General features: G+C 32.0%; 7 protein-coding genes across 8 annotated transcripts; 4 read left to right on the forward strand and 3 right to left on the reverse strand.

Moving 5' to 3' along the window:
- The first annotated feature begins 295 nt into the window (after nucleotides 1–295).
- LOC105163909 (peroxidase 4) lies at nucleotides 296–7,895 on the forward strand. The gene is made up of 4 exons (XM_011082436.3): nucleotides 296–571; nucleotides 5,912–6,103; nucleotides 6,188–6,356; nucleotides 7,249–7,895. The coding sequence occupies exons 1-4, from the start codon at nucleotides 338–340 to the stop codon at nucleotides 7,641–7,643; spliced, it is 990 nt and encodes a 329-aa protein (XP_011080738.1). The 5' UTR covers nucleotides 296–337; the 3' UTR covers nucleotides 7,644–7,895.
- Nucleotides 7,896–13,861: 5,966 nt separating this feature from the next.
- On the forward strand, nucleotides 13,862–17,263 carry LOC105163910 (peroxidase 4). Its single transcript, XM_011082437.3, has 4 exons — nucleotides 13,862–14,143; nucleotides 15,462–15,653; nucleotides 16,070–16,238; nucleotides 16,724–17,263. Exons 1-4 carry the CDS (start codon nucleotides 13,910–13,912, stop codon nucleotides 17,113–17,115), a joined length of 987 nt encoding a protein of 328 aa, XP_011080739.1. The 5' UTR covers nucleotides 13,862–13,909; the 3' UTR covers nucleotides 17,116–17,263.
- Nucleotides 17,264–34,103: 16,840 nt separating this feature from the next.
- Nucleotides 34,104–37,529, forward strand: LOC105163908 (CBL-interacting protein kinase 18). 2 transcript variants are annotated; one of them, XM_011082435.3, is made up of 2 exons: nucleotides 34,104–34,370; nucleotides 35,051–37,529. In XM_011082435.3, exon 2 carries the CDS (start codon nucleotides 35,877–35,879, stop codon nucleotides 37,362–37,364), a length of 1,488 nt encoding a protein of 495 aa, XP_011080737.1. In that variant the 5' UTR covers nucleotides 34,104–34,370; nucleotides 35,051–35,876; the 3' UTR covers nucleotides 37,365–37,529. The 2 variants fall into 2 exon arrangements, with proteins under 2 accessions (XP_011080737.1, XP_011080736.1); XM_011082434.3 differs by having other exon boundaries at nucleotides 35,475–37,529.
- A 991-nt stretch (nucleotides 37,530–38,520) lies between these two features.
- Nucleotides 38,521–41,542, reverse strand: LOC105163907 (Excinuclease ABC, C subunit, N-terminal). The gene is made up of 4 exons (XM_011082433.3): nucleotides 41,313–41,542; nucleotides 41,005–41,143; nucleotides 39,592–39,725; nucleotides 38,521–39,473 (listed from the first exon to the last, which is right to left on the reverse strand). The coding sequence occupies exons 1-4, from the start codon at nucleotides 41,474–41,476 to the stop codon at nucleotides 38,702–38,704; spliced, it is 1,209 nt and encodes a 402-aa protein (XP_011080735.1). The 5' UTR covers nucleotides 41,477–41,542; the 3' UTR covers nucleotides 38,521–38,701.
- Nucleotides 41,543–50,701: 9,159 nt separating this feature from the next.
- LOC105163906 (CBL-interacting serine/threonine-protein kinase 11) lies at nucleotides 50,702–52,608 on the reverse strand. The gene has a single exon (XM_011082432.3). The coding sequence runs from the start codon at nucleotides 52,390–52,392 to the stop codon at nucleotides 51,007–51,009; it is 1,386 nt and encodes a 461-aa protein (XP_011080734.1). The 5' UTR covers nucleotides 52,393–52,608; the 3' UTR covers nucleotides 50,702–51,006.
- A 10,093-nt stretch (nucleotides 52,609–62,701) lies between these two features.
- LOC105163904 (MYB family transcription factor) lies at nucleotides 62,702–65,200 on the forward strand. The gene is made up of 2 exons (XM_088882244.1): nucleotides 62,702–63,127; nucleotides 63,358–65,200. Exon 2 carries the CDS (start codon nucleotides 63,521–63,523, stop codon nucleotides 64,901–64,903), a length of 1,383 nt encoding a protein of 460 aa, XP_088738370.1. The 5' UTR covers nucleotides 62,702–63,127; nucleotides 63,358–63,520; the 3' UTR covers nucleotides 64,904–65,200.
- Nucleotides 65,201–65,897: 697 nt separating this feature from the next.
- On the reverse strand, nucleotides 65,898–66,829 carry OFP17 (ovate family protein 17). The gene has a single exon (XM_011082431.3). It carries the CDS (start codon nucleotides 66,556–66,558, stop codon nucleotides 65,980–65,982), a length of 579 nt encoding a protein of 192 aa, XP_011080733.1. The 5' UTR covers nucleotides 66,559–66,829; the 3' UTR covers nucleotides 65,898–65,979.
- Nucleotides 66,830–72,089: the final 5,260 nt, after the last annotated feature.

Below are 72,089 nucleotides of genomic sequence, written 5' to 3' on the forward strand. Positions count from 1 at the left end.
TAGTGATGTACAGTAGTTTCGGAAAATTACAATCCGAATCCGATTCAGGCTGAACCTGAATCAATAATAAGGTGAGTCCAATACACATGTCGTGCGATTGGTGTACAGTTGAGGGAAAATAACCCATTGCATAGCAAGTGCGAGACACTTTTTCTACAGTTGATTCGATTCAACCAAACCTGATCCGAGTAAAAAAATTTCACAAGCTTTATGTGTGCAAATGATGAAAGGATTTTGCTTCAACATGCAACAGTAACATTGCATTTGCCATATATATATATAAGGTTACTTCTATTCTTGTCATCACTTTATTCTGAATGTATAACGTAGAAAAATAATGGGGGAGTTCTCTTCGTCTTCTTCCTTCTCTTCCTCTCTCATAACTACGGTCGTCAGTTTATTAGTACTGTTGACGGGCAGCTCTTCTGCTCAGCTGTCGACCGACTTTTACGAAAAGTCGTGCCCTAATGTGTTTAGCGTCGTTAACTCAGTGGTTAAGTCCGCTGTCCAGAAGGAGAAACGAATGGGCGCTTCCCTCCTCCGCCTCCACTTCCATGATTGCTTTGTTCAGGTAATTATATATATATATATATATGGGTAAAAATATAAGCAATCCTCTTGTGATATCGCAAATGAGCAAATTATTCTCTTATGAAAAAATAAATAGCGATTTACCTTCGTATATTTTTTAAAATGCAACAATTTACCTCCCTATATAAAGAAGTAAATTGCTTCATTTTAAAAAGTATAGGGGATAAATTGTTATATTTTTTTCATAAGAGGTATATATGCTCATTTTCAATATACATGGGGTAAATTGCTATTTATCCATTATTTATTCTATGTTGGTGTTTTATTTGTACTCTACACGAGTTTATGACGAGAAAAATAAAATGTAAAAGGACAAAGAATGGAGAAGAGTTTGGTCCCATAATGCACTACAAGAGAATATTTCAATAGCAACAAAAAAATTTAGTTTCGAGTTAATTAGCAAATAAAATTATTTTTGCTAATTTTCATTATCTAATATATATGTTAAACAATTTATTGCTAAATTCATTTGTAAATAAATTTTCGCTGCTAGTTAAATTCATTATTAGCATATAAACATCTCGTATTGAATAAAGTAGATTAACAATAAAAATTTTACTTGTTAATTAGGTCGATGTTGATTTTTTATCTTAATCTCTCATGTATTAAATTGTTGGTGTCTAGATTTTCTTATTATAAAATAGTTTTTAATTAATTTATCTTCCATTTATAGTTTTATTTATAGGGTAAAATATTTTTGTAATCTCATTAAATAAGGGTAGAATTATTTTTGGTACCACAACTATGACAAGTGACACTTTAATCCTAAAACTTAGTATCACATCTTTTTAGTCCCAAAAAAATGTGATTTTGGGCCGTTTAATCCCAAAATTACAATGCTTTTTTAGTCCCAAAACCACAACACAAGTGACTTTTTGGAATTAAAAATACGTGATTATGAGTTTTATGAGAGTAAAAGCGACACGTACGATAATTATGATATCAAAATGAATTCTATCATTATTTTATGATACTAAAAAAGCATTTTACCCTTTATATTAATAATTGGTTAAGTTGTAAAAAGGGAGTATATATACACACGTATCATTCTCTTAAAATATATCCTTTGTGGTGCTTTATGATGTTATTTATTATATATATATATATATATACATATTTTGAAGCTGCAAAAGATTCTTATTCGAACACTTGTAGTCGTGCGTTCATAAAAAATTCTAATTGAAATCAAATTTAATGAAATTAAGTAAATCATAATTAAAAATATTATATTGTGATTATTGTAATTTTAAAAAGAGTGATAAATTATATAATAAGCGGAGCAATACTTATATAGAATTAATTGGACGCCCGCGGCTATGCCCTATTCATTAAAGAAAAATGTTCATAAATCTGCACGTGCTTGGGCGGAGGCTTTGGCATTGACGCCTATCTTATTTTATAGAAAATCAAAATATCTGTACAAGCTAAAGTCAGCGAACGAGGAGCAATTTGTTCATTTACAATAAGTTTGAAAGCTAATGAAAATTCTATTCAATGTTAGAGCAATAAATGAGAAGTATTTACTCTTTTTATAATGTAATGTAGCCGCTATCTAATTCTATCTAATGCTAACGAAAATTCATATATTCAGAGAGAGTCGACCAAGAAATAGAAAAAAATATAATTTTTGTCTTATAACTTTTTGGATTTAATATTGTTGGTTCAGTTTAATTTTAATTTTTTAATTGAGAATAATAATTTAAAGAAAGTAACACATTTATTTAATTTCTGTCCAAAAATGCCAATTTTATTAGACTAAACGTGACAACTTGTCTTTTTTCAGTCGATATTGAACTAAATGTGTTACTCTTTTCAAATTCTTGTCTTCAATTGAAAAATTAAAATTAAGGTGGAGCAATATTACCACCCCACCCAAATTACAAAACAATATTACCACTCCAACCCAGTTACAAAGCATGAGCAACAACAAACACCCCCCCCCCCCCAAAAAAAAAAAAAAAATTTTAAGTTGCAGTATGCAAATAATTTTTCAATTCCGACATGTAATTGTTTCGATAGTGAGTAGTATAGTAAGTTGCTTTTTTTTTTCACTAAATTTTCTTATATTTTAAGATAAATTGTATAAAACCCCTCTATATTTTTAAAATTTAGCTAAAAATTTTCATGTGTTAAAAATTTAAGAAAAAAAATAGTTTTGTATTTTTTAAAATTTTGCATACTCTTTCCTTTCGTTAGATAAGCCCTAACGACATTAATTTTTTGGTGGATTGCCAGTTATACTCTTCTTATAATAACTATTGATTTTAAATTATAAAAAATGAACGGTCTAAATTTTAAATAATTTTAATTTATATTTATATATAGTATACATACACATAAATATATAACTATATAATGTATATATATCTTTCAGTATTACTTATAATAAATAATATAACCTAAAAATAATTAATATCAGTTTTTTGATATTTAACTAATTAGTATTATTCATAAGTAAATAAAATATATTTACATGAATAATAATTTAATTGAGTTAAAAATATATAATTATTATAAGTGACTTTTATATTACATCTAAATTTTTAATTTAAAATGTGAATTTTAGTATGTTAAATTTGTATTGTGTTTTTTAAACTTAATATTTTAAATTTTTGAAAAAATTATTTACTTTTTGTGTGTTTTTATATTAAATTAATATATTTCATAAATAAAAATAATTTATTGTAATATATTTGGACTCAATAAGTAATTTAAATTAACTAAATATATTTAAATAAAATAATAATATAGATAAATTAATTTTAAATATATTTAAATGTAAAAAAAGAGAAAAAATGAATATTATATACGTAAAATAATCCCAAAAAAAGTCAAAAGACGAGGCCCACTAGTACAATAGGCGGGTGCAACATACTCTCGTTAGTTTCTAATGGAGGGAGGGGGGTCTTTTGATATATCCTAAGAAACACAGAGGATTTTTGCCTGTAAAATTAACAAAAGGAGAATTCTTGCTATTTCATCAAAACAGAGAGGGGTATTATGCAATTCATGTTATATTTTATGCATTTGGTTGTTTCACTAAAAAATATTTTTATTAGCTTATTTTCTATATATATATATATATATATATATTATTTATTGAGCAGATATAACAGAGCAAAATAATAAAGATATAGTTACATATTTTTGGAGGTCAACGAATTAATTCATATGAATGTTTTAAGTTATGATTGCCCTCTGCGCAAATTTATGAGAATTTGTCGTAGTATTACGTTCGTTGAACTGGAGTCGATTTGGTATAAAAAATTAGTCCTATGCAGGGTTGATTTTAAATTACAGATATATTTTAAATACACAACATATAATGCTGGTAGAAGACGAGAGAATGTGCTTCGAATTGAGATTGATGATGATGTTAGTCAATCTCAATATAACTATACTGAACAACTCCTAAAAAATCTATTTTCACAACACTTATAGAACACAACTACAACGTAGGACCAGTTAAAGAACCCAAAAAATAAAATATTATTATACCATATATTTAATGTTGTGTTCGAACCTACGAAAATATTTTCAAATCGATAAATTATTTATTTGTATAATAATTACTATTATGTGAACCAAAATTAATCATAATTCTAATTTCCTACATACTTTTTACAAGGTATTGCTGCTCTCACAAAAAAAATTTTACACATCAAGTGTTTGGTCCTTGAGCTGCCTTTGCTGCCTTCTAATAAAGCCGGGGTTTCAGACACCGGCTCTGACAATGCGTCAGAGTCGGCACGCTTTTAACGCTTCAAATCATTTGCAGTGATACAGGTCGTTTGCGCCAAACCGTCCCGGCGTTATTTTTTTTAAAAATTATTCATATTGATTTTATTTAATTGTAATCAATAAAAATTATCTGCCACAATTTTTAATTTATAACTATTAAAATTATAATCAATAATTTTTTTTTCTAGTGCCTCCAAATTACTTCAATTCCAACACAACATATATAATAAATAAAAAAAAAAAGAATACCTAACATGATCTTGGTGTAAGAATGAATAACCCAATTAGAAAAAAAAACGCAGCTCCAGCAAGCATGAATTATAATTGCAGAAGTTTCCCTACTTAATGAGTGATTATGTTAATATCTTTTGTCCAAACCCTAGTCGAAGGAGGCTAGGTGTAAACGATACAACGGAGAATTTTCAAAGGTGTGTAAATATAATTTCAAAATTTATTTGGGAGAAAGTGTAATTTTATATTTTTAAAGGAGGTTTAAAATTTAATCAACCCTATAAATATATAACTATTTCCTTTAATGATCATCTTAGACACAGTTTTTTGTTCACTATAATTATATTTGATGAGTTCAAAAAATGTACGGGTCCAATAGATTTGGACAGTCATTCAAAATTTGGGTCGAAACGAATGCAAATTCTAAAGGGGAGACCTACAAAAAAGACGTTAGTACTCCGACACCTACATTAGTATTGGATTTAAAATTGAATAAAATCAAAAAATAAATAAATATCACTGAAAATTGAGATATGGTGAATAATGTTGGTGAAAAGAGTAAGGACACATGATTATGGATAAAGACCCTTGCGATGGTGCTCTGCACGTTTGCTTCATTCTCGGGAAGAAATGGATAAAGATCGTTTGGATAAGCCATAATATGTTCTTATCTTCTGTTAATTTTGCTTTTGATGCTTATTTTCGAGTTGGGGGACTCTCTATCAACAAGGACTCCTAACCACTAAGGAGTCATAGCTGCCAAGGAGTCCAGGATTTTGGTAGGACCTTCCTCGTCTACAAGAAGTCCCAACCATTAGGGAGTCCTTCCTTACTAGGGCTAATGTAGTTTGAATGTAGTTGCTGACACCTAAACCAATTGGATGCCATGGTAGAATGCGGGCAGCCACGTGGGTCTTTTGGGTTGAATATTTATTGGTCTTTGATCATAGTCCGAGTAGGGAGATGTCCTGGGGCCTCATCTTTTCTTTCTGAGCTACTTGGGTTGTTTGGGACCCTTTTGTCAATCTGTTCTTTGAGGGATACCTGCTAAGGTCGCTTGCCAGGTCCCCTTGTGCCTTTCTAAGGTGTTACGGGTCTCTCGTTTTTTATTTTTTTTGACCACTTGGACCACTTTAGGCCAAGGCTTTCTTATGCACATCATATTATTACTCATTCACTTAATATATATTATTAGGGATAATTTTAAGATTGTTACTTCATATTTCCTTTAGGTGTCTCAAATTTTCCTTTTATATTGGAAACAAGGGCACAAAAAAAAAAAAAAAGAAAGAAAGAAAGAAAACTAGACAAATCGATAAATGATATTACTGTTCAAAATAATTGACAGGGTTGTGATGGATCGATACTACTTGATGATACTTCTTCTTTCACCGGTGAGAAGACGGCTGGGCCCAACATCAATTCCGTCAGGGGTTACGAAGTCATCGATAGTATTAAGTCGAAGGTGGAAGCAACGTGCCCTGGGGTCATCTCTTGTGCTGATATCGTAGCCATAGCTGCTCGTGATTCTGTTGTTCTTGTGAGTTTTATTTTATTTATTTAATTTTTCTTGGACTTATAGAAAGAAAAGAATTTTTATTAAAACAGTTATACATTATTGTAGCTTGGAGGGCCAACTTGGGAAGTGAAAGTTGGGAGGAGGGATTCCAAAACGGCCAGTCTGTCTGCTGCAAATAATGGTCAGCTTCCGCCCCCAACTTCTACACTTACCAACCTTATCAATAGGTTCCAAGCCAAAGGTCTGTCCACCAAGGACATGGTTGTCTTATCAGGTGCCTATCAACTTGCTCCAATATCTACCTATATTTATTATTCGGGTAAATTATATTAACAAGATAAGTCACAAACACAAACATCACAATTTTTTTTATAAAATTACAATTATACCCCATAAGGGGTGTCAGTATAATATTTTTTAAAAAGTGTTAGTATAAATTTTACTTATAAATAAAAGGTACAGTTGTATGATAATTATAACCTCGGGGAAATGTATTTGTAATTTTATAAAAGAGAGAGTATTTATATAATTTGACCTAATTTTCAAGTATGTTAATATAATTTACCCTTATGATTAATGGAGAATACTCTTTCGACGTCTAATATTTTTAGCCAGCCATTTTTTATTTTAATTTAACACCATTTCACCAAATAGTTTAAAAGAATAATTAATTTTTAAAATTTTAATGTATTGAGAGTGTGCCACACACATTAGTTATTTATTAAGTTTTGAAGGATTAAAATATTATTTTTTGTTAACAAAATATATATCAATTAAAATATCCTCAAATTTATTTATTTTTATGCAAAGTTACCATCTCTATAAATTTCTTTTTTTGAAAAAATTATACTCATGCACGTCTAAAATCAATAAAACATATAATTAATTGCAAAAATATCAGTTATGATCAATTATTTATTAATTTGTACATCTCTTAATTTCATACAATTAAATAAACATAATTAAAACGGAAGAAGTTGGACTGCCAGAAGAGATTTGATGAAAGAACTAAAAGTGAATTTTTTTAAAATTCGTGAGTCCATTAATAAAAATTACATAATTAATGAAGTGAAAAGTATACTTAATGATTTTTGCTCTCTCTAGACATAATGCTCATTAATAAATTGTCCTAATTTATCACTCAACAATGATGTTGTACAAAATAGGAGCACACAGCATAGGGCAAGCAAGGTGTACAGTTTTCAGAGACCGGATATATAACGAGACCAGCAATATTGACTCTTCATTTGCTAAGTTAAGACAAGGGAACTGCCCCAGAACCAATGGCTCAGGAGACAACAATTTGGCCCCTTTGGACCTTAAAACTCCGACATTCTTTGACAATGCTTACTTCAAGAACCTGATAGCCAAGAAGGGACTCTTGCACTCTGATCAAGTTCTCTACAACGGCGGATCAACCGATTCACTTGTCGAATCCTATAGCAAGAACCCTCAGTCATTCAACGGTGACTTTGTCGCGGCCATGATTAGGATGGGAGACATTACTCCTCTCACCGGATCAAAAGGCGAGATAAGGAAGAACTGTCGCAAGCCTAATTGAGTTGATAAATATGTTGATCATCGAAAGAAGAAAAAGAAATTATATAAGTGTAAGGTTTTTGTTTTGAAGTAGTCGAAGAAAAGAGCTTTATATTAGGGTTGCTCTGTGTTTTTATGTGTTTTTGTTCCACTTATAAATAATCCTTATTACATCTACAAAGTTTTGTTCATCTAACTTTGTAGAAACGGCAGGTGTGGGATGTTGGAGTGCCTAATGGAAATTTAAGCATTAAAGGTGTTTTTGGTCCTCTAACTATATCCCATTTTTATTTTAGTCTTTTATCATTTTAGAACTACAAAAAGATCCTTTCGCTATGTTTGTTTTTATTTCCAACTTATTTTCAAAATAAGTTAAAACATACCCAATGTTTGCCATTATTTAAAAACACCTTATTTATGTGTTTTAAAATATTTTAGCACAAATGCATACATATATATAAATATATATAAAAAGGCATGATATGACAATCATTTAATAATGAATACTAATTTTTGTCTCTCAAAACACAACATTAAACATATAATACTTATTTTAAATTATCTCTAAAAACAAATCCAAACATACATACTATCTCTAACACAGACTTATTTATCTTTGTTTTTCTCTCTTTATTTCCATAAAACACAACAAAACACTTAGAAAATGAATCCAAACATTATGTTTGATTTTTTAACTATTGCGATTTTGGTTCTCCTTCCGTTGGAATTTCTGTAAAGTTGCCAGAAAATAGCACATGAATCTGACGTGATACTTTAAATTGGGAGAAGTGATTTTATTGTTTAATTATGCGTGAAGGGGCAATCGTATGACTTCAGTTAAAAGAAAAAATGTGATGTGGCATTAGTGGGCATGAAGTTATATTACTTACTAAAATTACTATTATTTATATTTAAATAAAAATTTAATACTTGTTTTTTATTATTTGTACATTTTTATAAATTAAATTAATTTTTTAAAAATTTAAAAATATTTTTTTATCTTCCAATTATATAGTATCGACTAGTTTAAAATATTATTTGATAATTATATTTATTATAAAATATTTAATTAAATATAAAATACAACAAAAGTACATCAAAAATTTTAAATTATATAATTTAATATATAAATAATATTTATCATAATATGCATTTGATGCCCGAAAAATACACTAGGCCTAAGCAAGACCTAGTTGAATGACGGCCCAGTAGGAGATCCCTAAATGCGTTAGGCCCGAGACAGAGTTACCCCTCGTTCAGGTGCTTACTTATAGGTTTACGAAGGGTGGGCAGCTATGAAGGCCAATCAGTCTTGGAGACGAGATAGCCTACTATCATCTTGATTGCCAAATTGACCGCCTCTCCAGGAGGCAGAAAGTTGTTCGACCATGAAAGAAGCAAACACCTCTTGGAAAATGGTGAATGATTAATTAAATAATAAATTTATTTACTAATTTATTTTGATGGTAACAAGTAATTGGTTACGATGTGAGACGCATAACAAGCTCATGGCACATGGATGATGATTGATGCCACCCAATCATTATCCAACCGTATTTAATCAACCAAATAGTTATGTCCTTAGGTTGAAATGATGAGTCTATTAGGTGAACCCTTTGAATGAAACGATGCGTCCATTAGAGTGAACTGGTATATCCTTTCGGTGAAATAATATGTCTATTCAAATGAAAGGTCATAACCTTTCGAAGGTATCGTTTTTGATCGGATATGTTCATTTAGTGATACCTTTTCAACTCCTATAAATAGGTCATCCCATTTCATTTCATTCATTCAATTAATTCTGTAGCATTTTTAAGCAAAAAAGCATTTTACAAGTATAGTTTTAGGAAGAGAGTTCTAAAATATTTGTTGGTTCGTTATTCCCAAAGTTTTGCAGTGCTACAACTTTGAAATTTTAAATCGTCGTATCTTGGGAGATAAATTGCCATTTCTCTTTGCACCAGACTCTTTCCTCAACTTCATAATACACAAATCTCGCATATCACTCTTGTTCTCCCAACAAGTTTAAGACAATTATTCGCGATTGAGCATTAGAAAGTCTTTAAATTGGTGGTTGTTAATTCGGTCACTGTGGTTGTCCAATTAATTGTATAGCCAATTAGTAGCCAGGGGTAGGAGAAATTCTCCGACAATGACTTTAAGTCATGATATCAAAACATGTCCTACTTTACTACTTTTAAACCTAGTAAGATTTTTAAAGTGAAGGGAGCTCCTATTATTTCTGAAAGGGAAATTAATGCCTACAAAGAATACTGCTTTAGATGCATGAAGACATGAGTTTTCCTTCAAAGATTTTAAATTATAATATTGATTAACTATAATTTTAAAATGATAACAATTTATAATATATAAAATAATTGATTTTTTTATAGTAAAATATAGAGGACTAGCCATGGCATTTAAAAGGATCATATATATATATATATATATATATAGAGAGAGAGAGAGAGAGAGAGAGAGAGATTCATGGTGCAGACTTAGCTTTGAGGGAATAGGGTCAACGGGAAGAAACAAAAGAGGTAATTTGTCTGGTACCAGTTATACATAGAATGTACACCACTTATTAATTACATACGGATAATAGTAGTTTTAGTCCCATAAATTAGGACTATGTCAGTTTTGATTTTATTTATTATAGATTAGTACTTTTAGTTTCATAATTTATAAAAATTAGTATTTTTGGTTCTTATGCACTTTTTTCATCAATTTAACGAAGGTCACATACTTAACACGATGCTGTTAAGTATTTTTAATTGGAGGACAAATTGACCATTTCTTCAATAATTGCATATGGGTGCTTCATTTGGCCTATTTGATTCACTTGTGAGCATGATTCTTTATGTTGCTTCTACTTGGCTTCAACTTATAGAAATATGGAAAGGATATGATTCAATTTTTGTGAGAGAAAAGCGAAATCACTATATTTTTTCCTCTAATTTTATTCAAAATTTATATTTTCGTCTCAAATATAGATATATTTTTTTCCCAAAAATAGTCCCAAGTTGGAAAAAAAAAAAATTTCTTTCTAGCAAAAAATACTTAACAATCACCTGCTAGACGCTTGCTCTACACCTTTAAATTGTAGACAAAAAAGTGGATGATGACTAAAACGTGTTAATTGTTTAAAGTTATACGGGGACTAAAAAGTGCTAGTCTCGTAATGGATAAGACCAAAAATGAAACGTGCCTAATTTATGAAATCAAAAATATTATTTCCCTACTTATATATAATTGAAAAGGGGTGAATTGATGTCTCAAATTTTTTATATATAATTTAATAACTTAATTTAATTTAATAATTTATTTATTAACTTCTCACCCATACGCTATTCTAACTATTCATTCATCCCCCTATCTTTTGATAATTACTTCTTTCATTACCCATCCTTATTTCATATATTTTTTTCGTAAATTAACACAAATATTATTTTGTATATATTTTATAAATCATAAATATTTCATTTTAAATAATATTATAAAATTTGCATGTACATAAAGTGTGACACAAATTATCAATTTTTATTAAAAAAAAAAACAAAAAGAGGCGGCCAAAAATACAAAAACAAATAAAGAGCTTTGGCATCTGTCGTTATTTTACGTGTTTGCATGGTAAGTTGACCAGACCGACGCGCATTCGTCTTCGTCTCTGCATGTATTCTGTCTATAACTAAGGTGATGTGATGTCGGCTAAAATTTGGCAATGTCACTTGGCCCCTCCATTTATTGAACTTGTACTATGTTTAAAGGGGGTTTTGTAATATTCTTTATTTAAATTATTTATATCTTTTAAAAAATAAATTGAGAAGGGTATATGCTTTTAAAATTCCCAATATTTGCCTCCAGTAGAAGTCTATACAGTATCTGTCTCCCCAATTTATGATCGCTTCTGTATGGTATCAGTCGTAGTTTTGTAAAATTTGCTTCAGTAATAGAATCTATATGGATCGAATCAATAGAAATTTAAAGGGTAGTAGTTGAAGTACCTGAAACTTTAAGACAACATAACTTTTAATCCAAGAGTTGTTAAGCGATCTATTTACGAGATCTTTCCACTATTCATCGTTAAACTCTATTATTTTAACTACTATCCGATGCTTATGAGTTTTTTAAATATTCAATTGACTTTGTTTATTTTTTGTATTTTTTACTTACCTTTGATGCTCGGTATTTTTTCACATTATTGCAAGTTCGTTGGGTCATTTTCGAGCCCAATTTCATAATTTTCTAAACTAGATAGATGATTTAGGCTAGAATTACGTCGTTTAAATACCTGAAAACTCTATGTCGTTAGAACTTCTAGAAATAAAATGAAGACGAGTTCGTCAGTTTACTTGTCAAATCTTATCGCTTCCACTCAATCGTATATACATATATATATATATATTATTATAATAGAGACCCTATTGTCATATCATATCAACTTTTATTAATAATTAAATTCATCCTACAATATAATTACAATCGTAATTTCAATATTTTTGAACAAACTCATCACAACCACAGTTATTTTTTTCTCTTTTACCTTACCCCGCGTTTCTTTCTTCTCGCATCTCATTTTCTCTTCTAAATCCCCACACAACATTTTTGTTTCTTTCAATCATACACATTCTTTCTCTCTTCATCTCATCTTTTTCAATATGCCGGTCAGACAGAGTCTAAGTATAATTTCGGACCAAAAAGAATGTGTCCGGGTTTTGGACCATGTGGAGAAGGACCCCAACTCAAAAAAACAAAGAAGCTACTCGTTCTTGACTTTTCATTACATGTCGTATTATCCATCAATGATTATAACTCCTCAGTAAATGTCTATTACTTAATTTACGTCGAATCAGGGCATGGCGATTCAGTCAGACCACCATTTACGTCTAAATAAATTTATATTTCCCAACTTGAGGAAAAATAGAACAAAACAACCATCTTTTTGGTTCTGTAATTTTGAGGAATGACATTTTCAAGACATTCGAACTATCGAGCTGACATTTACTGCATATCGTTTTCTTATGTAGTTTTAATCCATTGCCAAATAGAAATTTTCGTTTTCATTGGAACTTTTTCATGTGAGGTTCACTTGACTGAAAACTTGGGCATTTTACCATTTTAGGGAGAAAACTTGCATATTTTTTACACGTAAGGATTAGAGTTCTTGCTCAAAAAAATACAACCAAGTGGTCCAATAGAGGCGCTTTGTTCCTATGATATATATGTATATTGGGTTAAATTCTATTTAAAAATATGAAATTATACTTTCCACTTAAAAATTTTCAAATTACACTTATACCCATATGATTATTAACTGTTTACTTCATGAAGGTTTGGATGAAAAATGTTGATATTATCAGAATAATTATGTAAATTATTAATTTTACCCTTCATTTAATATTCTCGTGCAATAATTTTATATTTTACCTCTCAGATTTTTTTGCACATAACGACTAAAATTGTTGCACATCAAAGGAATAATCAAGTGGTTCAATAATGACACATTATTCTTATAATATATACAAGTATTTAGTCTTCTTGTATTTCTAGTATGTTGTTTCATTGTTTACTTCAAATTTGTTGATTGATTTAAAAATATTAATTTATTACGGACTAAATATTGTGAAAACAGTATGTTGGTTAATTTAAAACTATCGATGTATTTATTTTAAAAAAAAAAAACAGTTTCAAACCTAATTGTAAAATCATACGAATTTTCCCCCCAATATTAAAAAATCCCCAATTTTAGCCATATGAGTGGGCGCATGATCAAATTTCAACCAAATTGAGAATCTACGATGCGCAGTGTACTGAAATTGCACAAAATTAGAAGTATGAAGGTGTAAATTTGCCACCTTGATATTTGGATATCTCGAGAGCACCACCCCAAGTCACACTAAAAATGTAGTTTTGCCTTCCATCGGGTACAGCATGATGTGACAAATTTTATAGACACTACCCCCACGATACGTCATTTTTACTTGTATATAATAAATAATATTTTATTTTTTTAAAATATATAATAAATAATATATATATATATATAACACAACATATTTAAAAAAGAAAGAAAAAATAAAAAAATATCAACTTAAAAAACAATAAAATTAGTATTGCGGTATCATAATCGCCGTTTATAAAGAAAATGCCTTTTCTTATATGTTAGTATAATAAATGTAAGGTCCACACTATTAGATAAGTGGAGGTAGACCCTATATATAACTCTCATGCATTTTTCATATAGAGCACATTAGTCCATCCTTCACCTCTTTTCTTTCTGTGAAAATTATGGTTCACTTTTGTTTTTCTTCCTCTTCTTCTATGATTATGATCGTGGGTTTATTAGTGGTGCTAGCACATTTAAAGGGCAGTTCCTCGACTCACTTGTCCACCGACTTTTATGATAAATCATGCCCCACTGTGTTTAGTATTGTGAAATCAGTGGTTAAGTCCGCGGTGATGGAGGAGAAGCGCATGGGCGCTTCTCTCCTCCGCCTCCACTTCCATGACTGCTTCGTTCAAGTATTTCTCATTTCCATTAATCTCCACTCGCACACTGACACTACCTTGCTTGCATAGAGCAAGAAGTATTTTAGTTACTTTGATTTTTTATTTTATGTCGGTATCATATATTATACTCCACAACTTTATGAGAAAGGGATAAGAGGGGAGGAAAAAAGAGGGGGGACGGAAAACTTTTTTACCCAAATCAAGTTTGGTCGAACTAAATTAATCACATAGTAAGTGTATCACAATTGTTATGCTCTTGGTCATATTCTCTGAACTATACACCAATTACACGATAAATATATCACATTTACTATATAATTAATTTATATCCGATCGAATTGAATTCAAACTAGAATTTCACGTCAAATGAATACTTTGGTACATGAAAGTCTCCTTGAAAGGACAAGTCTCTTAAATTGGATGTGTCTGGTTGCTTCTTGATTTTTATAAAAACCGACAGTGTTAAATTGTGGTTTATATCTATAGCTTTGAGTCTTTGAAAGTGACTATTTATACATAATTCTCTTACAATTCTAAAAAGTTTTGTTATACATTTATGGCACATGCTATGATACCCTTACGCTCGTGTTACCCTTTCTTTTTTGGATGCGGGCAAAAAGTGCAAATTAGGACAATCCTTGTCAATCTACGGGAATATCTAACGTATACTATAATAAATTATTAGATTTATTTTCCGTATTTCATATTGTTCAATTTATTACAAAATTCTAGCGTAGAAGAAATTAAGTGGGAAATTTTATTTACGAAACTGTAAAATGTGATTTTGAGTGCAATTTTTAATTAAGGAAACATCCCTTCAACATTTAACTAAAATTGATTAATTTTAACAAAATGTAAGTAACAACATAATTTAGCGCAAGAACAAAGAGCTCTCATGAATTAGAGACAAAAATTGAATGCAACTCCAATAAGAATAAATTGACACAACTGTTCCGGAAAAATCTTTTTTTAGTCCCATAAAATAAGGACAGAATTTATTTTGGTACCATAATTATGGTATGTGTCGTTTTTAGTCTCATAAAACTCATAATCTCATATTTTTAGTCCCAAAAAGTCAGCTATCTTGTGGTTTTGGGACAAAAAGATATTTTTTGGGACTAAAAATAACGTAATTTTGAGTTTTATGGAACTAAATACGAAACATACCATAATTGTGGTATCAAAAATAAATTCTAACTTTATTTTGTGGAACTAAAAAAGAATTTTACCCTAACCTCTCCCTATGTTATTTGTATATATAAAAATATAAAGGAAGGAAAGATAGACAAAATGATTGATAGCTCGTACTAATACCTGAAATGATTGATAGGGTTGTGATGCATCGATACTTCTGGACGACACTCCTACTTTTAAGGGCGAGAAGACTGCTGGTGGAAACAATAATTCGGTGAGGGGTTACGAAGTCATCGATCATATCAAGTCCAAGGTGGAAGCCGTGTGCCCTGGGATTGTCTCGTGTGCTGATATCGTGACCATTGCGGCTCGTGATTCTGTCGTTTTTGTGAGTATTTATTCTCTCTTGTTGTATTGTATGGAAAAAAAATATAATTCTAGTCGTGTAACTTAGAAAGGTGACATACTTGATCTTGTACAAATTGATTTTTACAATTTAGCCATGTAGATTTTAAAACTTTGACAAATTTAGTTGTTTTTATCGAAATCTTCATATTTAATTGGGTCATGTTTAAGTCGCATATAATTTTTCTTTCAAATTGATCGAAAAAGGACTAAAATTACCAAACTTTTAAATTTATAGGACTAAATTAAAAATAATTCGTGCATGATAAAAAAAATACAACCTCTAATTTACAGAACTAGAAGTCGTATATTTTGGCTATATACGAACAAATATATGAAAAATAATACGTATTAGAAATGTGAATTGGTTAATTATTTATTCATGTTTATGTATTGTAGCTTGGAGGGCCTAATTGGAAAGTGACAGTGGGAAGGAGGGATTCCAAAACAGCGAGTCTTGAAGCTGCAAACAGTGGTGTGCTTCCAGGCCCAGATTCTAACCTTAGCACCCTCATCCAGAAGTTCCAAGACCAAGGTCTATCCCCAACAGACCTTGTTGCCTTATCAGGTACCTATACATACATACATATATATATACATATATATATATATATACATATATATATATATATCCACCTGCTCGATCAGTTCAGGATGACGTTTAGTATGTGCGTGTCGAAAGCAATAATTTCTTTGTGCTCAATAAAAATTTCAACTCAAAATTAAAGTACATTTATTTTGACGTGACAATCTTAGTTGAATTAATTTACAATCTTATATTTATTCAACTTTTCAATTTCGAGACTATTTTCAAAATTTCGTACAGCATATGGATGACTAAGTACATGAAACCCTCTATCCCATAAAACTAAAATTATAATTTTTACCTAGCTAATTACCACACACATGTAACATTCGACAATTTTGATGTTGCCTATTCTCTTTTCCCCTTATACTGACAATCTCTTCTTCTCTCTCTTGATGATTTTTGATTTGTTGAAATGATTCATTATTAAATTAAGTGTTCTAACAACGTAATCTTGATTAAAATAGGAACACACACCATAGGGAAAGCAAGGTGTGTAGTCTTTAGAGAGCGGATATATAACGATACGATCATTGACGCTTCCTTCGCTAAGAAAAGACAACGGAGATGCCCTAGAAACAGTGGCTTAGGAGACGACAATTTTGCTCCTTTAGACAACAAAACTCCGAAAATCTTTGACACTGCTTACTTCAAGAACCTCATAGCCAAGAAGGGACTCTTGCACTCTGATCAGGTTCTCTACGATGGCGGATCTACCGATTCCCTCGTCGAATTATACAGCAAGAGCCCTGAATCTTTCAACAAGGACCTTGTGGTTGCCATGATCAAAATGGGCGACATTAGTCCTCTCACCGGATCGAACGGCGAGATAAGGAAGAACTGCCGGAAGCCCAACTGAGTTGCATCAGAAGAAGAAAACACATTTTATCATATGACAATAAAAAGATTAGGGTTTTTATTACCCCATAGTAGTAAAAGAAATGGGCTGTTCTGCCATGCTGTGTGTCCTTTGAATTTGGATTCATAATGAGTTTTCTTTGTCTAAATGTATCCATATATAGTCCGTCATACATATCTCCTGTCTAATAAATAAGTCCATCCGTTTGACAAAATTTATAAAATTTGTTGATAATAATAAAAAAAACAAAATTATATAAAAACTGATATCTACCTTTGATTGATTTATTACTGACTTGTTGCAGGTCAAACAATTTTTTTCCGGCTAGACTATCTTATAACGTTGACGATATATACCTCCTCACATGTATTAATACTTGAAGACGTGTGAGATTAATTTGATCATTAAAAGATTTGTTTGCTCTACAATAAATCTGTAATCAGTCAATCAAAGATAAATATAGATTTTTTTTCAATTATTTAATATCAGCAAATTCGATGAATTTTGACTAACGGAGGAATTTATTTATTAGATGAAAGCAAACCTCAAGAATATTAGATGTAATTTTTCGAACCACAAAAAAAAATTAAGTATAATTACACAAAACCTCAATAAAAGAAAGTGTAGGTAATTATCCCCTGAATAATTGATTGAAAACCTAACAAAAATTCATTCTCCGAAACTAGACTTTTTGACTTTAAAAAAGGTCCCTAAGAAAAAACAACTTTGTGGAGTAAAAAGAATTTTTTCGGACAAAAATTTATGGTTGTGTAATAAGATTCAATTTAAAGAACGAAGTTTTTGGTCGAGAAAAAAATTAAGTGTATATAGGCACAAAGAACATTGGTCCCAAGTGCTCAGCAATATATTGAGAAATATTGGCAAATTTCGTCATTTTATGCCAACTTGCCGTTAGGAACTGGCCATATTTGTATTAACTGGACATCAGTTCAGCTAAAAAAATATCACGTGAAAGATACATTATTGTATTATGGAAGATTATGGAGGAAAAAATTACCATCATATATTTGTTCTCTAACAACTGGATATGATCATGACTTATAATGTCCAGACATCTCTCGCATGAGAGCTCTTTGTTTGTTGGTACACTCATAGAAGAATCCAAACCCGTTGGATCTTTGCTAGCTGCAGCGTTTCTCTCCATATCATTTTTCATCCTATCATCTTTACTTAGTCGCAACAGAATAGAGATCAAAATGATCGAAGATGGATGTTACTTGTTTGGATTCGACCATGTCATTGACAAAAAAAGAGTCTTAGAGGGATGCCCATGGAATTTGGGTAATATTCATTTTAGTCCCTGATGTTTTATTCTAAATTCAAAATAGTTTCTATTTTTTCAACTTTCTTGATCAAATTAGTCCCTCCAACAAATATTTTTTTTCATATTATGCCTATAAAACTTTTTTTTTTTTTAATCTGTTTGCAAGAAAGCATTTAGTCCTTCACTTTTTATTTTTATTGCAGTTTAGTCCCTCATATATAGAGTTGTAAAATAATAAGTATTTTATTTCATTGGACAATTATTCAGATGTTTGTGTACATTTAATTATAAATTTTAGAAACTAATTATTGTTTTAAGAGATATATATGTTAATTGAATAAGTAAAAACTATTTAAAAAATAGAAGAAAATTATTAGAAAATATTGAAAAAATGTGAGAAAAGAGAAAGAGACATTGCAGTTGAAAAGAAAGAAAAATAAAAATCAATAAAATATTTTAGAAAATAGAAATGGCAAAAAGAATTAAAGATAACAAAATGGTAATTCAATTATAAAGAAGTATAGATAATAACTTGATTAATAACACATCAACATACTTGTCGTGAATTATTGAACTTACTGAAATTTTCAAATAAAAGACAAGGGGCTTTATATACCCCATATATATATTCTTCAATAGTTCAACTAACATATTTTTCTTATTTATGATATATTTTTTGGATACTTTTATTTAAATATTTTTGCTCTAATTTTTTATATCAAACTTTCTTTTTCAACTTATTTATTCAAATATGTTTTTGTTTGAAAAAATAAAAAATATTCATTAAATTCACAATAATTATGTTAATATATTATTAATCAAGTTATTATAATTCACAATAAAGAAGAAGGTACCTTACATAAAAAAGAAAAAAAGCCTTGTGTCTATACTTTACAACAAAATGGAGTAGTTGAAAAAAAGCATAAACATTTCTTACAAGTTGCTAGAGCCGTACTGTTTCAATCTAAGCTACTTACAATGTTTTGGACTGAAGCTATATTTACAGCAACTTACATAATAAAGGGCCAGTTAACTATGCTCCAGTTTTGAATTGAAAATCTTATGAAGCTTTACATAAAGGGCCAGTTAACTATGCTCATTTCAAAGTGTTTGGTTGCGTATGTTTTGCAACCAACACATTGTCAAACAAATTAAAATTTGATCCTAGAGCCATTAAATGCATTTTTGTAGGTTATGCACATGGTCACAAGGGATATAAACTGTATAACATAAACAAAAATACAACTGTTATTTCAAGAGATGTAATATTTCATGAGAATACATTTCCTTTCTCAATACATCAAAATAACACTGTAACTAGTCCGGCACCTACTTTTGCAGAAGATATAGACATAGATACCTTTGACTCACAAACTCAAGAAGACATACAAGAAGAATTAAATTCTAATCTTGTTTCTCTTAATGACCAGCGTTCAAACTCTATTACACTTAGAAGATCTACTAGAACAACCACTAGACCTAGTTACTTGCAAGACTTTTCTTGTTCACTTACATTAACTTTTGATCCTCATATGACAGCTTATACTTCCCCTGTATATAGTTGCTTTTTTGGTTTCCCTTAACCGGTTGTAGGAACCAAGAACCTATGAATAGGCCAATCTATAGGAGGAATGGAAGAATGAAATGCAGCATGAAATAGATGCTCTTGAAAGTAACCACACATGGGATATTGTACCTCTTCCTTATAAAAAAAAGGTTATAGGATGTAGATGGGTTTACAAACTGAAGTTAAAGCTAGATGTATCAGTAGAAAGACATAAGGCAAGACTAATGGCCAAAGGTTACAATCAAGTTGTCGGAATAGATTATATAGATAGTTTCTCCCTAATTGCCAAACCAATGACAGTAAGGATCATACTTGCAGTAGCTACAGCACAAAGATGGTACATTCATCAACTTAACATTAATAATGCTTTTCTGCATGGTTTCTTAGAAGAGGAAATATACATGGAACCCCTAAAGGGATATTCAGTACCTGCAGGACAAGTATGCAAGCTTAAAAGGTCAATGTGATCAAGAATTTACAGATAAATTACAAGCTTATGGTTTTTTGCAGTCCAAACATGATCACTGTCTTTTTACAAAGGTAACTCCTTTAGGCTTATTTGCTTTGTTAGTCTATGTGGATAATGTTCTTGTAACAGGACCATCTGAAGAAGTCATTAAGGACATTAAAGCATACTTGGATAAGTTATTTACTATCAAAGATCTAGGATCTGTCAAATATTTCTTGGGCTTGGAGATTACTAGATCAGATAAAGGTCTTGCCATTACACATACAAAGTATATCAAGAATATTATAGCTGATGCAGGTCTTACTAATGCTAAGGCCACCACAACACCTTTGCCAACAGGAATTAAGTTTTCAACATAATTTTTGTACCTCGAGGCTCCTCATAATTGACCTTGGAATTAAGGGTGGGCGTCAGGTTGGGTTCGGATTTTTCGAGTCGGGTACCCAACATGTCAAAAAACAAACCCGAATCCGAGTGAATTAGATACCCGACTAATCGGGTATCGTGGGGAAAAACGAACCTGAACCCAAGTGAATCAAATACCCAACTAATCGGGTACCCGGGTTCGAGTAGTATCAAGTTTCAGAAACATAGAGGGGTCAATTTTTTAAAATGAAAGTCATTCACTAAAATAAATCCATGTAACTAAATGTAACCTATGGAGACAAATACTCAAGGTTTTACATAAATACCCAAAAAAAAGAGATCAATCACATTCATAAATTATCATAGGATCCTGTAAAAATAAAGCCAAGGGCCTCCTAAATCCTAATGGGTATAGACTAGAAGCAACCAGTTCGTATCACTTTTTCATCCTCAACCTGTCAAGTATCAGACATACAAAGTGGAAGAACTATTAGAGAAAGTCAAACTGATTAAAAATGTAGCATTATACAATGAGGTTATACCGTTCTAGTACCTTGTCAAAAATTTACAAGTAGCAGTTAGTACCATTAAATGTCATTAATTATTGAATCAACCCACAACTTAGTCAACTCTATAATAAAATAAAAAAATAGTTAGACAATTCTATAATGCAAGATATCAATGTAGGAGCCCTCTGAACCGTCCACACCACACCAGAAAACTAAGATTGTCCTCGTGCTAGAAAAGAACAAATTCGTGGTAGGGGGATACAAAACTAAACTATCGGTTAGCGTATTTTCAACCTACCTTGTCCTTCACTTGGTTCTAATCAAGAACTCTAGACATGCAGAGAGGAGATGGCTAGGCCTTGAGAGAGGAAAATTCGAATTTCCTTGGTAAAATAGGGCAAAAAATCAGAGAGATGGCTGTAGTTGTTGATTTATGGAAGGAAGACTTAGTCTTCTCAACCTCTAAGGTTACTTCCAACTTAGTAGCAACTCCCCGCACCACATACATTGTACGTCTACATACTTTAGCTCCTCCATGGCCAAAAATCAACACTTCTATTTAAGAATAAATTAACATTTGAACTAGGAAAGGTTAGCATGGGCTAGGGCTTGCATGCATTTGGATCGGGCTCAATTAACTTATCCAACAAATTAAATTGAGCACAACTGCTTAATATGTTGAACTTATTATTTAATCTAATTAAATAAAATATCCAACAGAAGAATCCCAAGTAAATATTTAAAATAATTAAATATTCACAAGCCCAAATACATTTAATTAATTAATGAATTCAATCCGCTTAATTAATTAAGCCCAAAATAATAATTAATTTAATTAATTATTTTTAGCCCAATTCTAATTAATGAATTTAATCCACTAATTAGACAAGCCTATCTACTAACTAACTAATGAATCCAATCCATCAATTAATTAATAAGTTTCTTTAAATTAATCCAATTAATTTAAAAGGCTAAAGACAAACTTCAATTGATTTTAATTAACTGAATTTTGTATCATTCATCTAATGAATAATTTCTCATAAATGATTCAATCATATAAGTTCTCCAAGAATTAATTCAATCTAATCAAATTAATTCTTCTGTTCTCGATATAATTCCAAATTAATCACATCACTTTTCGTAATTTGTATGCGACTCTTTAGGTTCACCATCAGTTAGATTTGGACTCATTATCAATATAATTAATTAAATTTAATTTATTCAATTCTTTATAATTATCCAATAATAAAAAATAGTCACCATGAGTGGCCTTGTAGCAATAGTCCATAGCATTAGAGACTCAGTGATATAGCATGAACATTTAGCATTCGAGTTCCATACTGGTATGGGTCTATTATCAATCGTCTACCGATCTTAGACTAGGGAATGAAATTTGGCATCGATTCCCATCCTTGATTAGGCATTTATGCTTCATACTCAAGATATGTTTACTCTATTGCCGATGTAGGAAATTCTTTCCCACTTGATCAATCGTTATGGCCATAGAAGAGTCTGAGTCATCTCAGAGCGCATACGGGACCTCGCTCTCATATACTAATAGGGGACTAATTATTTCTTGAAATTCACCATCCTCACTACGTACTCCAATTATATTGGACAAGACTTATACGACCATTTCCCACGACATAGTCACTGCTCACCAAATTCAAGATACAGTTTTCGATTGCACGCGACTGCCATGATTCCTTATGTTAGAGAATTAATCTCGTGCAACTGAAATAAGGAATTCCACTCATACCGGCCAAACTTCCAAAATTTTCATATGACGATTTTTGTAAGTCAATTCAGTCGACTACCTTGCTTCAAATATTTCAAATTTTATTTTGTACATATATAATTATATATATAATTTAAAAAATAAAAATAATATAAATGAATAAATAAAAAGCAAAGGAAAAATGATCATCTTCCTCATCTGCGTCCCCGTCTGCTTTCTCGTCGGCGTCTACCTTCGCCTCCACATCCATCTACCCTGTTTTCATCTCCTCCTCCCTCAACCGTCTCGAGGTTGCCTATGGATCTGGGCAACGCCATCACCCTCGCAGACTAGGGCGACGACGATTCACCTCCTTTTGCTTGCGCTAGGCGACAACGACTAGCGTCGTGCTCAATTGGTCGTCGCCCCACAATATATATATGTGTGTGTATTGTTACAATAGGTGACTAGAAAGCTAATTAGATTGGTTTGTTTTGTACTCAATTTACGTTATTTCTTTTCATTTGAAATCTATTGGCCTTATTTTGTTATTTTTACTCCTACGATTGCAACAAAGCCCATAGATCACTAATCAACCAATGAACTAGGTTGTGCATTTGGTGGTAACTATGAAATCAACTTTCAAGGATTGGACTTGAAATGTCCCACATCGAGAGCCTGGAGAATGGACATCGATGATTCTATTGAGACTTCGACTAAGTATGCGTCAGTTGGGCTTCTTTGGGCTAGTTTATTTTTTAGGACGTCTGTCAAACTTTTTCAAGGCTCTACCTAAACTGGACTTATTGAGGATATTTTGAACCCTCTACCAAACTGGGCCTTCTAAAGAACACTATGCGCGTTACTTTTCTTTCTTCTTTTGAAACTATTTGAATATTTTTGGGCCAGGATATCATTCTATCTTTTATTCAATATTTACTCAAAAAAAATTGCATGGCTAAATCATAAAAAAAAATTACAGAATGTAATTAATATCTTTTCCTTCATAAATGTATGATTATAACCAAACATATAAATATTATTCTTTTTATATTTACAGAAGCATCGAACATGCTCAACTGCCAGTTACTATTATCTTAATTTCAAATTAATTACTTTAATTGTGCAAATTGAATAAATATGTTTTTATGAAGCTCATTTGGATCCATTTTCTGGACTTGTTTTCTATCCAATCCATCCATACTGGACCTGACCCGACCCAACTAATTTCTCATGCACACGTGAAATTCTTTTCCGTAAACAGGTCATAAATGGATACCGTTATATATTAATTTTTAAATATTAAAAAATTATATTGTATATATAAATATACATGTACGAATTACTTTAAAAAAATATATTATAAACTACAATATTAGTGGCTATGGCTGAAAATCATGATAATGACTATTATTAATTACGGTAAAATAAAATCGATACAAAAATTAATTTTTTAAATCATGAAAAATTTATTTGCCACGACTAAGAGACATGGTAAAAACATTTGCCATGGCTAAAATGTTTTAGCAATCATCACAACAATCACAATTAAAATCATTGTGCGATTGTGGTCAGTGATTATTTATTATTAATCATAATAATTATCTATAATTAAATATTATAATTTAATTATACTGAATTTACGTCCGAATTTAAGATGAGAGAAAAGAAATGAGTCGACCTCAAAATTAAAAATTACACATAATAAAAGCACACATTTTCTATGGACTTTGTGAATTTATCATTCTACTATTGTCACAATAATCATTACCTATGACCATTAATTGTGACTAAAGTCTCGTCAGCTTCTAGTCAATATATGAACCACACAAAAGTATACAAATATATATTGTATTACTGAAAAACAGTTGCCTCCAATCGCCTTATTTGATTGATAAAATTGACATCTTATAATTTTAAATTTGTGGATTCAAAATTTTATGAATGTGAGTTTGTGTATATTTGTAGTTTATTTTTTTCTTGTTTCGTTTAAACGAATTTATTGATTTAAATTAAAGAAATATTTAGTTAATATTTAAATTTAAATATATTAGATGATGTGACGAATTGCATATTAAAAAATATTAAAGATTTGTCAATACTTATTGCTTACTTTATACGAAAGAGTCATTTTTAGTTGGTTAATTATTGATTCTGTTCCACTTGTTAATCTGTATATTGTACTGGCGATTGTCTTTTAAATCTATTTATGAGTTATGTGGAGGTTCGTGCGTTGCAAGAAAATAATTTGATAGCAACCGAAAAATTAGCGTTGAAGTAATTAATAAATAAATTAATATAAGAATTTACGTACTAATATTTAGTAATGAAAATTTATTTTCTAACGAATTGTCTAGTATATATCAAATAGTGTAGATTAACAATAAAAATTTTACTTGCTAATTTTCTTCGAGTTATTTTTTTGTAGTGTTATGATAGTGTTTGGAGCTGAAGTGGCGTAGAACAAGAGGTGGATATATTTTAGAAATATTTGGATTTACAAAAATTCAAAAGATTATATCTTAGACACGTGGTTTAATAATGAAACTTAAACAGACATAACTTTTCATCTCCTAGGAGTTATGAGGTGATGTACCGATGTATGTATTCGATCTTTCCGAAGATAATCTAATCCCTCACCAATGTTATAGTGCCACAAATTTCCATCCTTGCACCACTATTTGGGCAATTTTTTTTTTTTCTATTTTTCAACATACTTCTATTAGTTTTCATATTTTTTGTAGTTTTCGTTTGACCTCGTATTTCTCAAGGTATGGATAGTACGTATGTCCGGGTATTATTAACACAAGATTGAAGTGTGCAAAAAATTATTACATGATCGAAAAATATGGATAAATTAAAAAGGGTACAGTAGTCTTTGGATTGAATTCTCATGAATGAAATTCTGAAAACTGTTTATTGACAATTTAGGCTTGTAATAAGGGGCACTTAGGATGTTTCTGATTTACAAAGAATAGGTATACTCATTGACCTGGAGAGAACGAAAAGTCATAGTCCTCATTGCTCTTCCATTGTGGTTGCCCCGACCGTCATGGCATCTTCAAGAACGAAGATTACCCTCTTAATCCGTCTCTCTGAATTTTGAATCCAAGAACAGAAAGCTTGTTCTTGAATCGGATCAACGATTTACTCTAAACTTGTGAAGAGAAAATCACGGGATATCTTAAAATTTAAAATCAATGCTTGTTCTTTTGATGTTAAGAAAGATGTATAATCTTCACAGTTTCGAGCTTTGAGTTTGATTTATTGCATTATTTTTACTTGCTCGATTATCTGATTTGATTTATTGTTTGCTATCTGACTTGATTTTTTGATATTAGTCCTTCATGATATGCTTCGCATTTATTTTTTTTATTTTTCAAGATATGATTTAATTGTCAAATCACTATCTTGCACCTGTTTGATTTGAAGGATATGATTTTACTTGTCAAAAACACGATAATTTGACACTTGGCATTATTTGATTGGCCCAAAAAATATGTATTAATATTGATTAGTTAACTATTTACTTTAAGGATTAAATTTGATTTAATTCTCAAAATATAAATAAAAAATAATATTTTAATATATTATTCTTTTTATATGAAATATGGATTACAAATTTAATTTAGGCTAAATAGCATAAAAATCTCCTATGTTTTAAAAGTTCGGCTAAAAATCCCTCTTTATTTTAAAAATAAGCCAAAAACCTCCCTGTGTTTTATTAAACGTAACTCACTTGCCCTTTCCGTTAAATTGAGTTAATCGCGTTAACTTTTTTTTTCTAATGACCATTATGCCCTTTTCATTAATTATATATTATTTTTTATTTTAATAACCGTTGGATCTTTTTTAATTAAATAATAATCGCTAGATTTGATCAATTAATCTCAACTGTTAGACTTAAAAAATAAAAGATCTGGACTCAAACAAATTATTTAACTTATATTGTATAAGTAATTCAAAAATTATTAAATAATTATTATTACATATATAAGAAAAGTAATAAAAAATCCTACTCCATTCCCCGTGCCACCCCCCACCCCAACGCCGTCGCCTAGATTATTAATTAAATATATATTAGTTAGTTAAGAATAATTTTAAATAATTATAATATTATTATACTTAAATTAATTTAAATATATATTTTAGGTAAATAAGAATACTTTTAAATAATTATGATAAATATTGTATTTAAATTAATTTAAATAATATTTTAGATAATTATGAACAATTTTATACAGTTATAATTAATCTATAATTTATAATTAGTATAATTGTTAAATATTTATATTCATAGTAGTCTTTGTAACGTAATTTTTTATTATTTTTTTAATATTTTGATATTGAATATAAATATATTTAAGAATAAAAGAATTTATATATTTAGAAGAGAGAAAATGCAAAAAAAATTCAAAAAAATTTAATTAGTCCACAGTAATTTTAGATATAACATAGGGTATTCTAGTCAATTAAAAAAAAATCAAAATACACAAAAAATCAAGCTCAAATGCATTTCAGGCGCGCTTCCCGCCTTCCATTAATTTAACGAAAGGAGGGTTTTTTGCTAAATTTATTAACATAGCATTGAATTGATTATATTTATTCCACTCTTGTTATCCTCTTATCCATTTACTTAACTTAAATATTTATTACCCAATGTTGATTTAATCTCAATTTATTATTACGAGTTTTAAAAATTATCAATACGATCAGAGATCAAATATTTAGAGGAATAATGACTTTGATTAAGACAGCACAAACACGAACTCAAATCAAGTGGCAGGGTTTCTTCGTCGATCCACATATATATTATCAATCATGGGGTTCTAATTTTTTTTTTTTAACAATATGAATCTATAGTGCCAAAAATTAATACATAAATGTAAAATTTTGGAGGTTGATTTTTTTAAGTGAAAGTAATGAATTATTATTTTTTATTAAATAAATTGATTATAATTATTAATATTATATGTTTATATTTAGCAACTATCGAAAATCATATAATGATATACTAATTATTAATATTAAATAATTATATTTAATCAAATCATACTATTAAATTAGATTAATAATCCTCTGAATCCGCAATCTTACGCCAATTAAACTAAGTTTCATCGATGCTTTGCAGGTTTTTAATTTGTTGCAAATAAATTAGACTAAAATAATATGAAAAAAAAAAAACCATGATTCGGTAAGAAGATTAAGAGTTGAGTCTTTCAGGTGAGTAAGAGGCTGCTAGGCGATGATTTTTGGGACCTTAAAATTAGTGAAAATTGTATACAAATAAAATAAAAAATGAAGACCTTGCAAGATATCTTTTATTACCTACATTGATAGAAGAATCACAAAAAAAAATTGATACATACTTAATTGTTAATTGTAGACGAATCGTACATGAATGAACATTGTGTACAACTTTAATATATGTGGATATATAATTATTTGCAATATGAAAATTTACTTTTACCAAATATATCAATTATTAACTTTATTTATTTATTTATTTGCCATATTAGAATAATTAAATTTTATAAATAAAATATTATGATGAAATTATTTTCGACTCTTTCAGGAAGTTCGATCGGTCCGATCGAGAATCGGTAGGTTCGACTAGTCCAACCAGGAATCGGTCATGCGTTCGGCTTAGGTCATAATTCCAATTAATTCTGTTCGAATTGATCAAAACTAGTCCGTTCAAAACTAGTCAAAACCTGCTGATAGATTTTTATTTTTATTTTAAAAAAAAGTTGAAAATTGACAAAAAGGTGGGAAAACAAAACGAAAATAGGGTTTACCCACAAATCAATTGCAATTTTCTCAGCTATCTCAAATCCTCTCAACCTCCAACCTTAGACTAAAATCAAATTCAACTTCTTCCCAAATCTCAAAAAGTAACGCCTTTTCTCCCTTGTTTTTCTTTCCAAATGTATGCAATGAAAATGATTGGGATTGAGCTGATTAGTATTTTATAAAATTGTAGTAGATTTGACTACTTTTATTTAATTATTTGTCTATTTAATCAAGATTTATGATGAGCGTATGTACTCATTAGTTGAATTGAATGTATATTTACTTTAAGTCTATTTTTATTTTTTTCATCTATTTACTTAAATAATTGATATATAACGTATATATACACATATTTATAAACTTCATAGGCTCCCTGTGAGCATTGTAATAGATAGAGATAAGGTGTTTACTAGCAAGTTTTAGAAGGAATTTTTTTAATTTATCTGAAGTTTCAGTGGATATGTCATCAGCATACCACCCCCAGAGTGATGGTCAGACTGAAAGGGTTCAATCAATGCTTAGAAAACTACTTAAGATGCATGTGCCTCTAGAAACCAAAGAAGTGGGCACAATAGCTAACTCTTGTTGAATTTTGGTTTAACACCAACTTTCATACAAGATTGAAAGCCACACCATTTGAAGCTCCATATGGATATCCTCCTCAACAGCTATCTATTCGGCCTTATTTGCAAAACCACCACTTGATGTGGAGGAATTAATGCAAGAAAGAATTGAAGTGTTGCGACTATTAAAGGACAACCTCCATCAAGCACAACAAAGGATGAAGGTTTATGCTGATAGAAAGAGAACTGAGAGGAAGTTTGAAGTTGGAGATGAAGTTTTCTTGAAGTTACAACCTTACAGACAAACCTCAGTTACACTTAGTAGGTAGTTGAAATTGTCTGCTAAGTATTTTGGGCCATACAGAATCATTGAAAAGGTTGGTAAAGTTGCCTACAGACTGGAATTACCCCCAGGCTCCAGAATTCATCCAGTGTTCCATGTATCTCTGCTGAAAAAGAAGATAGGTTCCAAATATTTTCCCTCAGTCGACTTACTTGAGATGAAAGGTGAGATTTTTAAAGTGTATTCTGCAGCCATTTTAGCTCGAAGGTTAATACCTGGCAACAACATTGGAGTCCCTCAAGTCTTGATTCAATGGTCTCACTCAGCGCCTGAGCAAGCTATGTGGGAAGATTACTGGGCAATGGCAGTAAAGTTTCCTGGCAACAATCCAAAAAAGGAAGGAGGAATGTTGCTTTTGCAAGCCAAAACGCGACTTTAAAAGGGAGCCGTTAGATGGATGAGGAGAATCTGGACCGTGCGATCATAGGCGCGCCTAAAATTGGGGGCGAATTAAAATCCTTAAACGTAGACGGCGTCGTTTTGGAGAATTAGGGGTCGAACACTTGGGAGAAAGAATTGGGGATTTAAGTTCAATTAGGCAGTCTCACACTAGCTCATCAGACGACATGTGTACGAATAGAGCGTGCATGAGTAAGGATACAGAGGAGTTGCCATTTTGGGAATGTCCTTGTGGTGCCATTAGACTACCAACTCGAGCTGGAGGAAAGACAACAAACGAGCACTTTTCTGGAGCTATTTTAATTTCAACTTTATTTATTTCTTGTCTTTTTGTCTGATTTTTCATTGTAAAAGCAAGGGATGTTGTTGGACAAGACCATTATGAATTAATATCAACTTTATCTCTTTTCTCATATCTCTGTTTCTCTCCAGTCACACCTCCTTTCTCTTCCTTAGTTATCTCTGCAAATTTTAGTCTTTGTTCATGTCAAATATTAAGAAAAAGAAAAGAAAGGGTGAAGGGTGGAAACCGTCGACGACCTCCTCATTGACGGCGGGCTGCAATCGACGCCACAATAGCGGCGGCAGACGCGACGGGCACAGGTGCGGCGCCGGCGCATAGTGCGAGGGAGTGTGGATTTCTTCTTCCCTTTTTTCTGTCATATCAAAAAAAAATTCAGACCTCCTCGTCGCCGACGGCGGCCACGACTGGTAGAGCGATGGATGATAGCGTGGTTGGGGGGGGGTTCTTCTTTCCTCTATGCTATGCAAGGGTTGAGGCAATTTCTGCCTTTGCATTCTTTGTTCAAAATTGGGTCATATGGATTCGGGTCAGGTTAAACCCGAATCCAGATTGCCTGACCTGATTTGACAATCGATAATTAACTATTGACCATTGACCGGTCAACGGTCAATTATATCAAAAAACAAAATTCTTGAATCAATTTTGCGGTGCAATTATTAAATTCAAATTTTTGAACGATTATATATATATATATATATATGAATTAATTGAAACAACATATCACCAAAGTGACCTCTCTTGTTGAAATTAATTCATTCTAAAATATAAAAGAAAGTGTGTGCGTAAATTTTGTTCATGTTAATCGGTCCAAAGGAAGGTTTTGTTGTTTAACATGTTATTATCATTGGTGTTTAATCGTTGGAGTATGCGATATCTTGAGAGTTCTTGTATCATTATTTTGAATTTATAAAAAGACCATTCCAAAAGCAGTTAGAGGCACAATGTCTGAGACATTGACTAAAACTAAAGATTTTTTTACAGATATTGAAAAGAGGTTTGTCGTGAATGAGAAAGCTGAAATTGGTACACTCTTGACAAACCTAACTTCAAAAAGGTACGGCTACAAGTTTAACAGTCCCACAACTAAATTGATTATCGAGTCAGAGAATGCTTGGCTCTTTGAGGATGTAGGGTTTGTGGGGGGAGACAAGGCTAAGGACATAGTCTTTGAAGAGAAATATGTTAATATTGCCACGAGTACCATTGATATTGTTAAGGATTTTGTTCCTAACAGTATTAATGGTGCAATTGATCAAGACAATATCATATAATTCCCCCACTTATGAAACTGATTTAGAAGAACAAACTCCAACACCTCCAGAACCTTTGCTACTAAGAAAATCCACTAGAGAGAGGAGAAGTGCATTGCCGGATAATTACATTTTATTTCTCTAAGAACATGAAGTTGACATTAGAATGATAGAAGATGATCCTATCAACTTTCATCAAGCGATGGAATGTTCTAACTCCCAAAAGTGGAATGATGCCATGAATGAAGAGATTAAGTCCATAAAAGACAATGACGTTTGGGAACTTGTCTAGTTGGCAGAAGGTATGAAGCTCATTGGTTGCAAATGGATATTTAAAACCAAAAGGGACTCGAATGGCAATGTGGAGAGGTATAAAGTACATCTTGTTGCAAGGGCTATACACAAAGGTACGGATAACAGTGAAAAAAGAAAGAAAGAATATAGAGTGGAAAATTGTCTAAATAGCATATTCAGACAAACTCTATGATTGTGTATCCGCTTATTAAAGGATTGGCACCCAAATATGTTTTATGAGCACATTGCTCGTATGCGTGTCATATCACTTCAAGATGCTTAAGTTCATAATATACAGTTTATGTGGGAGTTTGTGATTTTTAAATGCTCAAGTTAAAAGAAAAATTTTGTCATTCAGTTTATGGTTATTAAAGGTCATCTTCTGCAAAAATGGGCCTTATAATTTTATTTTTTGGCTCTAATTCTATTGTGATTTCATCTCACTAAAGTTTAAAAAGGACCAGGTGGAAACAGGCGTGTTTTAGATCACACTGCACGAAATTTTCATGCTATTAATCCACATCATGATCCATGTCATTCAGTTGTATCAATGGTACGACCATTGATGGGTCGAGTTACGCTAGATGTAACAAAGGCCGCTTTGATCCCCTTTCTGATATGAATGATGGACCGAATTGGTTTATATATACATTAAGGAATGACAGCAACGTTGAGCTCAAAATAATACATGATTATAAAGCTTGTACATATAGCCCATGTGGGAGATTGTTGGATATATTAGCCCAATAATTGTTGGATCCTTAATCCAATGTTCGACTTATATGTAAAATAATTATATATTATAGACTGTTGAAATTTAGACCGATAAAGTGATCAAATAAGATTTTAGTAATTTGGGTCTTAATGTATCTGATAGGATGTGGATTTTTAATATGTAGAGATTAATGGTAATTCAATTTTAGTGATGGATTCAAACTGAAATACCAACTATTATATATACGTGTGTCATGGTTCCAGATCACACGGAATATTTCAACATATTTTCTAATATCCCATTATCAGAGAGAAAAGAAACTAAGGAAACTTTGTGAAAACGTGTTGATCTGAAAGGTTATTGACACGATTTCATTGAGTTCCTTACTACTATAAATTTTGATACGCTTCAACATTTATTATTTATAGTATTTTTTAATAATTCAACATAATCGATTTTGAAATTGATGTTGATTGTTTATCACAACGAAGTATATATTTTAAATCCAACACCGTCCACAAAGTGATTACGTTGTTTTATTTAATTAGATTAGTAAATCTCGTACGATGGCGATAATATACAATTTTAAATAATATGAGGTATTATGAGTTGCGTGTCAACCACAAAATTCAGTGCAGGTGGAGGGGCATTTTAAATAATAATGATAATACTTCTGCCAGTGCCCAATTTAAATTATTATTGACTCACATGTCTGTACCATGTTTTCCAGATTTGTTTGGAAAAAAAGTACTTTTTTAAATTAATTTGTCAGAAAATTCATATTTCTTTTTATTTGTTGAGATTTTAATATAAAATCTTGTGGCTCTGTTTGTTTTCTATTTCTTTTTTTTTGTATATTTTAAATATTTATTTGTGTTTCTACGTAACATATAATTACTATGTTTTATTTATTTTTATTTATCTTAAAGTAATATATAGAATAAATAATTCAGTATGTTTTAATTTGTATTTAATTCATACGTTAATATAAATACAAACACAAATAAATATATATGGTATAACTCGAAAATATACTTTTATAAGACATAAAAAATCTTGAAATATTTAAAAAGTATTTTATAAAATTTTGAATTGACGATTTTATATAAACTCCCAGATAAATATTACGATTTTATAAACATTTTCAAGAAAGTTAAAGGAGCTCGTAATTTATTTTCATAATATCATCATATTTCTTGGATTCTGAACATATCAACTATGAAATTATTATTATTACAATTACTTATAAATGTTATATTTTTTAAAAAATTTATCATTTCATAAATCTAAAGCATAACTTTTTTGGGGAAATAAATCAAATTAGTAAGATCCAAAAATAAACAAAAACCTTTTCAAGTAAGTTTACCAAACCACCCTATGAATCTCGTGCAATGAAATGACTTTCTAGAACAGCTTGGGAAAGTGGGAGCTGGCTTTGGGCGATAGATAGATATCAGCTGCATCTGCTGCAAGGCCACTTGTTCTCTGCTTTTGTTTTTTTTTTTTTTTTTAATTTTGTTTATCTCGGGTCTCTTTCTCTTGGAGGAATCAGGAAGGATCATTCTTCCACCTAAGTATATACACATCTTTCTCTGTTTTTTCACCCACACACGTTTTCTTGAAAATCACACGTATTTCTCTGCAATCTTTTCATCTTCCTTGCCCAAGAAAATAACTGAAGGTAACTGAATCTTGTTGTCTTTTGATTCATCCATGGTTCGAATTGAGGTGCTGCTTTTTTTTCTGCCTGTTGATGATGGAAGATGAAATATGTTTTATTCCGTTTCTTTCGTTTTCTTGATTTGATTATGCTTTTCGGGTGTTTATTTTTTGTGGGCTGTGAATATTGTTTCATTGTGTTGATTTTTCTTCGTTTTCTCTACCACTTTGATTGAAGAAGGCAATTTTGTTTTTTGCTGGAACCTGAAATCGCCTATGATGCCTGTTGCTGTTTGTGGATATGAGTATAATGGCAATGCAGAATCCAGGCATTTGATCATGTTTGCCGACTAGATTTTTGGGTTTAGGGGAGGGAAAAGAGTTGGGAAAAAGAAATATAAGCATAAGAAATGAGGGTCTAGCTGTTGTTTTAACCAGTTATCTTCAGCTGAATCTTGATTTTCGATTGTGTGATAGCTTCAATACTGACCAGTTTTTTAACATAACTGAGTTTCAGTTTTAAGGATCCTTTGGGTGTATAATTAAAAGCTCGGATACACGGAATGCACAAATCCAATCTAATCTTCTGTTAATCTTTGAGTTTTAGTGATTACAGTTGATAGGAGTTGTAATACCGAATATTTTATTTGATCTCTATGTTTGTTAGTCGCTTTTGACACCTTTGCTTGGTTGTTCTTTTAGCGTGAAGTTAAGCTGGCCATAAACCCAGTTTTATGCAAAATCTACGGTTCCGGACTAGAGTCTGGATAAGTTGATCACAATATTGCTGAATAAAGACAGTTCGGAGTTCTGTTGCATTTTCTTTTATCCTTTATGTTATTGCTTATAGCTTTTATAATTAATGCGGGTTATCTTTAGGTCTCACACCGGTGCCGTCTGTATGTATTAGATGTATGTAAATACATTGATCATGTTATGTAAAGAAGTTGATATTACAATAATTTAGCCTGAGAACAATCTATTTGTGTTATAGTATTTGTTATTTTGACTAAAGTATAACTTGGTGATGAATGTTGCTGGAATGATGAGCTCTAGATTTACAGTGATCTGCATGTTTGCCTGTACTGTATGTGTATTAATCTTGTTTTTCTTGTATCGCGGTTAGGCCTCATCTTTCATCTGGTGAATTGACTTCTTCATAGTTGTTGGGTACCGCTCCAAGCAGTCTGCTGAGGTTTATCTAGTAGCAGAACTTTTCAGCATTTTCTTTACTGGTCTCCAAAGACAAACCAGGGAATGCTGAAAAATGTTCTTGAATTTGGATTCTTACTCTAAGGTTAACCAGGTCTTGGCCTTAGCTGAGTTGCCTTTCTCTATCCTGGATGGGAGAGGAGATATTGGCTGTAACTCATGCACATATTATTTGATATCGAGTAGTTGGTCGTCGACCTGTAAAATGTGTGTTATGATAACACTTATCTTGCCTGAGGACGGTTGAGCCACATCCAATTCTCAATGCTCCTTTGTTCATTATCATAGGTTAACAGAGAGAGACTAGTTTTGTTATATGGTGTGTTGTACTTTGGATATGGATAATAACGGTGTTATATTGATGCAAAGATACGAGTTAGGGAGGTTATTAGGCCAAGGCACGTTTGCAAAAGTTTATTATGCTAGGAGTCTCCAAACTGGGCAGAGTGTGGCTATTAAAGTAATAGACAAGGAGAAGATTACGAAGGTCGGGATCATAAATCAAATTAAACGGGAAATATCAGTGATGAGACTTGTCAGACATCCTTATATCATTCATCTTTATGAAGTCATGGCCACCAAAACCAAGATATATTTTGTGATGGAATATGCTAAAGGAGGTGAACTTTTCAATAAGGTGGCTAAAGGCAAGTTAAAGGAAGACATTGCACGACAATATTTTCACCAATTGATAACTGCTGTTGATTTCTGCCATAGCAGGGGTGTGTACCATCGGGATTTAAAACCTGAGAATATATTGTTAGACGAGAATGAAAATCTCAAAGTTTCTGATTTTGGTTTGAGTGCTCTTGCTGAATCCAAACGCCAAGACGGGCTCCTTCACACCACCTGTGGGACTCCTGCTTATGTTGCCCCAGAAGTAATTAACAGGAAAGGCTATGATGGAGCCAAAGCTGATATTTGGTCGTGTGGGGTGATTCTCTTTGTTTTGTTGGCCGGCTATCTTCCGTTCCACGATTCCAATTTGATGGAGATGTATAGAAAGATTGGGAAAGCAGAATATAAATGCCCGCGTTGGTTTTCACCCGAAGTACGCAGGCTACTCTCAAGAATGCTGGACCCCAACCCAACTAGTAGAATCTCGACTGCAGGAATTAAGGAAAGCTCCTGGTACAAACGGGGATTAAGCACCAAAGCAAAAACAGATGATCCCGAAAGCAGTAGAGTTCATTCATCAGAGACTGAAGCAGCTTCTAGCCGGCAGGAAAATGGCAGTACATCAGCAGAGGGCAATCAAGACATGACAAGGCTTCCAGATTTGAATGCATTTGATCTCATTTCCTTGTCGGATGGATTTGACCTATCAAGATTGTTTGAGGGTCCTTCTCCAAAGAAGGAATATAGATTCATTTCCTGGAAACCTGCATCGACCATCATCTCTAAGCTGGAAGAAGTTGCCAAGCGCATGAAGCTCAAGATCAACAAAAGGGACGGAGGTCTATTCAAGTTTGAAGGATTGAAGGAGGGTCGGAAGGGAGTTTTGTCCATCGATGCCGAGATTTTTGTGCTCACTCCGGCCCTTCATTTGGTCGAGATGAAGAAAACAAGTGGAGATACGTTGGAATACCAGAAGATATTAGACGAGGGTATAAGACCTGGCCTTCAAGAAATTGTTTGGGCTTCGCATGGTGATCCAACTCCTCAGCAGAGTAACCAGCAGCTCGAGCAACAAGACGAGCCTCCCCAGCCACCGCCATTACAGGACCAGCAACCACAACAATTAAAGCAACTGCAAGATCCATTACAGCAGCAACTGCTGCTGCTGCAGGAAAAACTACCTTAACTTCCAGACAATCCAGAGGTCATAGTTTACTAGGTGTTTATATAGATTTTAGTGAAGTTTTTAGGCACAACCCATTCACATGATTGACTTGCTTCCTTGTTTCGAGACCATGAGAGTGTGTGTAACTAAAATTTTGATGGTAAAGTACAGGGTGTTTGCTCGTGCTGCTGTGTGTCCTTTCTTTACTGTTATTTCATGCCTTTACACTGTTGGGGGCATATAAACGTATGTTACCATGATACTTTGTTTCGCATGGATTATGAACTAGTCAAGTGAATATCTCATAATTTATAATCAAAGAATTCAAGTGCATATCTTGGATATTCTTGTTTGGTAAGTTGTTCGTGTCGAATTTCAGAGTGCATTTAGCAAACTCGAAGGCAATTCTCCCATCTAATGGGCACGGGGCATGACATTCATAGATGGCGAGAGGTGATGTAGGCCAAGTGGATTCAAGAATACCTGGAATTTCCAAATATCCTATCCAAGAGTTGCATCAAAGACCAACCTCGTTCTCATGATGGGAGCATTCTTCGTGTCAAATACTCATTGAACATTGTACCAGACACGACATATTTTCGACATTGTACCTAACATGTCATGTGGTTTGTGCATAATTAAATAAATATGACCATCATAACATTTTAATGGTATTTTTTATATATTACATTGAGGCATCATACATGTTTCAAGTCTAGTGAATTATCTTCAGTGTGCTTTTAGAAAGCACAAATAATAAAAGTTAACAAAAAATTAAATATTTTAAAACCAACTTGAAAATTAGTAGGTAATACCCAACAATTTCTTTTTCTCATTGTATTTTTTATGGTGACTTTTTTTTTTTTTTGGCTTATTTTTTGCATTGGTAACTCTACAAAAATAAGAGTATTATTTTTTACCTAGCACCTAATCATTGTATAATCATTATCTAAAGTTTACCTAGTTACACCATCTTCTTTCACATGAATTATTAAAAACTTACTTCCCGATATACATTCTTCAAATATTTCAGCTCAGCCTTTATGAATGTTGATCTGGTTTGAGTCTGAGTTCGTGGATAATGTGTTGGATTGATATGGAGATGGGTCCGCTATCAGGGATGAGGTCCGCAATAGATCATTTGGTCAAGTATACATAGGTTTAACACAGGTTAGGCTAGTCGGATAGCTGACTAAGACATTACGATGCTTAAAATTAGTGTTCGTTTTGGTGAATAATATTTCTCAGGTGAATTCATATTTATACACCTCGGTGCATTATGCACAGGTGGAAAACTAATAGTGGTGATAAAGTGAGACATCTCAAAAATCATTACAACAATGATATGTTGAAGACAACTAAACAAACATGGGAGAGTTGGTCAAGTCAATTATCTCAGGATAAACAGCTGGCCTTCTCTTCTTGCTGCCTGTATTTACTCTGTAGCATGGTGAAGGTGTAAATATATCTATTACCTCAACTTTACGACGAATACTAGGACCCTCAACTGAAAATGGTTCTTTGTCTGAGCTCGAGGTGGCTGTCAACTGTTTCTGATGTGCCATGTCCAGACTTTTCTGCCCGTCCTCAATGTAACTGACAGTATCCCAGGAGGCCTCGGTTGAAAATGGTTCTTTGTCTGAAAGGAAGGTGGCTATAGACAGCTTATCAGGTGACACGTAGGCACATTTTTGCCCTGCTTCAGTATAACCGGCAATATCACATGAGTCGGTGACAAATGAAGATGATGCTCCAAAAGAGTAGTCATTATCAAGGACCAAAAAGGTCTGCCTCTGATCTTGCTCTCTTTCCTCCGAACATTCATTTAATTCACAACTGCTATTATCCTTCTGATTCATTTCTATGTGCATGTTTTCTTCAAAACTACAATGGTTGCTCGGAGAATCATGCACTGTTCTTGTTGATTCTTCCGATGTTGATGGCTCGAAACTACCACTCACTTCAAACTCTTCATCAGCCTCGATTTCATCATTCAAGCACGCATTCCAGTTATAACAGGGCAACTCATCCATCGAACGAACTTGGGTCCGTTGTTGCTCAGGCAAGGTAGGGCAACCAGAGATATAAATTTGGTATTTAGTTGAGAAGAAATTCATGGTGAGGTTCAAACTGAAAACCATAAAACAAAGAAAGAAAGAAAATCGTGAATATATGAAAGCACAATCCACAGTTAGAATCAATCAACCAAGGATTTCACGTTGTGCATGGAGAACAGAATTTAATATACCTCTGCCAGGCAGGAAGAGTGAGCATTGTGTATGCTAATTTAATTTTGTTAGCAAGTCCAGAGATGGATTTGAAACTTGCAGCTGCCACTCTTACTGCAAGGGATTTTACAGGGTGTTGCCAAGCCCACTCGAACTGCAAGTTGCAAATCAAACAATTGTAACATCACTCAAATTGCTTATCTACATACAGCGAAAACAGAAAGCTTTATACCAATTTGACCACATTTAACTCGCATATGCTTTTGAATACACATAAAGACTTACTGGTAGGTGAAGATTATAATTCACTAGCACTGTTGGCACACCCGATGTATAATTTCACAATATATTATTAAAAGTACTTTTTGAACTTTGAGTATAACTTAAGTATCTTGCAATATATTTATTATATTATGATAAATGAAAAGACAAATAATATAAAGATAATATAATTTTTAGAAAAAATAAATAAAACAGATAAAAACTTAATTTTAATAATAAAATTATGTGATGCCACATTTATATTCATAGATTTGAAGTTACGGATTTTCAAATCCCTAGCAACAAATCCTTGAATTTGTTTCAAAGGATTTTGAATCCTTCAACTCTATTTTGGATTATGTTTTTGTTGAATATTGACACATCTCAAATTCTTCTAATTCTTCCCATATATTCAACTTCATCAATTCAAATGTAGTTTGAGAGCAAAGAAGAAAACATTAAGTAACACGGATGCGGAGAGAAGAAATAAGAATGGAAAAACTATATAGATATTATTTCTTTAGATAGGGGTAATAATTTCTTTATACATAGTATAAGGATAGATGCCGTGAAAAGTAACAATATTTATGACTAAAAAATGAGGTTATGGACTCAACAGACATATCGCAAAAACCAAGATCGAGCAAATATGTAGAAATGAAAACACAAGTAATCCAGTACAACGGATAATTACACTGAAGCTTCCTGGAATTAAGACATATTACAAAGAAACACTTAAAAACGAGATGAACATTGGAAATCTGTGAAATAAAGCATGACAGGAAGGAGTCTTTTGTAATTTCCCAACCTTACCAAGTGTATGCAATTATCCCTAATTGTGAACATACATTGTGCTAAAACTTCAGACAGAAAAAGTATCTTGCTGCCAATTCCACCACCTTTAAATGGATATAAACATGTGATAACAAACATGACTTTCAGATAAAATGCCAGAAGAAAGTGCGAGATCAAGATTAAGCAAATGCAAACAAGATCAAAACTCTCAAACGATAACCACATTGGTAAGACAAAAGATCTTCAGCTCAAGGAAAGATAAAAAAAGCATCAGTCTTCAGGACAAGATTTACCCACATTTCTTACACAAGCATGAAATAATAAGTTAAAATAATACTTCCGGTGAATTCACAAACATGGGCAGCTCACATAAGTACCTGAAGAGCGGCAACGTTTGTTGGGAAGCCATAGATGCACAACACCATTTCCCAGGGACGCTTGCGCTTCGTCCGCCACGCCCCGCTCCCAATTTCGCCATTGTGCTGCCTTATTCTCCGCCGAGGGTTCACCGTAAATCTTCAAAAATAAATAAACAAAAGCAAATATGAAATACGTATTACAACTCCTACGAAATTATCAAAGGAAACAATAGTAGATAAGATTAATTGTTAACGAATTTACTAATCCTATTAATCAACATCCGACAATGATGATCGAGGAAATTTGTACAAAAATCCAATCTTACCCGATGTAGGTTTGCCCTTTGAATCTGGGAGAGAGTGAAGTCAGCAGATAGCATGCAAAAAACCCCTCCCCTTTCCTTTCTTCTGCCTCTCCACCAATTTGGCAATTTTCATGCGTTGAAATTAGGGTTTTTTGGGTCTGTTTTCTCCCTTTCCTCCTCCCCATCTCTCTCTCTCTCTCTCTCTCTCTCTCAAACTGCAGCAGAAATTCGACCGTTGAAATTCGTAGTTTTCTTCCTTTCTCCATTTCCCGTTCTGTAGTTCTGAGTGGGCCAAGTTTGAGACTTGGGCTTTAAAGGGGAGAGCATTTGGACTGCATGAAAAATCACAGGCCCACTTATGAAAGAGTGTATTCTGTGTGGGTATAAGGTGGTTGATGGATCGGATTCGTGCGTAATTACGTGATAAGGTGTTCAATTCAGTTAACCGAATCGAATCGAAGTGAAAGTTTAATTAATTATATTTTTAATACGCTATTTTCGAAATCTAAATGTTTGATTTGGTTCGACAAAACTCAAACTTATTTCGATTCAATTTTATACTGAATTAATTGAAAATCATAACAAAAAATATAGATAATGTGAATTTATTTATTATTGTTATAAACTTAGAGAAATTCTAAGTTTATTGGCCTATCACTCTTAATAGAATATAAAGTAAAATAATATATGTATTCTCCAACAAACTTTCTTATTCTCTCCAAAAACTATTTACAAATGAAATACATGGTGGTATTTATAGACCACCAAAAATGTGGTTACAAAATACACCATAAATCATTATAATTACAAATCATAATGGGGGATACAAAAGGGTATAACATAATGGGTATTAAAAAAAGGATATGAAGAGGTGTATGCATTCATATATACATATTATATATAATAATTATTAAATTATTAATAATTATAATAATTAAGTATGTATTAACTATAAAGTTATTATTTTTTAGTATAAATACATATAATTAAGATATTTAATATTTATATATTATGTTTTTATTATATTTATATATATTCATACTATAATATATTAATATACACATTCTTTTAAAAATTTGATATTTTGTTCGATTCTGCTAATCGGCATAAAAAATCAAAATCGAACAGAATAACTAAAATTTTAAAAAAAAAATAATCATAAACCGCATCGAATTTTCAGCATGGTATTGGATAAAAAATAAATTTTTGATTCGATCGATTAACTGAAAATTCCACACTCCTAGATATTTGTAATAGCTTCTGCTTTCTTTTTCGGGGAAACCTATAAAGAATAGTTGAATAATTAGTTATAGTGAAAGTTTGGAGTTGTTTAAAACAAAAATGAAAAATTTTGAACTCGGACAGCTTGGGGGGAAGTTAATATGACCAATAAGTTGCAAATATTGGTAGAAAGAAGTTTATATCTTATGATTTAAGTAAGTTTAATTTAACCAATTTAAAAGCATAAGTCGTAAATTAAGAAGACTATTTTTAATTTTATTTTTAGCAAAGCAATGATAAATATTTAAATTAAACTATTGCAAACACCGCTTTAATAAGTTAAACAAAGCCGAATGTGACAAGACAGAAGTCGTAACATATGTCAATTATTCATAACCTTTAGGTTCCGTTTGGTTCGATGAGAGCGAATGGAAAGTGAATAGGAAAGAAGGAAGGAAAACAATAATATTTTTTCTTTAAATTATTTGGAGTGATCAAAATGGAAGTAACTCTACGGCGTTTTTCCTTATTTGGTACAACAAAAATAAGTTGAGAAAGACTAATTTTAGTAATTTTATCAATTAACTATTTATCTTAATTTTGTATTAAAAATAAACAAGTTAAGACTAAAATAATTTTTTAAATTATTAAAAAACTTATAAATTAAAGGAAAAATTATTTTTTTAATCCTTTAAATATACCCCATATTATTTAGTCCGATAACTATGTCCTTTTCTTTATAAGTCCTTTAAGTTTCAAAATTGATAAAATTTAGTTCGATTTAGGATTTTAAATGTAACTATTTAGGCCAACTTTCGAATTTTAGCTGAAAATTGTATGCATGTCACTTTCTTACTTAGGGGTCCAGCCATTTGTCCACATGTATAGCCACAAGTACCGTTACATAAGCCTAAAGACTAAGTTATTATAAATAATATTAAATACTTCTTATATTATTTATTAATTTAAAAAAGTAAATTATTTTCTTAACTTTTTAATATGTTTTTTTACCTGTTTTTAAAATTTAATTTTTTTAATTATTTTAATTAAATTAATTAAAACTTAAATAATTTTAGTTTTTCTAAATTATTGGGCGCGGCTTAAAGGGCAACTGCGACACCTCTGGTGTCACAAAAGAGGGTGCGCCCTCCATCCTCACCATTTCTAGGTGGGCGATGGCGCGGAGGGTGTGGCAACCCTTGGGCGACCTCCATCGTAATGCGTATGGAGACCTTCACCCTTGACCTTTAGATGACACGGTTGCCTCCACCTTTGGTGGCGCTATCGCCCCCCTCTGGTGGCAGTAGGGGGAGTTGGGAGGAGGGTAGAGGCCTACTGGAAAGGGGGGAGGGTCGTGGATGGGGATTGGGGAGGTGGTTGTTTTTATTTTTAAAATTATTATTATACATATAATATAATTATATCCGATATGTCTTCCGACTCATGTATAGAATCACGTAGGATTAAAAAATTATTAAAAAATATCCAGTTGGCATGATATGTCATTGTTTCAATCAAAAATCAAAATTTTTTACCATTTGAGTACTAAATTTTATCAATTTTAAAATTTAAAGAACTTAATGAATGAAAAACATAATTACAGAACTAAATTAATATTGGATATAGGTACACCGTAAATACACCTATATAAGTAGTATTTAGATAATATAATAGATATTATTATAATGAAGAAAATATAGCCGGCATAGTTGTTCGAATTCTTATCTTTTTAAAAGGCTTGAATATAGCAGTGGTGCACGATCTTTTTTATAAGCAACTATTGTACTGAGCTTACGAGATAGGCACTATATACTTTGAGGAATGGCAATTGAATGAAGGCAGAGAACAATTTCAAAGAGAAATCCCATCTTCTCCTTCTAATTTTGAAACTCTTTTCTAGCTCGAATAGGAAAAATCGATAATCTTAATTTTATATCGGAATAGATTTAAACCCAAAACCTCGCTTGTATTAAAAAGAGGTGATGTGGATGGAATTAAACGGTTGATGACAAATACTCTTTTATCACATTGACATGTGTATCACATTAAATGATTACATTAATAAAATGTGTGTACATGTTTATATCTTTTAATTATCGAACTAATGTAACAATAATATAATTTTTTTTAAAAAAAATGATACAGTACAATCTGATAAAATTTTATTTGTCATTCTATGAAAAAATCGTTACAGTCTACGGATGATCATGATTTAAAAGTTATGGTAAAATAATACTATTAATTATGATTAAATAAAATTAAAGGAAAAATTTAAATTTTTACAACGATTAATTTATATTCGCCGTGGTTTTTAGTCATAGTCAAATTATTTGTCATGGCTTAGCCATGACTAATATTTTAGCTGCACTTGTAGAAACAACGGTTAATGGCCGTTGCAAAGCCGTGGCGGATTTGTATTTGTCGTGATTTTCTTATTCTGACTATAGTAATTAACCGTAGCGAAAAATTATATTTTTTTCGAGTAAGATCTTACAATCACGAGGTTGTGAGTTTTCTACGTACTAATATTGGTGGTATTGTCTACTTTTCATAACAACGTCTTATCTCTTTGTTTACTTTAAATTTATTCATTAATTTAAATTTTTCGATGTATTGAATTTGTATTTTAATTTAAACGCAATAGATGATCTAACAATGAATCTTATTAATATATATATAGATATATATATATATATAGTGGAAGAATGACTCTAAAAGAATGAATAAGTATTAAAAAAAACAAAGGAAAATTGCATAAATCAAATTGAATCCCTTTATTCATCATTGGTATGTATATATGTTAATTGTTATAGTTGTTGATCCTTTTGCTGGGGCCGGAAGGCGGGATTGGGCCTTTCGGCAGCATGCTCATCGGCAGAGGGGCATATGCTGCTCCAAGCTTCCTATTTCCATGGCGAAACTCATTCTTCATCTTTTCATCGGCAGTACCAATGCTCGACGATGATGAATTACTGTAGTTTTTTCCTCCTGAAAACACGACTCTGCTTAATCTAGCACGATACAATGTCGCATCATGCAAAGGCGGGGTTCGGAATTCGGTAGATCCAAGTTGAAAGACGATGAGAGTAAAGAAGAGGGTTGTGAAGAAGAGACCGAGGAAGTTAGGGTTGGCCATGAAATTGTGTGTGGAAACTGAAAATGGGTTTTGTTTAACGTCTCAAGTATTATTTTTATATATACATGTCAGGTGTATAAAATATACAGTATTTATATATTTTATGAGTATTGTGTATACATGAGATATAATATGAAATGCGTATAATGGTTTTATAGAGGAGATTCAAACAATGTTTTATTGCGTCTTACATTATATTTATATATACATGTTATATGTTGAAACGAAAAAAATATCACATATGTACATATAGTTTTGTACGGAGAAAAATGCAAGTAATTTCTGTGATATTGAAAATGAGCAAATTACCTTCCAAGATAAAAAAAAAATAGCAATTTGGTATCCTATGTTTTGTATAAAATACAATAATTTTTACGCCTTTGTATTTTTTAAAATAAAATAATTTACCTCCCTACCTCCTTAGATAAGGAGATAAATCACTTTGTTTTAAGGGATAATTACTTTTACACCACTTGATCTGTGGCCTGTTTGTACAAACTACCCCTATCTTTTAAATAATTACACATACACCTACGAAAATATCATTATCACTTATATAAACTACCCCTTACTTTTTCAAAATTTGACAACACATATCCTCCAAAAATGTTAGCATCATTACACAAATTGTCCTTATTTTTTGGCTATCATGGATAGTTTTAATAATTATACAAAATACAGGAATGATCTGCGTAAATAGAGCATAGGTCAAGAAATGTAAATGTAATTATTCCTTATTTTAAAAAGCACATAGAACAAATTATTTTTTCTTATTACAAAAAAAAACTATTTATTTATAATGTCACAAAGAATAAATACATTAAACCCATTTTATATGTAAAGTATAACATGAAAATTTAACAAGAAAACTATAATAAAATAATTTTGATTAAGTTGTGAATGATTAACCTATTTGTGTATATAATTGAGATTGAGGGGGAGAGGTTGGCAAAGAAAGAACTGTGCGCTCAAAAAGTCCACGCCCCGCAACCACTATTACTCATGAGGAAGAGGTCGGTGCGTAATGGCTTTGAATTTTATTACCTTTGTTTGGCTGATTTCGGGTGATTTTGATGTTTGGATCCCCAATTCAAATTGCATATTGTCAACCACATTCTATTTCAGTTCTCTCCACTATGCAAAAGGCTTATGTTCGGATTGAATTTTCTATTTTAAATTTTATTTTATTTTTTATTTTATTTGATTTTCATGTGTTATGTATTTAAAGGTGATAATATGTATTTTATATATATAAAAAAAAGATTATATACATTCAGCCATCATATTAGTGTATGTCCCGTGGAAGAGGAAAAGGCTAATACAAATTTGGTGTGAATCTCAAATTGAATATCTTTTATTCAAATTTTTTGTCTTGTGATGTCATTTAATATATACGTGATGCCCACGAGCAAGGCACCTCAGCCTATCTAGCCACGAGCCCGACTAACTAATCAACAGGGAGGTTAGATCCACAGGCTTACCTCCCACTTCATTGAACTGATATATACAAGAAACAAGCTCATTCTAGCCAGATGCATCTTCTTATAGTTGGACGAACACGCAATATAGAATTTCAAATAATAAAACTGACCCTACACATACATTTACTTATGTAGAATTCTCTGATTATTTTTTACTGTTCCCAGTAGAACTCTATGATTTTTTATTATAGTTCCCAATAGAACTCTATGATTTTTTTATTAAACTGCCTATATTTATGCTAGATCAATCAAATTATGACATTGTAACAACAACAAATGCTACTTAAATTGGAAATAGTAAATACCCTTCCACCACAAATCATGGCTGATATTTTCTGATGATGAGTGTATAATTGTTCGACATTTCGTGTCAAATTAGCACATTCCCAACAACATTTTCATGTTATCTACAGTGGATGCCTCTGAGAGTCTTTATTTGTATAAATGTATGGTTAATATTCACTCATTCAACTACAAATTTCTCCCATGAATGTGGCATTGCGGTGATAGTGAAAAGGGAGTCTACAAATAATGCCAACGAGGTGAACATATCACATGTTTATTGCAACTACGCAACAGTAACCTGATATTTCATTATCAAAGAAAATCACGAAGATTATAACGTCCGTAAAATCAGTTGGAACTTAGCCAAACTGCCCGTGAAAAAATCATAGAGTTCTTCAGATCATTGTCTTTTCTAACTGGCTAAAATTATTTCAGAAATTCTAATTCACAAATCCTAATTTTTACTTCATCTTCCCAATTAATAGCTTCACAAAACTCGATCTTAAGGCTAAAACAATTAAACTTGTGCAAATAATGGAGAATTTTGAAAGATTTAACTAAAAATTGCAAGCGCTAACCTGTATGTCGTCGTCTTCCCCTCTTCTCCCAACTTCGGCATCTCAAGAAAGAAAATCAAGCATTCACCCTTTTTTTATTTTTTAACTGCGATAATAAGTAATAAGGGCATAACGGGGACTTAAGCAAAAAATTAACTCCGTTAGATGGCAGAGATAGAATTGGGCAAGTGAGAAACATTTATAATTATAGAGGTTTTTTTTTGCATATAAAAATAACACGGGGAGTTTTTTGTCGAGTTTCATAACACAGGGGGTTTTATGCAATTTTTCCTTTAAAAAAAAGATATTATAATTTATTAAGTTGTTGATTAAATTTATTTTTATATAGAGATTAAATGTATAAATAAAAGTATCATAATTTATTATTATTCAAAATAAAATGTATGATATTGATTAATAATTATAATATATGGTCAATTTTGAGTATAAAATTGATAAAATATTGAATATGAAATTAAATATATAAAAATTCTATAAATAAAAATAAAAAAAAATAAAAAAAGCTCGACAGCCGGCTTGCGAGCTGATGAACAGAAAGAATTGAGCTTGAGTCGAGCCAGCCCAAATTTTTCGAGCTCAAATCGAGCTTAAAATCAAACCGACTCGACTCATATGACAGCTTTAATCTCCACGAAACTTATTTCGTTTATTTATTTATTTATGGAGACGAGATGAAAAACAGAAGCAATGATAGGCTAATTATTGATGGTTAGTGATGATTTAATAAATAGTGAACATGGTTTGGTCTGAAGAGCGACAGAGAGAGAGACAGACAGCATAAAATGGGATAGACGGCTGTCCTCATGCCTCATTACAGCTGTTTGGTAGGACAAGAGAAGTAGTGGAGTATAATAATATTACTCATTTAAATAATTTATAAAATAATCAAAAATAAAGATTCAAAAAATGTTTAATAAAAAAATAAAAATAAAGTGTTTGGTTTTGTTGTTTTTTTTAATCAAAAAAGTATTTATATTTTGAATGGTTTTGAATAATAATAAAATGTTCCTCAAATAATCTTTCATTTTTTCAGAGTACTTTTGAAACATATAAATTATTAAAAGTTTATTTGGTTCAGTTGGAAAAACGAATATATACAAAAACAAAATAAAAGTAAAAATATATATTTTATTTTTTTTATTATTCGATAAATTTTTATATTTGATTAGGAATAATAAATGGAGAAAAAGTAAAAATGCCTTGTTTTATTTTGTTTTTAAATGTCAATTTCCAAATCCATACTGTTTTTTTTTTTTTTTTATAAATTCAAATCTATACTATTTCAAATCGTCATATCTTTGGTTAGACTTTCTTTTTGGAATTTGACTCTAAATTCTAGAAACTTCATTCTATCACATCATTTTATTACAAATTTGTATTAAATATATATCACGTCCTTTCCATATAACAAATTAGGGATAATTATATTTTTCTTTCAAAAAATTTTGATGTAATTATATATATATACTCTTTGTAGTTTAAAAAATTACATCTAGTAATTTTGAGGTTTGTTTTTGTTTAATAAATAACCCGTCACTAGTTAACATTCATGAAATATAATGTTATTAACAAAAATATAGGGATAAAAACTCATATTTACTCCTGATTGACTTACTACTGATCTGTTGCAGGTCAAATAAATATTTTTATGATCAAATTATACTTATATATTTCAACACATTAATGCATGTAAGGAGGTATGTGTTCATCGTTACAAGGATAGTTTAGTGAGAAAAAATTTATTTAACATGCAATAAGTCAATCAAGAGTATATTTAAATTTTCATTTAGTTTTAGTTTAGTAAATATTAACTATCAGTCGGACCTATTCGTTAGACCAAAGCAAACTCCCGAAGTACTAGATGTAATTTTCTAAACCACAAGAAATTTACACGTAATACCACCAAACATCGAAGAATGAGAGTATAATCATCTCAAAAATTTGTCGTAGAACATCCTAATACAAATGCATTTTCATTCTATCATAAAAACACTCCTATATTCTCATTCTTCATACAAATCCTCGTACAAGAACAAAAACTTACACGAAGGTAATGATATTTGATCATTGAGAATAAAGACAAAACCAAACAAGGCCTAATAACTAGTAGCAGAACACAACGTTTTGAACCCATTGACAGACAGCCCCATTTAAACTACCTCAAACAAACCCTAATTGAACTGCCCGCAGACATAAAGCCATGTTTGGGAAGAAGATGGACATGAAATCAACTCCAACTGTAAGAACCCTAAACAGTTTCAAACAATCTTCGCCGAGACAGGAAGCCATGTTTAGCTTCAAATCACTCCAATGCGGTAAATAAACGCATGATACTGAATCAAACTAATCCTTATAAGCCATCGTCGGCTGTAAGAACAGCGAACGACACAAAATAATGCAGTTTGCTTCTTTTCAAGCCCGTGCACATAAGAATTTTTCTATTAGCACCCAACGTCGAGTTCTGGGAGAACAATACAACAAAACATATCCGTCCCTGAACCGGATGTAGGGTTAAATTCATACTGCATTCAGTGCTCTGTGAATTGGATGCATGACTGGTAGCTACATATCCCTCAGCTAACGACCTACCTAGCGTATTCAATATCAAGTGTCCCATCTACAAGACCAAATGCAGATGTCTTACAAGGTAGATGCAGACATTCGGTTGGCAGACAAAGAAACATTACGAACGAACCGAGCAAGAAAATGTACACGAAAACACGAAATGGCAACTGCATTCGAATCAACAAAAGGTAAAAAATCCACACCGGTGAACCATTGTCCGAAGTGATTATCCACTCCTCTCAACGTCGTCTGCGTCACAATGCACATATACAATCCGGGCTGATGTTCTGAAAATCCCGGGCCTGTAATCTTATTTCCCTATTCCTACATTCTAGGATTATTACAACCTATGCGTATCTTATTAACATTTTAAAGATAGGAATTAATAGTATTATACACACAAACATATATTGTAATGATCATGGGGGAAAGATTTTTGCTTTCAACAATCAACATGAAACAGAGTAAGAAGACGAGGATACCCCAGAACTGGAATCCTGGAGACTGGAAACCTGCAGCTGAGGTTGATGCAGAATTGCAGGCCTAATTTTGTCCTTCCACAACTCGGAGAAGTCTTTGGTGTCGCCTGCTTTCCTTTTCACCTCCACCACCACCAACCTTTCTGTCAGCCGGTAAACCTCCAATGCGACTGCGAAATTACCATTCTGGCCCTCCAGTTCCACCCCGCATTCCTTCGTCCTCCTCAGCTGCAATCCGCCGTTCTCCGCCTTCACCACTTCCTCCACCTTCTCAATAACTCTCACCGGCGACTCCTCCGCCGTCAGCCGGTCCACATCCTCCACCGCTTTGAACTTTTCGTCGAGCAGCCCGGAGAGGTCCAGCCCGCGAGAGAAGGAAATGATGTCAAACGCGTTCAGATCCTGCAGTTTTTTCTCTTCTTCCTTCAGAATATCGCCGAGATCTTCGTTTTCTCGAGATATGATCTCTCGGTAGCCCTTTCTGAACCAGGCGTCGCGCTTAATTTCATCAATAGTGATTCTGGTTTCCGGGTTTGTGTCCAGGAGCCGGGTCAGAAACCGCTTCAGATCCGGCGACATCCACTTGGGACACCGGAACTCGCCTTTGTAGATCTTCTTATACATATTCATCAGATTCGGGTCGTTGAAGGGCAAATACCCAGCTGTGAGCACGAACAGGACGACGCCGCACGACCACACGTCGATCTTCGAGCCGTCATAGCCTTTCTTAGCGAGAATCTCCGGCGCCACGTAAGCCGGAGTGCCGCAAAGCGTGTGCAAAAGCCCGTCAGCCCGGACCTGATCCGTCAACGCGCTGAGCCCGAAATCGGAGACCTTCAGATCCCCACTTTCGTCCAGCAAAAGATTTTCCGGCTTCAGATCCCGGTGGTAGACGCCGCGGAGATGGCAGTAACTCACGGCAGAAATGAGCTGCTGGAAGTACTTCCGGCCCAGATCTTCGCTAAACCGGCCTTTGGCCACTTTAGCAAACAATTCCCCACCTTTGACAAACTCCAAAATGAAATAGATCTTCCTCTTGGTGGCAAGAACTTCGAAAAGCCTGACGATATGAGGGTGGCTCAGGCGACTCATAATAGAGATCTCGCGCTTGATATTCGCCATGAGATTCGCGTTGTTGTTGAGCCTGCTCTTGTTAATGACCTTAACAGCGACGCTCTGGCCGGTGGCGACGTTTCTAGCGTGATACACTTTCGCAAACGCGCCGCAGCCCAGAAGTTTTCCAATCTCGTACTTGTTAAACAAAGCATTCTCCGGCGAGAGGACCATGGCCGACGCGGAAGCGGCCGGCGGCGGAGAGGGGCGGTGGGAACTCGACGCCTCTTCCATCTCCAACATCGGCGGACGATCCAGAGACCCACAAACAAGCAAGAATTAGACAAGAAAAACAAAAAGAAATGGTCGGAGAAAGGATTGAAATTTAGCTAAAGGTTCTGCAGCCAATAATAGTAATTACGTACGAGTAATTGTTTGTTTTTATTTTGGGTTATTTGTGGGGAGTGGTTGAGATTTAAAGAAAATTCAAGAATTTAGAACTATTATTGGGGTTGAACGAAGATTCCTGAAAATGGGTTGTCCAATTTTATACTGCTGTTGTCTGTATTATGATTACTGCTCGTCATGTTGAAAATAAACGCGTCAACTTCAAAATACATTTGTTTTTTCGATGAAATCGCTTATAATTATATTATAAATTTCTATGTTAGTTTTTTTATTAATATTAGATATATATAATTAATTAATAATTAATATTAAATTAATTTATTATTCATATATTGGTGGACTCAGCTCATGATTAAGAATTATGCCACTTAAATTAGATTTCAAAACTATCCATTATTTTTATTTCACTATTCAAATTTAGAAGAGGGATAGTAAAAAATATTATTGCTAAATTAGTGAAAATTTCTAATGAGAACTTTATTATTATTTTGAAAAAGAATCGGATATTTTGTATGAGGTTTAATTTTATTTTTTTATTTTGTAATTACTATCTTACTATTCAATTATTTGATAATGATTTATAATATTATCGATATTTATATGAAATTTAATATCGACAACGAGGTTGTTCTAATAAGCAATGTCATTTTTCTTTTCGATTTTTTTAGAGATAGTAACAGTGCAAGTCTTGGATGGGTTTGCAAAAATCAAGACCCGCCCTGTCAAAAAAATTTTTAACTTGTACTTGAATTTGCCCCAGACTCACGATCCGTGGGATTAGGCCCGATAGATACGATTAATATTTTTAAAATATTAAGATAAATATATTTCTTTTAAAATAATACCATCATAATTTTATAACTATGAGGCAATTATATTATTAAAAATTTACTATCTATTCATAAATGTATATGGCATCTTTTAAGCATTGAAATATTAAAATATTTAAATATGTGTTACTTATATAAATATTAAATTATTTATATAGTTATTGTAAGTTTTTGAAATTTTGTAGACTGCACGAATGATTTTTATCATTTTTCAAAAAGTATGAATAGTAATATATGAGATTGTAAATATAATTATTTTCTATTTATTATTTAAAAATATTTTGAAATGTTTTACACTGTGCCACGTACACCGCTTCTACATAAAAATAAGAAGTTAGGTTGAAAGGTGTAGAAGATGTACAACTGATTTAGGTTTGTGGCAGCCTATGTTGAGGGGGAAACGTGGCGGGATAAGAAGACGCATCTTCACTTTTGGCAGCTGACCAACTGCTATTCTTGGGTAGGTCCTCATGTCCCATTTATGACATACGGTTGGGAAAATCTGGGGAAATGTGATCAATTTATTATTTTTTATATATTTATACGTAATTTTTTTATAAGTTAAAATAAATTATAATTTATTTGGTGTTTATTTTTGTTTAATAAATAATTTTCTTTTCATTAAAGTTCATAAAATTTGTTGATTAATAAAAAATTGAATAAAACTTTGTATTTTATTCTCGATTGACTTATTACTTAGGATAATTACACTTCCATCCCCTGAGATTTGATGTAATTACAACGTCAACCTCCTGTAGTTTGAAAAGTTACATCTAGCATCCCTAGGTTTACTTCTATCTAATAAATAAGTTTCCATATCCGCTAAATTTACTGTATTTGCTGATATTAAAAAAAAACTAAATACAAATTAATTTTACCATCGATTAATTTATTATTAACTTATTGTAGGTCAAATAATTTTTTTCTGAATTAAATTATCCTTCGACCGGTGAAAATATATCTCCTTAATATATTAATGCGTGAAGATGTATGAGGATAATTTGGCTATAAAAAAATTTATTTGACACTATAAATCAGTAATAAGTGAATAGGAGATAAATGAATTTTTTTTTCTGATTCTTTTGTTACTATCAGCAAATTCGATTAATTTCTACTAAGAGATGGACTTATTTGTTAGATAGAAGTAAGTTTCAAGGGTATTAGATGTAATTTTTTAAATTACGATAAGTATATGTGTAACTACACCAAATTTTATAAAAAAAACACGGTGCAATTATTCCTATTTAAATAATTACCCCCCAAAAATCATTATTTTTCTTTAAAATAATTATTTGGAATTAAATGATTCCATCAACTCTACGTGAGAGGTTAAAAGAGGGCCAACAATTATTTTGAGGAAAAAAAATCTTTTATTTATTTAGTTTTGAAATGTTAAAAGCATCGGGAATGTGTGTACGTTTTGACTCGGTTTAACCCGACCCGACCCAGTACAATGCACGTGGGTCGGATTCTTCCACCAATTCCAACTCATGAATCATGATTCTTGCCAAACATGACGTGTATGAAGCCGGTCTCTTTGACTTTTTTTTTTTTCAATTTAAATTTAATTTGATGGGTTGGATTTTTATTCGAGGGCGGTGGCGGGTGGGGGCGGCGCTGGGCTGAGTTGCTGCTCTTTGGCCGGCCCGTACAATTCTCTCTACTTAATTTCTTCTTTTATTTTTATGTATAATCAACTAATTAGTCACCCTTCTTTTGTTTTTTTTATCTATAGTAGGATGTTTTATTTATATTTTATTTGAAATTTTTATATAAAAGCTGAGGAAGGAGGCTGATAATTACATTCCAAAATTGGGAAAAGACTAAAGGACGTGTTTATTACAAGTATTTGTTAATTTTTTTTAAAAAAATTAAGCTTATAGAAAAAATTATATTTTTTATTTTATAAGTTAGGGCCGATACGTTTTTGATCTCATTTATTAAATTTTTAATAGGAACACATGACTCGTGCGTGTGAGGGTCTTGGGCGAGAATATACCATATGTTGGAAGAAAAATTAGATGCTGAAAGTAAATTAGGGCATAAAAATGTGCTTCCTCTCTTCTTCCGAAATATAGTCGTCAGTTGCAAGAAAAAGTAATGTTTTTGAAGTAGATCAAGTGGAGCAAATAAAGTTGTCATTTTATGCTTTTGTGGGAACGAGGTTTGTCTTATGACTTCATGAACGAATTTAAACCCGGATAGAAGGTTTTATGTCTGCGAAGACATTCCAAACCCAATTTCTCGTTGTTTTATCTTTATTTTGTCTTTTAGGGTATGAATTTGATTTGATTATATACATATAAGGGATAACTACACATAAAATCTCTGTAGTTTGAAAAATTACATCTAGCAATCCTGAGGTTTGCTTTCGTCTAACAAATAAACCCATATATTAGTCAAAATTCACCGAATTAGCTGATATTAGCAAAAAAAATTTGAATAAAAATTGATATTTACCCTCAATCGACTTATTGCAAGTCAAATAATTTTTTTCGACTAAACTACCCTCATAACAGCGAAGATATCCTTTCTCACATGCATTAACGAGTGAAGATGTACAACGGTAATTCGATCATAAAAAAAATTATTTGATCTACAATAAATCAATAATAAGTCAATCAGGGGTAAATATATATCTTTTTCCAATATTTTTATTAATATATGCAAATTCGGTAAAATTTTAACTTATGGATGGACTTATTTATTAGATAGAAGCAAACATCATGAGTGCTAAATATAATTTTTCAAATCACAAAAAATCTACATATAATTGCACTAAATTTTAGAAGAGGAAACCGTAGCTATCCCTAATTCCTCATATATAACGATTGACCTTTTTGAACCAACTAATTTTATCTCTAAAACCTCACATGTGTTAGTCGCATGTGAATTTGAGATTTTTGTTCGTGGGTAAATACGTACAGGCCTTAATTTATAAGATAAAAAAAATACAATATTCTCAAACTTATACGATCTAAGATAAAATATTAGGAGTTCATAGGGATAAATGCATTTTTTGTTCTCAAGCGTAACCACTTATGCGATTTTGGTTCTTAAGCAATTTATGATTGCAATTTTGTCATCAAATTTGAACTTTTTTTTGCAGTTTTTATCCTTCTGTTAACTCTTACATCAAATTTAACAGATTTCGTCACGTTGCTAATCTACATTATAAAATATATATTCTGAATGTAATTCGTTAGCAAGTATCTTTCGTTGCTGAATTTATTAGTAAGTAAATAAAAATTTTACTTGCTAATCAGCTGGACGTTGATTTTTTTTCCGTAGCTATTGAGCAACTTTATTGTAGTGTTCAGTGACTTTAATTTTCCTCCATCAATAAGAAAATAGCAAAATACATTATGAAAGATTAAAGAATTCAAAATATATACAATTCAAATATTCGATATTATTTTATATTTTTATCAATTAAATATATATTATGGAAGACTAAAAATTAAACCACGGTCTGAGCAAATTAAGTTGGAATATTTTAAAATTTTCTTTTATTTGTAAATTTAGCCCAAAACTTTTCAAGATTTAAAAAAAAAGCATCCACTCGTATTCAAGTCTTATATTCTTATTTTCATATATAATCAATATCCAAAATATTAATTCCTTTTTTGTTTTCCTCTTAATTCTTAATACTGCAAAAATGTGTAGTATACGTATTCAATACCGTCCTTCGCATTCGTACTCAAGAAATATTTAATTGTACGTATAAAATTATTTTTAAGAGTATTTATATATGCATAATAGATAGTCCCATACACTATTTTCTAATTACTAAACGTGTCTGACTTGTTTGTTGTGTTTTTTTTTTTTGTAATTTTTGTTTTTAATTGGAGGGTGGCAGCCGGCGGTGATTGGTCGGTGACCAATGAAATTTCTCTTTACTATTCTGAAATTCTTTTAAATGTATAATATACCAATTAGTCAACTTTGATTTTTTATTTATTTTTTTATTTTTTAAGTTTTATTATTGAGATTTACTTGACTAGCACATGCATTCGAATGATTTTTAGTCGAAAGATTTGAATTTAAATGAAAAATAATGTTGTTTTTAAAATATATTTTTGTTATTGATGTCAATGGGATTACATCTATTAGCTTAAGGTCATTCGACTATTCTCAATCAATGTCCATAAATATTGATCACTTATATATATATATATATATATTTAAATTTGAGCGATCAATTGTTTGTGTCTAATTAATTTTTTCACGAGAAACATAGCATATGACAAAAAAGAAAATCACCAAATATTACTATTTTTGGATATTTGATGAAAATGGTATACATTTATACACAATATTGAATGGATCCTCATGAGGTAAAGAAAGAAATATCCTTGTTGAATTCCTGAGGATCTGTCCTAAGTGTGGTGCCCCACAGTTGGTGCGTTGATTGTGATGTGTGGATGGGATCGATTTTAGGTTTTAATCTTCGGACACAAATCCACCCTGAATTGGACTAATTAAACTCGATTAACTTATTGTACATATGCCTAATTTATACGTTGATGTTAAATATACGTCTAGTTACGACGATATAATGAGACATGGATACACGTATGTATATATATATATATATATATCATAAATATATTAATTAATGCACTTTAAAAAATAAGACTTTGTTTAGTTTTATGTTTTCGCTTTTTTCAATACAAGATAAAATACACTTAATGTTTATTTTTATGTTTTTACACTTTATCTGTGTGTGTTTTTATTTTTTAATTTTTTATATATATAATATATATATATACACTTATATATAATATAAAAGAGACATGATTTGACAATAAACAGTCATTTTTATCTCTAAAAAATACAACATTAAACATATAATATTTATATATAAAAAATATATAAAAGGATATGATTTGACAATGAACAGTGATATTTGTCTCTCAAATCCCAACATCAAACCTATACCACTTATTTTAAAATATTTTAAATTATCACAAAACACAAATCCAAACATATCATCTATTTTCAACACATATTTATTTATCTCTATTTTACTCTTTCTATTTTCAAAACACAAAACAAAACACTTAAACTACAAATCCAAACACAATGTAATTGTTTTCTTTAATTGAACTACGACAACTTGTACTGTAATTCAGCTCAGCCATGCTCTATATCATATATATCTAGAAGTTTTTTAATATAAATTAACATGAATATTATAATGTATTAAATATTTTTAAACATCTAATACATTATATTATATTTGTATATAAAATTTATACCAAAAACTATTGATATTTAATTAATATATTTTTTTTATTCAAGAAGAATATAATTAACGTTTATTTATCTTAAAAATAGAATATTAACAGAAAAATATATCTATATTTTAAAAAAAATATGTGTTAATTTTTAATCTAATTATACACTCTATGTTTATTATTATATGTTGTATAATTTGAAAGATTTATGAATCTTTATTAAATTAATAGATATATCATGATTTAGGGATATATTTGATATATAATTATTTATTTAGAATAATATAAAATTAACTATTATATAATCTATATCCATGTTATAAAATAAAGAGAAATATTTAAACCTGGGATTTACGGAACCAACCTTGAAAGAACCTTTCTTTCATCCTATCCATAAGATCGAGAAACTTCCCCTTGCTCTCGACTTTCATTCAAATCATCTGCTCTATTAAATCAAGCTCTTAACCCCGCTTCTTGACTTTTGCCTTTTGCTTTCACTTGCATGGTTTCGGAGGAGGGATGGGACAACTGCTGAACCCGTTACTGTCAACTAAGCCTTTCTTTCGCCTCCTTCTGCTTCAAAGAATTGAATTGATCTATCCGTACGTACCAGATCAATATACCGCTCGGTTTTTTCTTATATTCAACAACACCATATGTCTACTATTTATAATAGTCTATTAAGTAACAGTATACTGATGACATCATTAATACTTTATATATTCAATAAACTAATATATATATATATATACTAGTTTATTAAGTAAAAGTGTATTGCAACGGAAAAACCCAATGAGAATAAATCTAGGCGAAGGAAAAGAGTACAATATGTATCTATCTCCCTCTCAAAAGTATAAGCATTCTCATTTGATGTTCTTTTCACGATGCATTCCGATGTTATGGATGATTTTCTTAAAACATTGTTGCAGGTAAAATATTGGTAAGTAAATTCGCCAAATTTTCACTTGACCTAATCTACTTGACATTGATTTCAAATTTCTTCTGGAGCTCATGTGTATAAGAGAACTTTGGTGAAATGTACTTCGTCCTATCTTCTTTAATTTAAACTCTTCGTATTTGAGTGATGTACGCACCATTGCCTTCATAAAGTACTATTGGACCATCTTCAATTAGTAATCCACACTTTTCTTTGATTTGTCTGATAATTGGTCTCAACGAATACATGCTCTAGTTGCTACCATGAATTACAATAATTTCCGAATATTTGAAGATGAAGTTACCAAAATTTGTTTAATAAATCTCCATGAGATTCCAGTACTGCCACATGTAAATAGATAACTAGTATTTGATTTTACTTTATCTGGATCAAAGAGATACCATGTGTCTATATATCCAATTAGTTGAGAACTTGATCCCTATGAATAGAACAATCCCATATCAATTGTTCCAAGTAGATAATGAAGAACATGTTTGATCCCGTTTCAACGTCACCGAGTAGGATTGGAACTATAACTTGCTACTAAGTTAACAACAAAAGATATATCAGGTCTTGAATAATTTATAAGATACATAAGTGCTCCTATAGCATTTAGATATGGTACTTCAGGAAAAAAAATGTTTTATCTTCTTCAAGAGGACAATAAGAGATCATTTTTCAAATCAAGTGATCGAACAACCATAGGGGTACTCAAAGGGTAAACATAATCCATGTGTAAATGCTTCAAGACTTTCTACGTATAAGTTAATTGGTGAATAAAAAATACCTTGTGACACATGTTCAATTTGTAATTCAAGACAAAACTTGATATTTCCAAGGTCTTTAAGACCACTTGCAATTTTGGTGAGCTCTATTGGAGTCCCAATAAAATTTAAATATTAACATGCAGTGCAACTATAGCAAACCCGATTGATGATTTCTTATAAAAATAAGTGGGCAAATCTTATTGTTTTCATATTTCTCTTTAAGAAGGTATTCACTCGGATGATTATACAACATGCGACCAAATTACTTTAATCTATATAAAGACCTATCTAATTTAATAGAATAAACACTTCTGAGTTTATTATTATAGGCTTCAGACATCTTGAGCCCTTCTGGGACTTCTATATAAATATATGTCTAGCGATCTGTACAAGTATGCAGGAACTACATCCATCGACCGTGATTGGGCACAAAATTGGTGATATGCGTATAAATTGTAATCGCGCCTTGTTCCTGATCTCAAGGAATTCCTATGGATCAGAAAATACGTTAAGCTAGTCGGGTCGGCCCTTGATGTAGGTACTCCGACACTCAAGTTAGATTGTGGGTCGAAAAATATGTAATCAATAAAAGTTAGATTGTTCTCAAAAACTCAATTACCTCTATTGGTCTGTTTTCCGCATATTTATAGGATCTGAACTTGCCATGCCAGGCTACACGTGGCAAGATCATGAGCCTTGAGCCTTCAATCAGACGCTGATCATGCGCTTAGATCGCGCGGAAGCTAAAGATCCGCGATCTGTTCCGTCATTCCCGCGGCTGAAATCCCTCCTTGCCTTTTACAAAACTATGTTTGACTTAATAGTGGGAAATATCATTTTTACCCTTCATTAAGGGTAAATCGATCATTTTGTTATTCTTCCCTCATCAGACCGCATTTTCAATCTTTGTACAACCACTAATTTGATCAAGAATCTAAAAGTAATTGTACCCATAACGGTTGCATATGTCTCCTAGTAATCAATTCTAGGGTTTTAGGAGAAATTTTATACATCTAATCGTGCTTTATATCTTATAATTTTATTTTTCTCATTTCTTTTTTAAGAAACACCCACTTATATCCAACAGGAATAACACCTTTAAGTTTTTGGACTACAGGTCCAAATACTTCCCGTTCTGAAAGCGAGTTCAGCTGCTTGAATTGTTTCTTTCCACATTGGCCAATCTTTTCTCCATACGTGGACATGGAAAGCCCATCAATTAAGGTCCACCTTCTTCAGGTTCTCATCCACTGTCACTAAATTAAGGATCAAAATATTTATCTAACATGAGCAAGGGTAGTCCTCCACAGCCATCTTCTTGTCAATGACATGGTTGAACTTGAGTATAAACTGTTGTGCCCCAATGTCTTTCAGTTCCAAACCCTTGACCGGACTCATAGCTGAAATAAAGAGCATTTTGCAAGAACTTGCTAAAAAACTAGAATACTCAAGGCAAACAATTGCAAGTCCCTATAGCCGATGGAGAATTCATGAGATGACACGTTGTACCAGAGACATTCACTTGTCTGAGAGACAACTCAGTCATTCGAAAGACAAGATAACGCTCCACCTTTTGTTAATCAATTATTCAAAAAGTTTGGCCAAAACTACATTGTATGTATATATAATTAGTTGTAGTAATATAGGGGTAAATATAATGAGTTTTAGTTGTTTGAAAAATTATGATTTGAAATTATGCAATTATTAGATGAAAATTTGCAATTGTAACATTTGCCCTTGGTATATTTTTTCTTAGAAATATAAAAGATGTATACAAAAATTGGATGAGGGGATGGAAAACAATTAAAATTTTCAAAACAAAAATTGCGCGCTTAGTCCACAAAAATAGCATTAAATCAGACTACTTCAATTTGCATATGATGGTCGAGATTACCTTTGTTAGGTCCCTCTAAAAGTAAGAATTGCAAGCGAAAAATCAGCTAACAGTCAAGGCATCCGTAGGAGGTATGCGGTAATCCAAATGATGGGGGGAGCGGACCCTTTAATGGGAGAAAAATTGCAAGAAAAATTAATACACATTTTACAATGGCATTTTGATCAATTTGAGCAAAAAAATAAATAAAAACCCGACGATAATTAATTAATTAAATTAGTCATTGAACAATCATTAATATATAAAGAGTATTATTATATTTTAAGTAATAAAAAAATATTTATAATTATATCAAAATTAATAAGAACTCATGGTAATTTAATGGATTTTACATGAGCCCACATTGAAAAACCCAACTGCAATTGCACAATTACCAATACTTAAAAAAGATGTACCAGATAATGACAAAAAAACAAAGATGTAGTAGATTTGGGAGGGTTAAAAAATAAGTGGGGTCTTTTTTAAAATACTTTTTATATAAAATTACAAATATACCCTTGGCTCTTCAAATTCAAAAAGAAAAGGAGGGGAGGGGTGAGGGGGTGGAGGGTTTCTCAGTTCCTCCCTCTTCTCTGTTTCCGTGTGTCGCAGTTCCCACAGCAGTACAGATTCCCTCCTGCTTTTTTTTGTTTTTTAAAAAAAATAGAAATATAAGATAATGCTTCACCAGCCACGGAACGACGTCGTTGGAGTATCACACACACACACACACGCAGTGGAATGAGTACTGTTTGGTGTCAGAGAGCATGAGTGCTTGCAACCGATTTTCTTCACTAAACTACTACTCCTCCCGGTCTTGCTTGGTATACAGTGGTACTTGCCCTTAACGGCGTCGTACGCTCCACCGAACACTCTTGCCTGCTCCTGTAGAACCCTACTCATTCTTTTTTTAATCGATTCTTCCATGTCCGAAGCGGCGGCGTCATTTTCACTACTGTCTGCTCATTTGTAAGCCTTGTGCGGTAAGTTTTCATCGGCATTTCTTACTTTTTCTCTTTGTCCGGCTGGTGAATCTTGCGAATGTTGCGGTTATGGCTACCGTTTTTGGGCATTTGATTGTAAAAGGGTGGATTTCATACGTGTTGTTGCTTTGATTTTGTTTCTCTTTTGTTGATTTTAGTGGGAGAATCTCTTTTCCTCAGTTTCTTTAAGCCCTTTAATTGCGGAGTTAACTTAAAAAAACATCTCGCAGACCCAATTTTTTTTAAGCCCATGAACAGCAGGAATGATGGTTCTTGTTCCCCACTTTGAGCCCTTTTCTGCTGGCATTGTTTCTCTGAAGATTAATTGTTGATCATAGTCAGTTTTGAGTTCTTGATTAAAAAGCAGATCTTGGGTCGGTGGGATTTTGGAAAATGGGTTTCGAATCGGATAAGCAGGGAATGGAATTTGCAGCTAGTTCTAAACCCCTTAAACCCTCTTCAAACGTTTCGGATATCGTCTCGAAGTTCGCCAAGGCCTGTAAGTTTAGGTCCATTGGTGTCTTTAATGCATCTGAAAACCAAGACCAAGGTCACATCTACAAGGTCGTTTCCCGGGACAATGCGACTCTATTAGATGAAGAAAGCAGCCATGCTATGGAGGATGCTGCGTTTGACACCATGAAGGTGCATCTGCAGCCCATTGAGGTACAAAAGAACGGGAATATATGTGGTCATGTGGAGATCTTAAAATTGTTTGACACGCTTTTGGCTTTGAAATTAGCTTATGTTAAGCTCCAAGAAGCTCATCTTCCGTATGATCCTGAGAAAATTAAAGCTGCTGATGAAGAAGTGGTATCTCTGCTTGATTCTCTCTGCAAGATTAAGAAGGCTTATAAAGAGAAGCTATTGAAGGAAGCTAAATCTGCTTCTGCATGTTCAGCTCTTTTGCTTGCTGAAATTCAGGTTAAAGAGAAGGCTCTAGAGAAGTTGAAGTTGCAAGCCAAGAGTAAGGACAAGGAGGTGGGTAATTTGCAGCGACATCTTCAGGAGCTGGAAATGATGAATAAAAAGTTAGCAGAAGAGATTAGGGAGAGAGAGAGAGAAAGTTTTAAGGGTTTAAATCACTGTTCCTTTGAGAATGTTGTGAAGGTAGTTGGAAAAGCTATTCATGATTTTGCAAAGCCGTTGATTGCCTTAATGAAACTTTCAGATTGGGATCTAGATCAGGCTGCTAATGCAATTCAAGCATCTGTTTTATATGCAAAGAGGTCGCACAAAAAATATGCGTTTGAAGCTTATGTTGCCAGAAGGATGTTTTATGGGTTTTCACCACAACCTTGTTTTTTGGAGAACATAATGAAACTGGACGACCCTATTGTTGCTTTGATGGAAGACCCAAAATCTAGTTTTGCCAAGTTTTGCAGAACGAAATATCTGTTAGTAATTCATCCCAAGATGGAAGAGTCGTTTTTTGGGAACTTGGACCACAGGAATCTTGTGGCTAATGGGGTTCACCCACATACCCCTTTCTACCGTGCCTTTGTCAGAATGGCAAGATGTGTTTGGTTTTTGCAGGGATTTACTGCTTTTATTGAGCCTAAAGCTGAAATGTATGGTGTTAAGCAAGGAAGTGAGTTCTCAGAGGTATATATGGAGGTTCTAGAGGAGCTCAAGGAACACAAGGCTTCGTTTGATAGGGGCCAAGAAAGATACAAAGTTGAGTTCATGGTCATGCCTGGTTTTAAGCTAGGGGAGACTTTAATCAGGTCTCAAGTATATGTGTCTAGCGGGGTATCCACAAATGTCACACATTAGGAGGAGTGGTATTACGCACTGATTATGAAAGCTGTTGTATTTTTTGCTTCTCAACTATATGGATAAGCAGCAGGTTGACCTGATAGCTAGATGTAATGCTATGGCATCATCAGTGCAGTCCGCAAAGCCTGGACTTTCATGTAGTAATATTCGAACGAAATATATGCTCTGTAATTAAATTATATGCTGCATTTTGACATGTAAATATAATCAACTTTGTTGTGTCTTGAAACACTTTTACATATGATATCTGTACAAAACTTTACCTTATCTACGGAATGTTGGCTCACTTGTAGATTTAGAAGTGTTTCCGTTACGTTGCACTTTATTTCTATTTCTAGATTGCATCTTTGCTGAGTGTATATATATATACTCACTCGTGTGCACACACACACACACACGTAAATCCATATTCTATGCGTGTAGTTTCAATTAGGGACCTCTGAGTTTTGGCAGATCTGCGGAATTTTGAAATAAAAATCTGACTATCAACTATTTCATGAGATTATCTCTATTACTAATCTATCAATGTTACCTCCTTCCATAGTTCATATGTGCCTTGGTGGCATTTAAAATATGGCCCATAGATGATTTACATCACTTTTATCGTCACATGCTACAGTAATTTTAACAATGTCCAAGGAAAAAGTTCTGTTATTACTCCTGAACTGTTTGCTCTTTCTTTTATTAGCCTACTTCCACAAAAGGTTATAGGGTTCTTATCTTTGAAGTCTTTTCAGCTGTGACTGCTTTCTGGTTTACATTTCACCTCCCAGGAATACCATCACTGGTTTCCCTTCTACGGTAACAACTATGGTAGCAGTTGTGAGAAACTTGTCTTTTAATGAATGTTTGGAATCTTGTCCAGCATGCATGCCTGCTGTTTGGTTACCATGTTGGTGGAAATGCTACCTGCTGTTAGTACTTAGTATTATAAGACTCCTTTAAACAGATGTATGCTACTAATGTTGTTAGAATTGTAAGTTTGATATCATTTGCTGCAAAGTATGAATTTCATTCCATCAAACACATTTTCAGTTTACAACAGAAGAACCAAAATGTCATATAAACCAGTTCTAACTTAGAAGTCCTTTTGGTGTCCCATCATCATTCTCACATCTATCAGAAAACAAATCCCTGCACAGCTCTCCATAGAATCGGGACACCAGATCAACAAACACCGGACACCTGAGGTTCTTCCAGCAGTACAGAAGCTCTTCAACATCAACCAAATCTCTGGTTTTCCCCTCCTCCACAATCATCTCCACCAGATAGTTCTCAAAGCTCCTGCATGCATCTTGAGCATCATCATCATCCTGATCGTGAATGTTGTTCTTTCTAGCAGCCCCGCTCAGTCTTATATATGCTGGGGTGATGGGTGAAGGATATGGTGCTTTGTGATGATTCTCGATGTCTAAAAAGCTCTTCATCTCCGTGAGTCGGTCGTCCATCTCTCTCTTTCGTCTCAATGAATGCAGAACCGACAGGATTTTCGGGATACGGCCCTCGTGGGTGGCTGTCTTCCTGACTTTAGGTCTGCGGTGACGGGATTGAAGGGCTCTTATAAAGACTGGTTTATGGAGTCTGAACTTGAAGAGATTCAGTAGTTTCTTGCATGGTTTCAAAAGCTTGCATTTGAAGGAATGCAGACTCATTTCTTATTTGATTGAGGGGGCTGAGTGTGGATGAAGCGATGATGGTTTATGGGTTTCTTTGTTGCTTGAATTTGGCGCAGTTTGATGGTTGGTGCAACAGAAAAACACACACAACAAACAGTTGGTGAAGAGAAGACCGGGTGAGTTGTCTTATTTAAGGCTAAAGTAAAGGGTGTTTGAGAGTATGATTTATGTGGATTTCACGTCTAGTTTTCGTAGGGAAAACTGCTGTACCATAAATGAAACTTATTCAGCTCTTCAGCCGCCTCAAGGGATGTCTATGTGATAGTTGGCTACCACTTAGACCCCTCTCTCACCATTATATATGTATTTTGTCATAGTTAAATAAGTTAATGTGGAATAACATTGACACCTTCTAAACTCTATCTATGTTATATTGCAGGTAGGTGTGTGAATGTCTCGTGTTTTTCTTTTTATTGTGAAAATACATTTATATTTTTATTTCAATAATTATTTACATAATAAATTAAAACAAAAATTAGTTATAAAAGAATAAAATTATATCAAAATAAGACTATTTAAGAGTCTCAATACTTGTAAACTATTTGGATAATAATAAATATATCCAACTAAAAATATAAATAGACTAATAATATTTTTGGGTGATTCATTTGTTGGAAGATATTTTTAAATACTTTAAAATATTATTTACTAGGACACAATAAAATTAAATGAATAGTATCGGAATAATGTATAAAACTTTAAAAACTATATATATAGATATATGAAAGAATAAATTTTAAATTTTTTTTACAAATCTTATTAAATTAGAAATGCTTTTGAAAAATTGAGCATGATTGACTTCTAACTAATCGATTTTATTTTATTATTAATAGTAAAATATTATTTTGAAATTGTACTTTCACATACTATTGATTTTTATCATAATATATTGGAGATAAAAAATATTAATAATTACAACTTATGATTAAATAGGTAATATTGAGAGTCTCCCCAGTGTTTATCTATTGTTAGAAGACATCCGTACCCTTACTGAGGTATTGTTAGAAGACATCCGTACCCTTACTGAGGTATAAGAACAAAATTATATCTAAGAAGAGAATTATTTGCCATTCCTAATTCCTCTAAACTACAAAGAGGATGAATATATATTCTGAGCGAATTGTATTTTTGTGGCCACAGTACTATGCTTTGTTAGCTTCATAAAAATAGTATCATATAAATGAAAAAGTATGTAAGTTTGGTTCATTAACTTTTGTATGAAATAGGCATCTGAATTCCACATGAGGCACAAGCAGAGATTAGGTAAAATTGAAATTCTCTTATAGCAGCAAAAAAAACAAAAAAAAATTAGTTTATTATTTTTAAATTGATTTACATTGGTATCGTAAGATTTAAAATGAATAGCATTCCCGTAAAATGTAAATTTTAATTCAAACTTCAAAATATAAAATAATAATAATAATAGTAAAGAATAAATATTAAAAAATTCAAAATAAAAATCCTCAATGTTATTAAATTAAAAATTCAGTTGAAAATTTTAACATGAATGGCTTCTAACTGAATGATTTTATTTTAATATTAGATAAATTTTTTAGATTCCAATTTTATGATAAAAAGGTGGCAAAATACTTAACAATTATTTAGAAGATGGATTTTTTTGTTCTACTTTTTCACTACTTATCATGAACTCTACATAGTATACCATTTCTCAATTGCATAATTATCATAAATAACAAAATATATAATAAGACAGTGTAGAAACATAGGACAACAACACTAGAATTCGTCTTCTCCATCTCTGAAGATGTACTAATGACAATGTTCAATTTTCGTATTTAGGTTATTTTAAAAACAAATTAATAAGTCATTCAATTAAAATTTTGTAAAAAAACGAAAAAAAGAAGATTTACATTTTATATTTTTTTATTAAAAGTGCTATATAGGAGTAGTGAAAACTATAGCATAATAATTTTTTATTCAATTATATAAATGGACTTTCTTGAATATTTATTATTACGATCTCAATTTAAATTGAAAAATATTTATCCATACCTTGGCATGAGTTTTATACTAGTTTTCACATAATTTAAAAATTGATTGTTACAATTTATCACATTATTAGTGTTGAGATGACCTTTTTAATCACCAAGGCCCAACCCTCATTCCACTCAAGCCCATGACCCGATCCAAGCCCATTCCCTTTAACCTGACCGGTTAGCATTTAACCCCCCAAAACCTAACCCCAACTTAATCATTCACTCATTTCTCTCTTTCCTTTCATCAGCTATCCGCCCCTCTCCCTCTTCTCTCACCTTTTAGTTTTTTCTCCTCCTCCTCTAAATCTTCAATGGAGGATTCCCAATGGTGTTGGAAACATCCTCCACCGCCATTGTCACCTTTCTCTCGTCTCTTTCATTAGCATAAATATCTCCTCTCCTTTGTGGATCTTTAACTGAAAATACTAAAAAGCCCAGTATATTTGGTTTTGATTTTGGCCCATCTTTAAGATGGGCCAAAATATAGTGTATGTTTGTCTTGTTTTGTTTTGTAAGTTTTGAATATATTTTTGATTATTTTGAAACAATTTTAATTACTTTTTGTCCAAAAAATATAATTAATTAAAAAATAATATTTATTTAATCACTCACAACTAAATAAATTATATATATTTTTACACATACATATATATAAATATATATGAAAGAGACATGATTTGACAATGAACAGTACTTTTTGTCTCCCCACTACCCAACATCAAACATACCATACATATTTTATATTATCTCCAAAAATAAATCCAAACATACACACTATCTCTAACTTATTTTTATTTATCTTTGTTTTTCTCTCTCTATCTTCACAAAACACCCCAAAACAAGTTAAAAACAAAACCAAACATTATGTTTGTGTTCTTGAATCTCCTTGTGAAAACCTTTGTGGTTGGCTTGATTTACTTTGTGACTAAGTTTCTGAGTGAACCGTGGTGTTTTCTCTTGGTGAGAAAAAGAGCAACCGTGAGTAGTGTGGTTACTGGCCTTCTTGTGGCCGTGTTGACCGCCTCGGATGTTTGGCTCCCTAAGCCGATATTCTTTATTCGCTTTCCTTTTTTATTTTTGTAATTATTATTTTGTAAGTTTATATTATTTAAGGATCAAAACCCATAAATCTGTAATAGTTGAGATAGGATTCCTCGTGCTTCCGCTGAAGGGTAAAAACCCAACAGTGGTATCAGAGCAAGGTATTTGAACATTTGCCTCGATTGTGGTATTTCTCTAAACTCTTCCTTTATTTTTCGCGAAATTATTTGCTGCCGTTTTTTTATAGTGTTTTTGGGCAAAAATTGCTGTTGTTTTTTTTAATCTATTTTGGGCGAATCTTACTGCTGATTTTATCTGTTTTTGGGCGAAAAATTGCTGCTGTTAAAATTTGTTCTTGGGCGATAACTTTTCCTGTTTTTCCTGCCTCAAATATCTCTGGTTGTTGCCATTATTTTTTCTATATTCGGTTGAAATATTTTTCTGTGATATTTTCTGTAAATATTACTATTGGCCCATTCCCCGATCTCCCCCTAAAACCACTCACTTGGCCGAAACCCTTGAGGTTGCGGGTATCTAGTTGAGTTTGACCGGGATCCTTTTAAACTCTGTAAGTTATTTGTTGTGTTTATCATCTTATTTACTGTTCTTTGTTGAAAAATGTTTGGATATAACTTGCAACCATTTGACGGCAAAATTGATTTTTTCAATTTGGCAACAGAAAATGAAAGGGAACTAATTCAACAAAAAGCTTTCAAGGCCATTGATGGCAGATACTTTGAAACTATTTCTAAAGACAAGAAATTGGAAAATGACGAGTACGCATATTCATCCATTATTTTAATTTATCTAACATTGTTTCGAGAAAAGTTGGAAAACAAGCTTCGGTAAAAGATTTGTGAAAAAAATAGAAGAATTATGTACAAAAATATCCTTGCCAAGTAAATTATTTTTACTCGAAAAGTTTTTTCGTTATAAATTAAATTCGTCCAAAAACATAGATGAAAATTTAGATGATTTCACAAAATTGATTCAAGACATTAAATTAACATGTGATAAGAATATTGATGATTACTCTGCCATTGTTTTGTTGAATGCCATCCCTGATGATTATAGCAATGTTAAAGCTGATATTAAATACGGTAGAGATAATATTAGTCTTGATTCCGTTATCAACGGTTTAAAGAGTAAGGAAATTGATCTAAAGACTAATAAACCATAAAACGAACAAAATGAGGTAAATTTTGTTAAAGGAAAACCAAAATATAGAATTTCCTTTCATAGAAGACATAGCAAAGAAAGGAATAAAAATCACAGCAGTTCAGAGTCTAGTGATAACGAAGAAGATAGAGAGGAAAAATATAAAGGTAGGAGATGCTACAATTGTGGCAAAAAGGGTAACTTTATAAAAGATAGTAAAAGACAAAAAAGATTTAACAAAAATAATAAAGAAGAAACAAACTTAGTGCTTGAAGAAGAAGAATTAACTGTTTATGGATTTTGTATCAATCCATAATTTTTTCGCCTTATGATCGCTATGTACGATTTTTATGTTCCTTTGTGGATATAGTAAGCCTTTGTGTCTTGAGCCTCGATGGCTAAGATTCTTTGTGATTGAGTCTATGTGGCTGTGTGTGTGTGCCTAAGTGGCTAGTTGCGTCTTTGTATGCCTTGGTGGCAATTTTATCCTATGTGGCTGCGTGGATTAGCCTAAATGGCTGAAAGAGCCTAAATGGATGTTTGATGTAGCCTTGGTGGCTGGTTGAGTATTTGAATGTGCCTCGGTGGCAATTTGCTATAGCTTGATTTTTTAACTTGGTGTTAATTGCTATGTGCAAATGTTAAAAGAGTTCAGTGCTAATTACTAATTGAGCTGTGTGCTATACCTTGTGATATCATGTTACTAACATCTCTTTTGCAGGTAAAAACTTTTTGGCTGTGATGAATCCAAAGATTCGGCTTTGGGCCAGGTTCCCTTTTAGGTCCTGGTCCAAGATTGAGAATGTGAAATAATTTGTGGCCCATGACCAATAAAGGGAGGCCCAAAACCCATTCCTCACTAGGTGCTCCTTTTAATTACCAAGGCCCAACCCTCACTCCACTCAAGCCCATGACTCGACCCAAGCCCATTTCCTTTAATCCGACCCAATAAGCATTTAACCCCCTCAAAACCTAACCTAACTTAATCACTCACTCATTTCTCTCTTTTCCTTCATGAGCTGTCCGCCCCTCTCCCTCTAAGTTTTTCTCCTCTAAATCGAGGATTCCCAATGGTGTTGGGAACATCCTCCACTGCCATTGTCACCTATCTCTCGTCTCTTTCATCAGCATAAATATCTCCTCTCCTTTGTGGATCTCTAACCAAAAATACTAAAAAAAAAAAATCTTTGTGTTCTTGAATCTCTTTGTGAAAATCTTTGTGGTTGGCTTTATCTACTTTGTGGCTAAGTTCACGAGGGAACCGTGGTGTTTTCTCTTGGTGAGAAAAGGAGCAATCGTGAGTGGTGTGGT

This window comes from Sesamum indicum, linkage group LG6 (assembly GCF_026168435.1).
Source record: "Sesamum indicum cultivar Baizhima isolate 11 linkage group LG6, ASM2616843v1, whole genome shotgun sequence".
NCBI lineage: Eukaryota > Viridiplantae > Streptophyta > Magnoliopsida > Lamiales > Pedaliaceae > Sesamum > Sesamum indicum.

Bases quoted from the DNA above. Each gene is read 5' to 3' on its own strand.
- LOC105163904 (XM_088882244.1), top strand. From the start codon at position 63,521: ATGGGTTTCGAATCGGATAAGCAGGGAATGGAATTTGCAGCTAGTTCT.
- OFP17 (XM_011082431.3), bottom strand. From the start codon at position 66,558: ATGAGTCTGCATTCCTTCAAATGCAAGCTTTTGAAACCATGCAAGAAA.
- LOC105163908 (XM_011082435.3), top strand. From the start codon at position 35,877: ATGGTGTGTTGTACTTTGGATATGGATAATAACGGTGTTATATTGATG.
- LOC105163907 (XM_011082433.3), bottom strand. From the start codon at position 41,476: ATGGGGAGGAGGAAAGGGAGAAAACAGACCCAAAAAACCCTAATTTCA. The intron at 41,144-41,312 runs GTAAGATTGGAT...TTATTTTTGAAG, and splicing joins AAAGGGCAAACCTACATCGG to ATTTACGGTGAACCCTCGGC. The intron at 39,726-41,004 runs GTACTTATGTGA...TGCAACTTGCAG, and splicing joins CAAACGTTGCCGCTCTTCAG to TTCGAGTGGGCTTGGCAACA.
- LOC105163906 (XM_011082432.3), bottom strand. From the start codon at position 52,392: ATGTTGGAGATGGAAGAGGCGTCGAGTTCCCACCGCCCCTCTCCGCCG.
- LOC105163909 (XM_011082436.3), top strand. From the start codon at position 338: ATGGGGGAGTTCTCTTCGTCTTCTTCCTTCTCTTCCTCTCTCATAACT. The intron at 572-5,911 runs GTAATTATATAT...AATAATTGACAG, and splicing joins TCCATGATTGCTTTGTTCAG to GGTTGTGATGGATCGATACT. The intron at 6,104-6,187 runs GTGAGTTTTATT...ACATTATTGTAG, and splicing joins CTCGTGATTCTGTTGTTCTT to CTTGGAGGGCCAACTTGGGA.
- LOC105163910 (XM_011082437.3), top strand. From the start codon at position 13,910: ATGGTTCACTTTTGTTTTTCTTCCTCTTCTTCTATGATTATGATCGTG. The intron at 14,144-15,461 runs GTATTTCTCATT...AATGATTGATAG, and splicing joins TCCATGACTGCTTCGTTCAA to GGTTGTGATGCATCGATACT. The intron at 15,654-16,069 runs GTGAGTATTTAT...TATGTATTGTAG, and splicing joins CTCGTGATTCTGTCGTTTTT to CTTGGAGGGCCTAATTGGAA.